The sequence below is a fragment of the Nyctereutes procyonoides genome, unplaced genomic scaffold, assembly GCF_905146905.1.
Source record: "Nyctereutes procyonoides isolate TBG_1078 unplaced genomic scaffold, NYPRO_anot_genome, whole genome shotgun sequence".
NCBI lineage: Eukaryota > Metazoa > Chordata > Mammalia > Carnivora > Canidae > Nyctereutes > Nyctereutes procyonoides.
In genome coordinates, this window is record NW_026575136.1 from 16,864,583 (window position 1) to 16,936,671 (window position 72,089).

At 40.4% G+C, this 72,089-nt stretch overlaps 1 pseudogene; it reads right to left on the reverse strand.

The window, feature by feature from the left end:
* Positions 1-71,399: 71,399 nt before the first annotated feature.
* The window catches only part of LOC129495455 (AP-3 complex subunit sigma-1-like), an 805-nt pseudogene continuing 115 nt past the window's right edge, over positions 71,400-72,089 (reverse strand).

Consider the following 72,089-nt stretch of genomic DNA (forward strand, 5'->3'; position numbering starts at 1 on the left):
GATGGACGCTAATAAATGGGTAGGCTACAGATGTTGATGGGGTCTTAGTCTCTTGCCCATAATCCATCACTTTCTAAATAACTCTCCTTTCCTTTTACTTCTTCTTTGCGGCCAACTCATGGAAACCTTACTTAGGAAGGCGGATCGCCTTTGCAACCTCTGGGCCCTTTAGGCCTAGTTCTGTCCCCTGCGTCCTGCCCTCCTAGGGCAACAGGGGAGCAGTCTGGGAGAGAAGTCACACGGCGCTGCCTCTAGCCTTCAGACCCGATCACCCTCAAAAGACCAAGCCAGGAAGCACTCCTGTTAAGCTTGTATTCGTACTATGCTGTTGCCGTGGGTGAGAACTCGAAGGAGAACGTGAAGGCTTGAAGGAGAGCGAGCTACGGTCTTCAACTCTGCTGGACATGAGCTTTGGGACAGTCCGGGGATCCGTCTGCTGTGGGCTGGGCTGCTACCGCTGCTGCCGAAAGAACTTGGGTGAAAATCCAGATCTTCAGAAAACAGATGTAAGTAACAGTGAACCCAAGTAAGGTATTGATCCCATCTCCCACTCACCTCTCTTCTGGCGATAAATCATCCTCATCTCATATCCCCATGTCCTCACAATGAGGAGAACTTTATTTCTTGACTATGATGTCTACGCTGGTCTCATCCCTTGTATGAGAGGGACGGGCCCTTTCTGTGGTTGGGATGGAGGCGCTGAGGGCAAGGAGTTGAGGCCTTGCAGAGGCTCCCACGGTGGTGGTGGCAGGAAGCCTCTGCAAACACAGTGGGGCCCCCTGAATAGTCAACATGCCAGCATTGCCACGACTGATACGGGCACATCCGGAGCCAAGTGGAGACACTGGGGCAGGCACTGAGCACCGAGGAGACAGATACTGTCTGTCGCCGACCCGACAGCACCTAAGCGCCGTAGGACCTTTTCCCGGTCAACAAAGCCTTGTTTCGAACAAGTTAATGGAGCACTCGGGGAACCCCCTCTCTGGGCTCCAGAGAGGGCACCGTGATGAGCTCAGCTAATCATGTTTGTTTTCCTTTTCTTGTGATTGACTCAGCTGGAGGCATGGGATGTAATTTGGACCATGGAAATGGAAGAAAAGTCAGTGGAGGCTTCTGGGAAAGGTTTTATTTTCTAGTTTGATTTGTTTGGAGAAGAGGGTTATCGAGGCACAAGAAGAGGTTTTTCTCTTTTCTGGAATGTTGTATGAGAAGGCAATTGATACTTGGATCTGAGGCAGCCATTTATCACTGTATTAGGGCCCCGCGTCTGCTTTGACAAATAGTCCCAAATTGGGAAGCTTAAACTTAATGAACTGTCTCATTCCAGTCTTGAAGGTCAGGTCTTGGTCTTTCTCTGCTCCACCTTCACATTGTCTCTGTGTTGTCAAATCTCCCCTTGTCGTCCTCTTGTAAGGACACACGGACTCCATCCAGGACCCATCTGGGCAGTTCAGGTGCTTAGTCATATCCACTGTTGCCAAATAAGGCAATAGTCACAGGTTCCAAGATGAGGGTGTGGATACTTGGTTGGCGGAAGGCCCTATCACCTGCCAGGAGCTGAAGGCCCCCCTGGCTCCCCACCCCTAACCCCAATTTGAACCTTACCTGGAAGTCTAATGCTACTGAGCTTCTGAACTAAGCTACCTTGGATTTGTCCCGCTGTAGAGCTCAGGGGCCACCTGCAAAGGTCTGGGCACCACCCATGGGTGGGTAGGTGACCTCACGGAGTTCACCCTCCCTGGCCAGGCAGTTCCTCCCGGCCTCTGACACCCCTGCACAGAACTGGTATGACCGGCTGCAGCCAGGCTGGTGCTAGGCCGGCCTGAGGCGACTCAGCAGGTGCAGGCCTCCTGAGACCCGCCCCACCCCACCCCCTGGGCGCAGGGGGCCTGGTGTTCGTCTTGGGTGGCCAGGGTCCTACAGTGTGGCGGTCCCGTGGCCTCTGTGGCCTGGCCAGGCCCGCTGGGAAGGGGTGAGCCAGCAGTGGCCCGGCTCCGGAGGCATCGCGTGGTCTGCACCCCCCTCAAGGCTTGGAGGCGTCTCCAGGGGGGGCCACCTGGCTGTGACTTTAAAGCCCTATTTCATCAGGAATCTTGATATTCAAAAATACTAGGCTGGAAAAAAATTAAAAAAAAAAAAAACCTTCTGACCTCTTTAGGGTAGGGCAAGCGAGGGAGGCTGTGGTTTTGAAGCAGGTGTTTTTTTGGTTTTGGGGTTGGTTTCTTTTAAAGAATTTATTTATTCATGAGACACACAGAGAGAGAGAGAGACACAGGCAGAGGGAGAGGCAGGCTCCATGCAGAGAGCCCATGTGGGATTGATCCCGGGACCCCGGGGTCACGACCTGGGCCCAAGGGAGCCATCCAACCACTGAGCCCCTAGGTGCCCCAGTGGCAGGTGGTTTTCTCAAGCATATAAACTGATAAGGGTTAAGTAGGACTTCTCAACCTTGGTGCTATTGGTATTTGGGGCCAGAAAATTCTGTGTCACGAGGAGCTGCTTTGTGCACAGGGAGGGAAGTTTAGCAGCACCTCTGATCCCAAGTGAGGGGGAAGAGTTTTTCCTGGTGGAGAATCACGAGGCTGATGCTGTAATATTGGGGATACGTAACAGAAATACGTATTTTATAATAAGAGATGAGTAGCTTTGGAACACTGACTGTGTTTGGGGAACACATTTTGAATCTCTCACTTCCCTGCTACGGGACTGAGGTTGGTTTATGTGGAGAATGTGCCTCGAGTACGAAGGTCACATTCAGCCACTTGTGAGTATAAATTAGTTGATTATATTTAGAAGGGGACTGTACTTGTCTGTATAGGACATACATATTCATTATTTTTTTAAAAATATTTTATTTATTTATTCATGAGAGACACACTGAGAGGCAGAGACACAGGCAGAGGGAGAAACAGGCTCCATGCAGGGAACCCAACGTGGGACTTGATCCCGGGTCTCCAGGATCATGCCCTGGGTTGAAGGCAGTGCCAAATCACTGAGCCACGCGGGCTTCCCCATATCCATTATTTTGTTAAAGAATTTTATTTATTTGAAAAGAGTGCACAAGAGGGGGAGGGCCAAGGGAAGGGGAGAGGCGGATGCCTCCTGGCTGAGCAGGGAACCCCATGAGGGGCTGATCCCAGGACCCTGAGATCACGACCTGACCTGGAGGCTGATGGTCATCCCACTAAGCCCCCAGGTGCCCCAGAACATACACACTTTATAGGCATCTGGTATTTTCTTCCTTGACCCGTTGTTGTCTGTGTCTCATCCATACCTGGAAGATGGAGAAAGTATCTGAGGGCTATCGGCTCGTATGCCGCTCGGGTTGTAGGCTTTGCTCCATGGCCTTGCCGTCCACCTCCCTTAGCCAGGAAGGTAAAGGTTCTCATATGGCTGTGGCATTATCTCCTCGTCAGATTCAGACCTGTGTCCTTGGTGTCCTTACAGTAGCGCATGTGAGCCCGATGGTCTACGTCTACGTACCGAGCTCCATCTGTATGTGTCTGTTCATTGTTCCTCATCCTTGTGTTTCATTTGCAAATACCTTGAGCCGTCCTGTCTGTAGCTAAATTCCACATAGCTTGGGACCTGGCTGTGTCCATGTCCAAGGTAAGTGTTTCCTGATGACACCAGCCAGGACTACACTCACAGTAAATACGGTATCTATTGCTTGGCATTTGTACGACTTCTTGACATTTGGATGGAGATTTAAGATGGATCTGTGTCTTATAGTTTTTGTTTTTTACATGTTTAAGCTTGTGTCTTCAGCCGAAGCATCATCTCCTTGAGGAAAGGACTACTGTTTTTTAATGACCTGTAACCCTCGCTCCCAAGAGTACTGAGTGCACTATGTGTCTCCAAAAAGGGCTGTAGAAAACACGGTATTATCCTCTTTCTGTATCTCTTTCTGAAAGGAGGTATAGAAAGTCAGGTATTCTTGCCAGTTGTAGTGTTTCATATTTCTGTGGTATAGTGTTGTGGAACTCCGCCCACCCTCAACTTTTTAATTTTTTTTTTATTGGAGTTCAATTTGCCAACATATGGCATAACACCCAGTGCTCATCCCATTACCCTCAACTTTTATTAAGCATCAACTGCATGGCAGTTACTGGGCTAAGATGTTGACAATGACGTTAGATTCCCCCAAACACTCACCTGTGGTAGATAAGAATGAAAAAGAATGACAAACAAACAAACAAACAAACAAAAAAGGCAAAAAAAAAAAAAAAAAAAGAAAGAAAAAGAAAAAGAACGACAGAGAGAACGAGTAGTTGTTCCAAGAACACGGGGCTTTGTAAGTATTGGGAAGAGATCTCCTAATTTACAGTTCTGAAAACTCTACTTTTTTAGCACCAGGTCAGAAGGTCTCTGAGGAATCCCTTTGTTCTAACCGTACTTCTCACAGAAAGTGTACAGAACCGCCTCAGGTAATTCCACAAGCGTCTCACAATCTTTCTGGTGCAAACTTTTTCTGAAAAGGCCAGATGTAAACATCTTAGCTTCTGGGCCATAATATCTCTGTCTTCTACTCAACTCCGCTCTTATTGTGTGAAAAGAAGACATGGGTGATGGCAATAAACCAAAGGATGGGGCTGTGTTTCAATAAAACTTTATTAAAAAAAAAAGAGTGCGGGCCATATGGAGGGTACTTCACAGGCAAGGTACTTGTTGAACTTATCTGGATGAAGAATGTCTCCACAAGGCAGCGGCCTGGATTTTCATTTTACATGGAAAAGGCTGCTTCCCAGGGTGAGGTCCAGTGTGGCTCTAGGCAGGAGCCCTGTTGGAAGGAAGCTGGGATGCAGAGGTTTTATGCCAACCTGGGATATGCTCAGTTTATATTGTGGAAAAAGAGTTTGAAACATAACTATTATACAGCATATAAAATATAAGTCCAATTTCTTTTAAAAGACTTGGTTTGCTGATCCCTTTATGCTTCCAAAACAGATGATTAGAATCATCTGTGGCACTGACTATCCCAGAGGCAGGAGTTGATAAGAGTAGATGATCAGGATTTTGATGCATTTTTTTTTTCAGCTCAGAAACTCTAAAGGACAATTTCTTTCAAAATGCTCAAACAAGGTTTTTAATCTCATAAGGGGATTCAGTTACATTGAGAAAGGGCATCGTTCCATAAATAAAAGTGTGGTGGTTCTTTTTTTTTTTTTTTAAGTGTGGTTCTTAAACGCAGGGGCATTCCTTCCGAGAGCTTTCTGCAATATTAAATGGAATTTTAATACTTCGTCAACTGTAAGACAGATTCAAGAAACATTTTTTTCCATTGATGAAACTAGGGCCCATCATGCAATCATCAATAGACCAGTGGTGCACCGGGCTTAGAGTGGTTGTTTTGGAGCATGGACATCAAAACTTGCAGAATGAATTAGTATTAGGGTGCTGTAAGAGATTCCTGGAGATAATAGTTCATCAATTTTTTAGACAAGTTGCATCATGAGTGATGAACTAAGGCATGGCACGGAGTGGAAAAGGACACGTATTATGGAGGAGTCATGAAGTGATTGATAAGTGTCAGATACGGAATATGAAGTAGTTGAGGGATCAGCTTATATTTCTTTTTGATGGATGCATATAGTGATATATGGAAACTAGATAAGTCTAAATGAGTTTCAAAGAGTTTCTGTAAACTTAAAATTCTGTAAGTATTGTTTTTTTAAGATTTTATCTATTTATTCATGAGAGACACAGAGAGAGTGGCAGAGACACAGGCAGAGGGAGAAGCAGGCCCCATGCAGGGAGCCCAAGGTGGGACTTGATCCCGGGATCGAGACACCCAACCACTGAGCCACCCAGATGTCCCTGTAAGTATTGGTTCTATTTTTTATTGGCATAATTATTTCTTGGGGGTACAAACTGTCCCCCTGGTACATCAACATGGAATGTTTCCTTAGACTAGGTGAAATCAACACCACAGAGATTTTGAAAACATAACAAATGAATCAAATAAAACTATTCTTACATAATAAAAAAGACCATGCCCTAAGATTCAGACATAGAATTTAAGAACAGGGAAGGAATACCAAATTCTAGTATCTTTAGTTACTATTTAGCACAGATGTTCACCCTGTGACTGACTTTTGTTTTTGCTTAAAATTTTGTATTTTAATTACTTTTGATAATTGGGAATATGTTGCTATAATTAATCAGAAGGGAACCAGTAATATTGGTGGGCTTTTTTTTTAAAGATTTTATTTATTTATTCATGAGACACACACACACAGAGAGAGAGAGAGAGAGAGAGAGAGAGAGAGAGGCAGAGACACAGGCAGAGGGAGAAGCAGGCTCCATGCACCGGGAGCCTGATGTGGGATTCGATCCTGGGTCTCCAGGATCGCGCCCTGGGCCAAAGGCAGGCGCCAAACCGCTGTGCCACCCAGGGATCCCTGAAGTCGTCTTTGCAGCCAGTTGGAAAGGGGAACTTTGGTGCAAAAGTAGAGTTAAAGCAGTGAAACCAGCATCAGTTCTACAGAGGGGGCCCTAGAAGTGTCTCCGGACAAGCATAATCAGTTCCCCTGGAAAATGATCAGAAAGACAAGCTCTTGGGCCCCAGTCCTGATCTCAGAATCAGATACTCTAGGAGGGGCCCAATGCTTCTATCCTCCAAGAAGCCCTGCAGATGATTCTGATGATTTGAGAACCACTGGGGACACCTGGGTGGCTCAGCGGTTGAGCATCTGCCTTTGGCTCAGGGCATGACCCCGGGGTCCTGGGATCGAGTCCTGCATCGGGCTTCCTGTGTGACATAAACTCTTAAAAAAAAAAAAAGATTTGAGAACCACTGATCAATATAGGGTTGCCAGAACACAAAAGACAACAGAAAAAAAAAAAATAGAGCTCTGGGTCTCTCGGCAAAATGGTTAGAATATGGGTCCTACCATAAGGATCATAGTTTTCTTTTTGTACGACTTCAGGAAAATGAAGCTTTACTGGGCTTCAGTTTCTCTGAGTGTTAAGTGAAGGTAAGGGTTTGATCTTCTCTTCCTTTGTCCCATATTTTTTTTCCCCCATTGGCTTCTGTGTTTTTAAGTGGCCTCAGATGCTGTGTGGTGACTTTTACACAGCTGGGGGGGGGGGAGGGGTGCATGGGGTTGTCGTGTGTCCAGGATCTGTAATGACACCGAGGAAGGGAGGAGCCGTCCCCTTCCTGCGCAGGGCAGCGTGCGGGTGGGAGATGACAGTGAGGAGGAGGAGGGTCCCAGCCTCCATTCTAGCTTCCCAGTTCTACCCCTCGCCCTGCTCTTAAGCCTTCCTGTCCTGCTGGGTATCGGGCAAGTCTTGAATGACTCTCCAGGCCTTCTGGCTGTGCTGTGAGAGGGGAGGAAGGACGCAGAGCTTTGTGTATCAGCTACAATGGTTGCAGAGAGCACGTACCCAATAAACCCATTTTCTTTCTTTTTCAACTCAAATCATGTCTTCCTTGGAATTCTCCAGGGTTGGCCTGCTTTGCGGACCTTGACTCTTGCTTCCCACATCATCATACAACTTCCTAAGGTGGTCCCTGGAAGGAAGCATTGGTGGACGGCGGGCTAGTATCTTTGCCAGCTCGTGTGGTTGTCCTTGCCCAATGGCCCGACGCCCTTGGCCACCCGCCTGCAGTCTCCCGTGGCACTTCCAGATGTGGAAGTGTGGAAGGAATACTCTCTTGACACTTCAGAGCTATGCACGTTTTGTTGAAAATGCTGGAGGATGACCCTTTGGAGGCAGCTGAAGGTAGAATGAAATGAAGACAAGCCTGATGATTTCAGTGGAAAAGAGAAGTAGGTCATGGCACTTTTAATCAACATTAGGCAGAAGCGTCAATTATTGACACTGTGACAGCTTGACGCTTATGGCTGTCAGCAGGCTCGGCTCTCTCGTAACTCGAGGTTTCCTTCCTAGAGCTGCCGGCCGGATTACGCAGCTCCCGTAGTTTAAGTGGGGCAAATATGATCACGTGGATATCAGTGAAATGTCTTCCTACTAATGAGAGATGAGAAGCCATTCCTCTTAGTATTTACGTCTTTCCTGTATGCCTTAATTTTAGTACATTATTTTTTTTATAGGATCTTAAAATTCTTAACATAGGTGAGATAACAGACACTTCCCAGTAAGCCCTTCTACTTAATTCTTACAAGGGTTTTGTGAGATAGGTGGCACTGCCTGCGTTTAAGATGAGGAAACTAAGGCTCTGCTTGAGGAACCTGTGGAAGGTCCCTCGGCATGGGGCAGAGCCACAGCGCGAACCCCGGTGGTTCTCATTCCGGGGTCGATGCAGGGTGGACAGGAGCAAAGATCTCCCAAGAACTTATGCTCACTGGGTAAATGACTTCAGTGTTTTGCATAAGGGTTTCTCGGACTCGGGAAGGTGCTGAGATGGTGTTAAGATTCAAGTTTAATCAATGAACCAATTAGTATTATTGAATGCCTGCTGGGTGCAAGGGCTGCACTTGGTGCTATGGGAAATCAGCAATAACAAAAAAAAAAAAAAAGATCAAACTGATCACAGAGCAGAGAAGGAGCAGAGGCATGCACAGAGAAGGCAGTGTCTTGTCCGTTGAGGCATCCAGGTGGCAGGTGACCGGGTGCCGGGTGGGTCCCCTGCCATTGGGCTGGTCAGGACATGTGCTTTCTGACTTGTCACATCTATCAAGTTGTACGATATTCCTGGCATTACGTTAGATTTCCCCACTGCCCTGTCCCCTATGGTCATTAAACCAAGTCCCAGAGAGATGGAAGGAGCCTCCCCAGCATGCACACTTGGTGAAGGAGCGCGGATGGGAATCCAACTCGGGTCTTCTTACTAAATTTAAGCCTTACGTTCTTTCTAAGGACATAATTTATTAGAACTAATTCTAAAAGAGGCTCGCTAACATTTATACTTTCCCCCAAAGCAGACCTGGAATCATTTAAATGCCAAGAAACAGGTTTAATAGACCACTAGAACTTAAATTTGTGGAGGGTTTCAAGGAGTTGCGTAGGGAAAGAGCAGCGCCCCTTTGAAGGAAAGGCTCATTTATTTACTTTTGGGGCATCCTTGCTGGTGTTGTTTCAGGTTTGTACTAAGGATCTGAACATTGAGGGGAACCACTTAGAATTTTGCACAGTGTTTTAGAGGGCCTTGCATCCCTCGGTCCCCAGAGACTTACTCAAGCACCGAATGGCCCTCTGGTGGGAAGGTGGCACAGCCATGGTGTGGAAGGGGCTGCTGGAAGCTTCTGGAGCCCTGGTGAGGCTGTGGTGGATGCCTCCCAAGGATTTAGGGTCACCACAAAGCATAAAGTGCTGCCTTCCACCTGGGAGGTCACTAGTGAGGTTGGGCAAAGGAGCAGCTTTCAGGCAGTTCGGAAAGTTCAGGAAGCTAAGTGCCTGTCCCTGGGTGGCCCCAGGAGCCCAAGAGGTGGCCTCTGTCTGATTACTCTTCTGTGGTTGGGACTGTCCTGGGCATCAGCCTGCCGGGCTTCGGTGGGAGGCAGCAGAACCAAACGGTGAGCGACTTTCCCACTGCACGGAAAGCAAATGTCAACACACCCTAAGGAATGCAGCCAACCCAGAAGGAAGCGAACGTACACACTGTTAGCTTAAGGACAAGGTATCCAAGGGGGGGACGTGAAGTGATGGCTTTTGTCTCATTGAGAAAGAAAATTTTTTAAATGAAGGCTTCTTCTGAAGCAGATATTTACTATTTGGGATAAACGTCTAGGACGTTACCAAAGGATGACCTGAACGTACGGGGATGCTCGCTTCTCCCAGGACTTCCTGATGCCGGAGCAAAATTGAACTTCCACAGTAGACACGTGAATGGTCTCAATTAAAAAGTCAAAATGCATTAAGATGTTTTTGTGAGTTCAAACGAAAAATCGGAATCCTGTAACCATAGAGATTTGTGTGTAACAAACACTCAAATATCAATGAAAAGCCTTTGAGGGGGATCCCTGGGTAGCTCAGCAGTTTGGCGCCTGCCTTTGGCTCAGGGCGCGATCCTGGGGACCCAGGATCGAGTCCTGCATCAGGCTCCCTGCATGGACCCTGCTTCTCTCTCTGCCTGTGTCTCTGCCTCTCTCTCTCGTGTGTTTATCATGAATAAATAGATAAATAAATCTTAAAAAAAAAGCGCCTTTCAGATAGGAGAAATTGAATCTGAATCCTAATTTACTTCTGAATTCACGTAAGATCCTTGTTTGGTGTTAACTTCTCTTCTAATTCATAGAGAACTGTTAATGGGTATGGTTACTCGATCAACGGCAATTTTTTGCCCCATAACTGAAGCAGGACGGTTAGTGGATATGATATGCATAATTAACAAATAAGATTACTCCAAACTGGGCTAGCTGCGGACCATTTTCCCCGATGAATCACTGACAATGTCGAGTTCTGCTGGCTCTTCTAATTATAAAATTTGTATGGATCACTACTTCTGACCGTTTAATTCCACCTTGGCTTATTTGCTTAGATACCATTAAAGTCTCCCCACCCACAGCCCTAAGCTTTTTGGCATAATATATGAATATTCAATGGGAACTTAGATTTTCTTTTTCAGTTGCCTTAAGGATAGAAATATGAAGGCCAAAGACGGTAGACCAAGAAATGAAGAAATAATTCAAGTAGTTAAATTTTAGATCCAGAAAGAACTCTAGTAATTATCAAAAGCAGCCAAGACTTTTTTTTTTTTTTTTAATGGATGTGGTGGTTAAGGCCAGAGCTCAATGGCTTGTTCAAGCTCACCCAGCTGGTGGCAGATTTTTTGTGACCACTCAGGACTCCTTTAGGTCCTCAGGTCAGTGCTTTACCCACCCGGTGACACTTGGCAGCTGGTTTTTCAGACTACCTATTGTGTTGCACATGCCTTTGTAGCAATGTTGTCTTTTCTAGGCGGTGAAGGGGATGAACTAGATGGTTGATGAAGACCCTGACCAGTATAATGTATGGACACCAGCTGGAAAATTGGAGAAGCCTGTCCTTTTCCTTACCAGCACGTGGGCAGTGTCTCCACTTGCGCACTGGTGGTGCATGCTTCCAAGAGAAATAGAACCAGCAACGAATTTGCATCAACATAGAAATATTTAGATTACTTCCAGGCTCTAGTTGCTTTGGGGAGGCCATGACCTCGGCCACCAGGCAAGGGCATGACTACCTGGTTAGCATCGTTCTCTCCAACCTGTGCTGTGGCTCTCCTTGGAGGACCTTTGTTGTCTTTTCTTATTGGAGTGTCCTTCTGCCTTTTCCTAGTTGGAATACTTTCTGTCTACCTGAGCAGCATTTTCTGATTCTATGCTCTCATTTTTCCTTAGTGCTTCTGTGTTTTCTTAAAAAAAAAAAAAAAATCAAGGCATAAAACTGCCACCCTTCAAAACTCACCTAAAATAAGCAGTTTGCCTATTAATAAATATTAGGAGAATACTAACATATGATTTATATTATTGGCCTTCCTAAATTTCTCCAGGGCTTCCCACGAGGGCGTGTCCTGGGAACCAGATCGCAGGACATTTCCTATTTGCTGCCTGCTTTTCTCGCTATTTTTTGAAGTCAGGTTTGTCGGGGTATGATTTATATTTAGTAGAATTCACCCTGTAGGCCTACAGCCTCCTGAGTTTTGAAAACCGTGTCCATTTGTGTAACTGCCCACTGTAATCAAGATGAACATTTCCATTACTCAGCTAAGTTCCCTTACGTCTGTTTGTGGCCAATCCCTCTCCCCATGCCCTGAGCCCTTGGCAATGCCCGATCTATTCGTCCTTGTAATAATGCTATTTCTTGAGAATAATATAAATGAGATAATTCAGCATATGACCTCGTGACTTCGGCTGTTTTCCTTTAGCATGATACATTTGAGAATTATGTGTGCTTCGCCAATGTTCATCCTTTTTTATTGCTGAGTAGCATTGGGTACATTTTGCGCTTCCCTGGGGTATGTATGCATATACTGAAGTGCGCTTATCTGGGTCCTAGTTGACGGGCATGTGGTGTGGTGGACAGACTCCAAGATGGCTCCTCTGACACCTGTCTTTTGTGTTTCTATCTTTGATTCATCTCCTGCTCCCCCCCGCCCCTGTAAGTGTGAGTTGTTTCTAATCAATAGAATATGACAAACATAATGCAGTGTCATTCTCAAGATGGTTACCTTATAAAAGACTGTTGGAATAGAAAAATCATTTCTGAGAGTGACTTTGCTGGCTTGAGAGAGTGTAAGCAGTTTTACTTACTAAGCCCATAGGAAGAAGAGCTGAGCCTGGCCTCGAGGACCACCTCTCAGGAACAGGCAGCAGCAAAAAGCCAGAGCTTTCAGTTGCACTGAAGCAAGGAAATGAATTCCTCCAACAATCAAAGTAACTTGGTAAGCAAATTCTCCCCAAAGCTACTTCCTCTTCCAAGTAAGATCATAATCCAGCCAACACTTGCGTATGTATGGCCTTGTGAGAACCTAAGCAGGTAAACCCTGCCTAGGCTCCTGACTCACAGGAACTGAGAAAATAAATGCCTTTTTTTTTTTAAAAGATTTTATTTATTCAACAGAGAGAGAAAGAAGGGAAGAGAGCCCAGTAGGCAGAGAGAGGGAGAAACAGACTCTGCTGAGCCGGGAGCCCAATGTGGGGCTCGATCCCAGGACCCTGGGCTCATGACGGAGCTGAAGGCAGATGCTTAATTGACCGAGCCATCCAGGTGCCCCAATAAATGCATTTTTATTTATTTTATTTTTTTAAAAGATTTATTTATTTATTTATTCATTCATTCATGAGAGACGCAGAGAGAGAGAGGCAGAGACACAGGCAGAGGGAGAAGCAGGCTCCATGCAGGGAGCCCGATGTGGGACTCGATCCCAGGGTCTCCAGGATCAGGCCCTGAGCTGCAGGCGTGCTAAACTGCTGAGCCACCCAGGGATCCCCATAAATGAATTTTTAAATAAAACGCCTCAATTGGCCCTAACTTATACTTGTGGCACAGCAACAGAAAACTAATGTATGCTTGCTATTGCCAGTTACAAATAAAGCTGATGTGAGCAATCACATACCAGTCTGAGTATTATATTTTTATTTCTTTTGGGTAAATAAGTGGGTTTGCTGAGTCGTATGATGTAGACCTGATGGTAGAGTAGAATGGTCTTTGAAGCGGCGATACCATTTGACACCCCTCCCAGCTAGAAGCGCTGGTGATTGATTCCACATCAGCAATTCGAATTCTCTGACAGGGAAGTCTTCAGCCATTTGAATATAGGTGTGTAAGCATAGCTCACTGTGGTTTCAACTTACACTTCTCCAATGACTATGGAATGTGATTTCCCCCGCCCCGTGCTTATTTTTTCCATCCATCCTCTGTTCACCCATTTAAATTGTTCACTATTTAAGCATTGTTCTGACATTATTGAGTTGGGACAATAACAAGCCCGACATGGGACTTGATCCCAGGACTCCAAGATCATGCCCTGGGCCAAAGGCAGGTGCTAAACTGCTGAGCAACCCGGGGATCCCCTGGATATGATTTTTAACAGATGTGTTTTACAAATAGTCTTTCAGTTTTTAGCTTTGATATTGAGCTGATTAATATTCTCTTACGGATTATGCTTTTAATATCCTATCTAGGAATTCTTTGCCTAATCCAAAGACACAAATATTTTGTTTTCTAGAAGGCTTACAGTTTTAGGTTTTACTTTTAGTCCTATGATCCATTTTGAGTTAACATTTGTACAAAGTGCACTGCATGTGTTCAGTTTTATTTTTTTATATGCACACTTCAATTACTCCAGCAACATTTGTTGCAGAGACCACTCTTTTCCATTGAATTGTCTTGGACCTTTGTCAAAAGTCTTTCTCTCTCATTCTCTCTCACACACACTCAAACACACAGTTCTGTTCCTAGACTCGCCCATTCCACTTGTCGAAGCATTTACCCTTTCACCAATACCCCACTATCTTGATTATGGTAAATATGAAACCAATGGATGTTTTTTTCAACTTGTTTTTCAAAATAATTTTGAGTATCCTAGTTCCATTGCTTTTCCATACACATTTTGGGATCATTTTTTTACTTTCTACAACAGTGCCTGCTAGAATTTTGATTGGGATTGCTTTGAGGTTGTAGATCAATTTGAAAATAATTTATATTATTAGGAATACTAAGAATTCTAGTCAATGAACGTGGTATATCTATCCATTTATTTAATTGTTTTTTTTCTTTATCAATGTTTTGGAGTTTTTAGAATCAAACTTGTACATATTTTGTTGGATTTATCCTTTAACATTTCATGTTTGATAATTTTGTAATTGGTATTTTTAAAATTTCAATTTCTAATTATTGCCTATAGAAATACAATTACATGTTGTGTATTGATCTCCTGCAACTTTGCTTAATTTGCTTTTAATTCTAGTAGTTTATTTTGGAGATTCCTTGTGACTTTCTGTATAAATAATTTTGTCATCTATTAAGAGATAGCTTCCCCCCTCCATCTTTTCTATTCTACATACCTCTCTTTTTCTTACCTTTTAGTGCATTGACTCGGCCATCCAGTATGATCTTGAATAGGAGTGGTAAGTTAGACATAATTGCTTTGTTTCCCATTTGAGGAGAAAAGCATTCAGGCTTTTATCATTGTTTATGTTAGCTGTAGATCTTTTTATAGATTACTTTTATAAGGTTGATTAAATTTTATTTAATCCCTAGTTTGCTGAGATTTTTAAAAACATAAATGGACATTGAATTTTTTCAAAATATTTCTCCATCTACTAGAATGATCCCATGATTTTCTTTAGCCTGCTATGAAAAATTATATTTATTGATTAAAAAGAATTAAAACTAGTCTTACATCTCCAGGTTGAACCCCTCATGGTCATGATGTATTTATTCTTTCATTCCTGACTTTGATTTAGTAATATTTCATTGAGGTCAATTTCTCTCTAATCTCATTTTCTATGATGCAGTCTTTGTTAATGTCTTTTTGCCATCTTTTAGGACTCTAACTGGGGCTTATTGTCTCACTTATTAAGAGTTGTATCCTCCCGTCTCTCGGCAGGGAAAAGGCCCTGAGAGCCATGTTTGTATTCTGACCCTGGCTGTAGTTGATTGGATCAAGAGTGGGCACCTGACCTAAGGGGACAAATTGTATTGTCTTTCCCTGGAATTTGGATTCAAGATTCAAAGACACCAGTTACTTTATGTTGATTGCTAGAAGTGAGGACATGACAACTCAGGAGAAGTTGGGATTACCAAGTTCAGTCATGGTAAGAATTAGAGAAAACACTGGTGCAGGGAGAAAGAGAGGAGAGTATTAAAGTTAATAGTTACTCTGGGAATCGTGATTTATTCCTACTTTTCTCTCTTCCCCTGTATATTTCTTTTCTTGCTTGAGATAGTTCGGAGTCAGTTTTTGTACTTGGAAGCAAAACTTCTTTGGGCAAGATATGGCCTTTGCACATTTTGTTCCTATGGCTTGGAATCCCACACTAACTGGTTTGCTACCACTGATTCTTCTAGACACCTAGGCATCTTCTGTTTGAGTTAAACTTATCCTGATTTCCTTTTCTTGCAGAGGCAGTATTTCACTGCAATACTTGTTACTCCTTCCATCACACTTAATATATATTCTAGTACTTCAGCTGGGTTCTGAACTCTAGGATTTTTTTTTTTTTTTTGTATCCATAAGAACTAGTGTTTGACGCATGCTTATATGCTGGTAAATGTTTGGAATGAATAAACTAATCTGAAGATTCTGTTTTTATAACCACCTCAAGGGCCTTTTATCCCTCATCTTCAGAAACAAGTTTTGAAGAGGTAATATTTCCAACTGCTAGGCCTATCCTCTGTAGGGATGGTTCTCAAGTGTGGTGTGCAGTAGAATCAGCTGGGAGAACTTTTAGAAAATCCTGATACTTAGGCTGCCCCCTACACCAATTAAATCAGATTTTTTGGGGGAAAATACTCCAAATTAGATTGTAAAAAATCACCTGGTATAGGGAGGCTTAAGCAGATAAACAGTACTGATGTCTGGGTCATGCCCTCATCAGTGCTGAAATAATTGGTCTGGGGTGTGGCTGGGTGGCAGGGGTTTCAAAAGCTCCCCAGGTGATTCTCATATGCAGCCCTCGCAGTGGTCTCATTTTCTGGTTCACAGAACAATTCTTTAGGAACTGAAAATCCATGGCAATAATGGAAAGTTACACCTTCAAGGCTGCATGGGAAGCAGGTGGGAAAATCTGCAATTCAGATAATATGACCTCATTTTGTAGGCCTTGGAACTTGGTACTAATTACATTTGTCTAAAGCAAAAATATCAGTTATACACCTGCCCTGACTTTTCCCTCTCAGAAACCGTATGATAACCCTGATTATGGTTCTCACAGATCCATAGGTTGGTAAATACGACGTGGGCCACAGATGCTAAAGAATGGCAGCTAGAAAGTTGCTGACAGAAGCTGCTCACACCGTCTTCGTTGCCTTGTCCTTGGTGCTGACTTTGGTAAGGAAAGGAATGCCTCTCCGTCTGGTTCCTCCTCTGTTTGGACTTTGTTTACCTTGCAGCAATTAACGATGTTTACACTGGTGGGGAAAATGAATGCAGTTGTGTTGTTATGAAACACCAGGCAAGAATAGGAAATATTTCGGTTAGTAATCAAGAATGTATCGTCTGATGAGGTGGACTTGCCTCCTTTGAGCTAGTTTTATGCATGGCTGCTTCCCAAGACAGCTCAGTGGGTTACAGCTGACAGAAAGGAACCAAAAATTATAACCGTTTTAGTGAGGCCTGGCAAAGCTGCAAACCAGGCGTGTGGAACAGCGAGACAAACCCAGGGTGGGACTTCTTTGTTCTCTGCATTCAGTCCTGGCTTCCCTTTGTAATTTGCCTCTTGAACACATTGGAATCAATTCTTTTGTACTTAAACCTACTCTTGTGACTCACATGCTGTAGTTTTACTGCTTAGTCTCTCCCTAATCGTTGTCCTTTCTGAACTCCATACTGATCTGTCTCAGGTTCTTGATTTTGCCATATCCTGAGACTTCCTCCTTGCTGCTTGTATGTAAAAACTTGCAAAGCAATGACATAGCAATTACATAGCACAGTATTTCTGATCCAAATAACTAGAATATGTACTTCTTGCTTATTGCTTACTCCGCTACCTCTGACAGCCCGCTCGAGTGATGGTCTTCGTGAAGTGGAGCTTTATCAGTCAAATCTCGGTGGCTTAGCCAAGCAAATCCATGCTCATGGCCCGTGTTAGTTATTGGTTGGGTTGGGGCTCTGCTTTGTCTGCTCCTGGACCCAGGGTGATGGAGCAGCCACCGGCTACCATATTGTGGGTAGGAAAGGGGAAATAATGTAGAAAATTATGAGCCAGCTCTGTTGTCACTTGTCTTATTTCTCTGGCTAAAGCATATTGTAAGATCATGCCAAATTCAAGGGGGTGGAGACATGTAATCATATCTCTGCCCAGAGGGAGAAATGGGGATATTTGTGGATTATACTAGATACTCTTTTTGGGGTATTATAACATTTGATTCAGAACATGGAGTTGTACATAAAAGATAGCTAGAAGGAGAAAGCAGCACTTTAAAATAAGAGGCCGTGAAGCATCCTCAAAGATGACTTTAGGGGTTAACGAGGAGAGTGTGCATGTGACCTTGGGGATGGAGACCTAAATACTTAAAGCTCACATTAGAAGTTTATCTACATAATTAACACTTACATTTAGAACCAAAGAACAATACTATTGTTCGCAATAAGCAGGACAGCTTTGAAGCCTTTGTGTGATAAATAAAGTGATTGGGCTTCGGGAAGAAGTTTTTCCCTCCAGTATCACACAGCAGGAGGCAGAACCAGAAATAGAAACCAGTTCCGATTCTGATGCCCTGGTCTTTGTTGTGTAGTATTATTTTTATTAATTTATTGATCTAAGGACAGTTCGAAAAAGTAGGTTCTCTTATTTTCCGGCTCTAACAGCTGTGGATTCAGAATATGTGAACTTTGAACAGATTTGCTCCCAACTGTTCTTTCAGATTCTGCTCTTTGGCTAAGGATACTATCCAATTTCTAATAGGGTTTAGAATTCATTGCTTATGGCTTCTGAGTGTTAATTTGTGCTGTAGATTATTTTCCCCCTCCATTTTGTTTAATGGATGAGTTAGGCTTGATCAACATCCTAGTAATGTCTTATAAAAATATAGGTTTAGAGTACATAATCCGGCAGCCTGTGGGAAAATTATTTTCAGGGGAAGTGAATTCACCCCAATCAGAAGATAGGATTAGTCAGGCTTGACCTGCTAAATTGAATCAGACAGTTATATAGCATCAGATGTTCCCAGCATTGACCTTTTTAATGAGAAATGGGTCTATAAGATCTGTTTTACTCCTCTGTAAAATATTTTATGAATCTGAACAGAGCTTTCCATCATTTAGATACATATCAGGATCTAGAGATAGGTTAGGCCGAGACTGAGTAAAATTAGCTTTTGATGGCCTGGCCAGGTGGAACATGACTAATTTGTTAACTTGCTGACCCTCTTTCTTCCCTAAGCCAAAATGCTCAAAAGACCAGACAGTAGTGAAAACCTTTTATAAAGAGAAGAATAAGACCAAAGCAATCCTGCAGAAGCTCTTTGGAAAAATCTCATAAAGTATGCAGTCTCTCCTGCTGGGGGCAGAAACAAAGCATCTGGGCCTCTTTGCTTTCATGTCACATCCACAACTCCTGTCCTTAAATGCAGCTTCAGGGCCTGACAACTGGAGTTGACTAGTTAAGTGGGTCTTAAGTTCCATCTTTAAAATCACCCAGCTGTTCTCTTTTCACAAAAATAAAGCCATCCCAGCTGGTAGGTGGGAGTTTCCCACTGTGACCAGGAAGCTGAGGCCTGGAGACAGGTGTGGATGGGAAAAGTGTAGGGGAAGGGGGAGGAGGATGGGAAGGCAGGGGCTGCATTTCCCAGAACCAACCTTCTCCTTGTCTACTAAATCATTATGGATGGGGCTGCCCATGGAGAGGGGGCCTCTTTCTCGTTGTGCTCTGCATGTGGGTTGGAGTAGAAAGACAAAATACCATGGGATCATTGAATCTTAGGCTGCAAGAGGTCCTATAAACAGAGTCTCATCATTTTAGAGATGAAGAAAATAAGGTCTACAGGTAGATGTGCTTGGCCCATGGACACATAGCTAAGTGGAGCCTAATTATTCCTCCCCAGCTGAGAGCTCCTCTTCTTCTAACTCCCAAGGCCACATGGGACAGATGCATATGATCTAGACCTTGGCATAAAACCCCCCACAACATCATTGTAGTGTCATAATACATTATGTAGGATACTAATATAAATATCGTGGTAGGGACTTTTACGTTTGAATATTATTCATCTGGAATACTGAATATACTGAATGCACCTGGGCAAATGAACTTTCCTGTTTCTTTGCCACTTTTGAAAGACATTAGGTACATACACAAATATAACGTAGCAAACAATAGAATTGGGGTTCCTGGTGGTGGCCCAGTTGCTTAAGCATCCGACTTGATTTTAGCTCAAGTCATGATCTCAGGGTCCTGACTTCTGGCTCTGTGCTCAGGAGGGCGTCTGCTTGAGATTCCTCCTTTTCCTCTCCCTTTGTCCCTGACCCCTCTAAAACAAAAAACAAATTGCAATAGAATTATGTGTAAACACTTACTATGTGGAGAACCCATGCTCATGGCCCTGGGGACAGGGGTCAGGGGAGAGGGAAGGACTCCCGTGTGCTCTGATCCTTTCCCCAGCATGGCTGCTTGCAAATCTAAGGCAGAGCACTGATGTTTGCTGGGGCATTTATGTTCTCTATCCCCTTCCTCAAAACAGGGCCCTGCACTAACTGCCCATCTTTGGGGTCCTTTATCTTAGGGGTAATCCCCTGTATTTCTTTGGCACGGACCTCATAGTGCCTTTATCCAAGACCTTCATAAAGACCTATATTTCTCTTACACTTCTGGAACCATCTCAGGTAACAATATAAGTATTCCAATAGAGCAATCAGTGTTAAAAGATGAGGGCTAGGGAAGAGGTAGCTGCTGTACCCTTCCCACCTCTGCCCATGGCGGCAAGTGACACAGCAGCTAGCTTTGTGGTTTGAGCCAAAAATTGAGACAAATGACAGTGGCTGAGGACTGTGTCTTGAGGACTCCTGCATAGATTCTGTGAGTTCCCTTCTCTTTCTATAAAAACATCCAGGCTGGAGCCAGGAAACCTGGATTTTATCCCTCACTCGGCCACAGCTATGAGCTCTTGGGTGAGAACTTCTATCTGTGGCTGTTGGTTTCCTCTTCTTGAAAAGAGAGACCATCCCCCACCCCCAGCGCCAGGCCCTGTGGGACCTACAGAGTTGTTAAGGGAGTGGAATAAGCTAATGTGTGGAAGCACTAGGTGGAAAGAATAACACAAGCAGGGGCACCTGGGTGGTTCTGTCAGTTAACCGTCTGGCTCTTGGTCTTCAGCTCAGTTGTGATCTTAAGAGTCATGGGATTGAGCCCCATATGGGGCCTCTGTGCTCAGCCTGGAGTCTGCTGGAGATGCTTTCTCTCCCTGGGCCCCTCCTCCTACTCATGCTTGCGTGCTTGCACCCTCTTTCTCTCTCCTCAACTTCTCTCTCTAAAATAAATGTTAAAATAATTGACATATTTGAAGTATCCATTCTGATGAATGTTGGCGAGAGGACAAGACCCCCCCCCCGGGTGGACGTGCAGTCACTAAGTGAGTTAACAGAGTGTGTGACTTGGTGGTAGTTCTCCCCAGGTCTGTTTTTAGGCAGAGCTCGCCCCTAGAGCCTGAAGCATGGGTTGGGAAGGAACTAGAGAGGGTTGGCCTGTGTTGAACTCCTTTTCTTCTCATCCTCTTACCACCTCCTTTTCTGCTCACTTCTCCCGACCTCTGTCTCATGTTTCCCTTCTCTGTCTCTGTCTGATCCTGTGTTTTCTTTCAACGCCAGGCATCAGAGCGCCATGGGGCAGGGGCCAGAATGTGATGTGATCAATGTGACTCCTGAGCACTGCGTGGTTTTTCTGTGTCTCCTCTCCAGTCCCTCCTGTAATCCCAGTAGATGAACTGGGGCCTTGAGCTAACTGTGCATTTGGAGGACGGTGGGTTCAAATGGACATTTGCCTAGATGCTGCAACCAGCGACTGTGTGAGGGCTTGGCCCATGCATGGTTTCTCTTACAAGAGCATCTTTTGACAAAAATGGCTAAAAAAGGCTATTTGGGGGACTTTGTCATTAGCCTTTGGCCTTAGGTCACACAAATGATGGTGGAGAACTGAAGCTGAAGTTGGAATATATTCTAGCACTTGAAGGGATGCAGAAACTATCCATAGGTGAAAGGTTCACGCCTAGTCGTGGTGTTGGGAGGAAGTCCGTCCAAGTAAGGACGTCTGGCGATCTGCAGGGCTAAAAATAGTGGAATAACTGTTTTTAAGTGTATTTTCAGGCAACGGGAAGTATGGGGGAGTGTCTTTGGCTTCCACTTCTGGCAGGCAAGCTCTGACTGCAGTCAGGTGGACCTCTGTTCTGCAGCCTTCTTTCCTACCAAACTTGAACTTCCATTACAATGCTGTTTTACCTATTCAAAGTAGAAGAAATGCAAAAGCAAAATATCAAACTAACGCTTGGTGACTTTAGTTCTATTTCAACCCAGAATTATTAGGCTGTTGCTTCCCCCCCCATTCATTTATTTATCCATCACATATTTGAGTGCAAGCATGTGCAAGGTGCAGCATAAATGAACTAATACCTCTTGTCCCTGGCCTCTTGAAGAGTGTGGCACCAGGGGAAGGTCATACCCAATCCAGTGGACACCCAAATGTGCATCTCTACCTAAGCATCTCAGGCAAGATCCCTGTGATTTGGGGGCAGTGAAAAGTGGTAGGAGGCACGTTTCAAATATCGTATATTACACTCAACTCTTACTGCTGAAAGTTTTTGTCCCTGAGAGGAGGATCTCTGAATCCACCCTAATAAATAGATGCAGTAGGCCTAGATGAACTAGCTGTAAGTAGTTTGTTATGGGAATGAAAGTCCTGGGTTCTTGACAATCCCCCCTTACTTTGCTAAGTATATGGGTTTAGTACCTTTGAACTCCTGAAGGGGTAGGCTTGGTTGCAGTGGCTGGAGGCAGTTTGCACATCGAGCCGAAAGTGGGCGGCTCTGGGGAGTCCTGTCCAGTGATGCTCTGAGCTGATTGTCTGATTACAAAAAGTAAAGCACTCTGCTCACAAAGGTGGCTCCTGAGGCGTCACTTCCCCCAACCTCAGTATTGGCCTGGACAGAAGTGACAGTGCATCTCTTATCAACTCAGGGGAAGTTTGCTCAAGTCATCTGACTCATGGGTAGGTCTAGCCACACATATTTCCCCAAACTCTAAAGGCATCAGCAATCCGGAGGCAAAGGAAGCTGTTACAAGCTTTTCAAAAGAAAAAGTCACTGAACCTTTGTGCTAGAGGTCACCAGCTCGTCCCTACCATGTAAGAGAGACTTTCTGCTGCTTCATGTTCTGGTGCAAGGAGCGGCATCCCTGGGCTCTGCATTGCCCATGGGGCACACATATGGATAATCAACCTCCCAGGCCCTGCTCCATACAGACTAAAGGTGTGTGAGGCCTCTTATCGTGGCCAACTTCTTACAGATTCTCGAATAAAGCACTGCTGCAAGTGCCTTGAATGGCAGCACATTGCATAGGGCAAAAGGCCTCTTACCATGTATCCCTTAGCCTATCATTTTACACAGTGAAATCAGACTCAAGGGGTAATCAGGGTAGCTTTACGGATGAGAAACAATTGCAGGATATGGAAGAGAGGAGAGAGGCTTCTCTTTCTGCTTTGGGAAGTCGGGAGAGGCTAGCTGATTCTCAGTCTATGTATTGGCTCTAAGTGGTTGAGCTCCTGGAGTAAAGACTTATCCGTGTGGCCGGACTCCGAGCTGTCCCCCATTGACTGAGTCCTGGGGATAGAGGTTTTGCTGGCTGCAGACATCCCATCTGGCTTCTGGAGCAGTTACAACAGCATCCCTTACAAATTATGCTTAATAGGATTCGGCAAGAAAGGGTTTCCACCAGTCAGAGCCCTGGCTGCTGTCGGGCACCACACCCTAAGGCCATGCCTCTGACTCCACACGTTTCTGCAGAGCTACTGCTCTGAGAAGTCACAGCAGGAACCCAACAGCTGCTCAGTGTGATCTCAAGTGTGGCGCTAGAAACAGATCATGTAAAGAGTAGTGAATGAGCAATGTGACCATATGCCATCTAGCTACAGAACTCCAGTCGTAGCGAGCCTACCCTCACCCCAGGGCAAGGGGGAACGAGATGTTTTTTTTTTTTTTTTTTTTTTTTTGGCAAAGCAATAAGGCATTGGTTAGAATCAGCATATTTTGGTGCCATGTTCCATGCCTGACTTAGCTGTCTACTCTCACAGGTACTCACTTCGATTCGAGAAACATTTAATTAGGACCAGCTCTGTGTTGATATGACAAATAGGGCATAATCTCTGAAAATAGGAATCTGTGCTCCATCATTTCCATGCTTCAGTTTTCAAAAGGCCATATAGTGAGAGCAGTCTCTGTATTAGAAAGATGTTCATGAAAATTTTCTCACAGGGAAAATCTAAGGTGCTCTTGGCATTGATACAGGCTGTCTTCCCTTGCCTGCTTTTCTTCTGCAAGTTTCTGTTTCTGTTTGGTTTTGGTGTCTTTTATTCTTTTCTGCCCAACTGAAACTTTGACCACAAAGTTCGCCCTGACTCTTAGTATTTATAACCTGATTCATGTTGACTCAGTTCATTTCATTACTTCTCTTAAATTTTTACTTACATCGTTTTTTCAAATAATAAGGGTAAAAATGTTCCTGACAAGAACAGAGAATGGACACATTTATTATCAAATATTGTTCACCGTATATTTTTATTTATCCATTCATGAGAGAGGAGAGAGGGAGAGAGAGAGAGAGGGAGAGAGGCAGAAGCACAGGCAGAGAGAGAAGCAGGCTCCATGCAGGGAGCCCGACGTGGGACTCGATCCCGGATCTCCAGGATCCCGCCCTGGGCTGAAGGCAGCGCTAAACTGCTGAGCCCCCCGGGCTGCCCAGTTTACCATATTTGCTTCAGTTATTTTAAAAAAGAGATTAAACTGATGTTTACATTTATAACTTCTGCTTGCCTTGAACACTATCCTGTGATTTACAGAGGGAATGCAGAGTGGCCCTTTGCCTCCTGGCTGGAAGGCAAGAGGCCTTTTTAAGCTAATTTGGAGGTTCTTGATTCTTCTCTTAGGAAATTTCTCCTTTGTTGACCTTCAGTGGCCATTCTTTGAGAAGAACAAAGAGGACAATTCTATTTTTTTAGGAAAAAACTAATACAGTACTGTTTCACTTCAAATAGAGTGACTCCTGAAGGCAGAGTGGTTGAAAGGTCCATTCCCAGCCTCTTTTAGTAAAAATTATCTATTTATTGAGCACTTACTATGTGCTAGTCACTGTTCTAAGAGTTTAACATGCCATCTCTCATTTAATCTACACAATGGCTTTTTGAGAGAGGTAAAGTATTAACCTCATTGTACAGATGGAGAAACTTGGGGAGTACAGATGTTATTTGCCCCCAGCCCCATGATTAGGAAGTGGTGGGGCTGAGGTTCATTTCAAGTAGTCTGACAACAGAAGCTATATTATTAAGTAGAGATTTCCATGAATTACTGAATGTAGGCTTATAGGTAGTTTTCTACACAATGCTGTGATTTTATGGGGTCATTGACGGTCACCTGCCCATAATGTTCTTTCTGCAGGTGTCAAATGATAGCTCAAATCCCACTGTATTGGCTTCCCAGAGCTCCCATAATGAATTAGCACAATCTCAGTGGCTTAAAACAACACACATTTATTCTCTTATAGTTCTGGAGGATAGAAGTCTGAAATCAAGATAGCAATGGGGCCATATTTTCTCTGAAGGCTCTAGGGACACCCCCCTCTTGCACCTTCTCCTGGCCCTTGGTGTTCCTTGACTTAGAGCAGCATAACTCAATCTCGGCCTCCGTCTTCACATGACCTGCTCTGTGTCCTCTTCTCTTTCTCTAAGGACACACTAGTCATTGGATTTAGGACCCACCCTAAATCTGTAATTATTTTGTCTTCAGATCCTTAACTAATTACATCTGGAAAGACTCTATTTCCAAAGAAGATTACAGGACATACACTCAAGATTTATTCCTTTGGATTAAGACTTGCTCCATCCAGACTCTTCTTTTAACAATCAAGTTCTCCTAGGAAAGACTTGTGAATGTGTTTTGGGGTATTCTGGGTGGTGGATCCCAGAAGTCTTGGAAGAAGGCAGGAAATGAAGATGAGACACAGAAAGGCCAGATGGGAGGGAAGGAATTGAACACAATTTTTAATTAATTTGTAGTTTGGATAAAGGTTTTGCTGAGAATATATTCTCTTGAGAAGCTTTCACAGAAGGTGATAGAAGAGGCAGTTAACCACCCCAGCAAAGAACTCCACCTACCAGTTTGCTAACGCGAGCTCTAAATTGCACTGGGGCCTGCATAATTTTTTGAAACCGTATTCAGAAGTACAGATTGTAAATCTCACTTGCAACAATAAAAACAATTTCTAATTGCATAGAAAGCAAACTGCCACCAGCAAAGCATTTCACAGTCTTCAAGTCCAACGCCCCCTCATTTTATGGAATGTGTAAATTGTCTCTCAGTTACTTTTAAACCCAAAAATGTCAGTTTTGTAGAATCCATCTGGCCCTCCTCATGAATATTTTTTGGAGCATTTTAGGAAAAGCACTGCTGGATGACTAAGAGAGCATAGTACTGAACAGGAGACTAAAACTATATCCTACCAGGATCTCAAGTGACTGTAGGCCAGTCTTTCATGTCTCATTGCCCCAGTCTCTCCCTGAGTCAGTTGACCACCCCCCGGGGATCCTGTATTATAGACACACATTTAGACAAGAGCAGGCAACCTCAATGCCAAGAACGTGTAGAGAACTCTGTAATGGTGTGCCTCCAGGTGCATATGTGTTTAGTGGTGGGAGGGGTTATCTTTCTAAGCAGGCAGAGATTAGTAAATCTTCAGGAAGCAGGTCTGATGTATCAATGCCACCATCCCCATATTTTATAAGAAGAGCCCTCCAGAGCTAACACTTCAGTGTTAAGCTGAAAAAATTATGACACTAAAGTTTGCAAGTGTTACGAGTGTCTGGATTTTAAATCAATGAAGATGATGCAGAGTTAAATGACCTGTCCAAGGTCAATGGTTTGCATTATGCAAGTTAGGTTAGGAAGGAAAGACTGGTATTACGATGTTCGTTCATCCAGCATTCATTCTAGTGTTTTCCTTCAAAATAAATCGCAGACCCTATCACTTCCCACCTTCTCCACCTCCACTGGCCCGTTCCAACACCACCTCCTTGCCTGCATTTTGCAAGTACCTTCTAGCAGTTCTCACTTTTTTTTATTTTTGTTTGTCCTCTGGTCTCTAAGCTACATAGCATTTTGAGTGATCTCTTTAAACTGTTAGGTCATAGGTTTCTATGCTCAGAGCCATCAGGGGCTTTTCACCTCACCCAGAGCAAAAGCCAAAGTCTGTGAGATGGTTTGCAATGCCTTTACACAATCTAATCTACTCTCCTACCTTTCTCCTCCTTGTTCAGTCCAACACCCTGATCTTCTTTCCATTCTTTGAAAGCACCAGAAATGCCCTCATCTTGAGGTCTTGTGTTTCCATTCCCTTTACCCATGATGCTTTTTTGGGGGGGAGGTAGCCTCAAGTCTTGTTCTATCATTTCCTAAAGATTTCATATTTTCCCTCAACCCCCTTTATAAAATGGCACCCCTCACACTGTTAGTGCTCATCTCCCTTACCTGCAACATTGTTTTCTATGGCATTTATCCCCTAAAGATATAACAGGTATTTACTTATTTTTAATTGCCTGTCTCTCTCCACAAGAATGTAACTTCACCAGGAGAGTTTTTCCACGTCTGTATCCCCAGTGCCTAGGAAAGTACCCACTTTGCAATGGGAATTTCATAACCCATTATCTAATTGAATGATCCCTGTTTTCCTGTATCTAATAGGAAATGCCTCTGCCTTGCTCTTCTTAGGGTTCTGGGGGTGGGAGGTCACATGAGAGCTTAAAAGTGAAAGTCCTGCATCAACTATCAAGTACTATAGACATATGTGGGATGTGTTACTACCTCTAGCTTGTGGTCTAAATTTAGTGAAGATCAGAACTTTGCCTTAAATTCAGGAGGGTTACAGACATTCTTCTGGGCAGCTTTGGAATGCACTTTATAGTATGAGCTCATTTAAAGTATTAGAATCTGGGTTTTTTTTTTTAAGTAATATAATATAGCAACTATTTGACATTTAAATTTGTTTCTGTATATTTTGACATTCAGTCTCTGCTTGAGTGTTCCAAGTTGCAAGGAAAGTCATTCAGATCCCCTGGAAGGCAATCACCCTCCTGGTGATAATATTTTAGTTGCTGGAACATTCTTATGTGTGATAAGCTGATATCTGCTTACCTGTGACATCCATATAGTGGTTACCCCACCATCTCTGGAATCCATGTGGAAATATTCTCTTCTGATTCTCTAAGGTTTCTCACTCAGCCATCTTTATTGGTTCACCTTTGTTTAGGACATACCCATTTTCCTACCCAGGGCACTAGAAATCTGGGGACTGTGGTTGTCTGAATATACCAAACCATTCTGACAAGAATGGCAATGATAATTTAAGCTACAGTTCAGGAAAAACATGTGCCAGCTGCTTCCCACCAGGGTTCCCATTAGCTTGTCATTTTCTTGTGCTACTTTACTGCTTCCATGACAGGGACATGCCAGCTATCAAACATTTCCTCCAGGTCCCCATTTTGTCTCTCCTCAAGTGCTCCCAGTTGTAATCACTTGTTTTCTTCTTCATTATTATGCATTCATAACTCCTCTCTCCTTATCTGCAAGAGGGGAAACTGTTGTTCACCTCCTGCTAAAGTGGCTGGATCCCCCATTGATTTTTCTAGCTCTACCACCAACTGGCTGTGTGATCTTGAACAAGTCATGTCTTTTTTCAGTGACTAGCTATTCTCTCAGTTTTTTTTCCAGATCTGAAATGTCAAATTCAAAAAATTGAATCCCTTGTTCTAAAAATTGGAAATAAAAAAAACCCTTGTTCTAAAAATTGGAAATAAAAAAAACCCTTATACTCAAAACTGGTTAAAAATTTAACTGAGTAAATACTCATTGAGCACTCATCAGGGACCATATATGATTCTAGATACTAGTATGGGTACAGAATAGTCCTAGACCTGTTTTCAAACCAATTAGTCTTTCAAGATAATACATATATAAAATATGAATCTCATTAATTTTGGAATTTAGTAGAAACTTATCTATATTGGAAATTTGAATTTTGAATAGATTTTTTATGTCTAGGCTGATGAAGTACACATAATTTAGAATCAGATTCACTAGTTCTCAAATTTTAGCCCTCTTTTCCCTAGATAGGTGAAAAAAAGATACATTATTTAATCTCTCTGTACCTGCTTATTTTGAGATAGGTATAAGATGTAGATTTGGTGTGATGATAAATGAGATAATGTGGAAAGGGGCAAGGAGCTTGGCATGTACATATGTTTATTAAATCATTGTTCTTACTACTCTTGTGGTCCTTAATTCCTTTGTCTTAGAGTCTATGTTGTATTTTCTTTGGTGTTTGTTCTCCTTCTCTACTCATATCTTTGATATTCTATACAATCTTTACCATCTCAATGCCTTGAAGGTCTAAGACATTTTCATAATATGAAAAAGGTCAGTACTTGATTTGTGATTTTAGACTTGAGGTATAGGTGGTAGCGTAATGAGCTTGGGATGAAGGTGTAAATACCTGGATATGATGGTGGTTTAAGTGGTATAAATAGAAAAAAAAATCACATTCCCATAAATTTTATGATACCATTCTTTGTTTGAATTAAACACCAGTAGAAACTTTCTCAGGTTGAGAAGTTGAGTTGCCTAAATAAAGTCATGACCCTTTTGTGATGAGTTAAGGATTTTTCTCCTTTTATGAGGAAAAACTACCAAAGAGTGTAAGAGAAATTTCTTACTGCTGGTTGCAAGTCACTCAAGGACCCAGAGTATATTGCTTTCCCCAAATAAAGGAAAAGGTAACCACAAAATTAAGATTTAGACATACATAATATTTTTTCTAGTCAATAGTGTGTACACTGGAAATTATCATTTTATTGCCATTGATCCTTCATGCTTGAATTTATACTGCCTTCACCCAGTTTACCACCTCTCCGTGCTAGAATGAGGGTAAAAGTCACATTGTTAAGTCTCTCTCTCTCTTACATATGCACAGTTGCATTAGGTGAGTGTATTGACAGCAGTACAAAACCTCCTTGCCACGAGAACTCCACAACTGCACTCGTGAGGAGTCTGTGGGAGAACCCATCTCTCCCATGTACTCCTAAGCTAGTGATGATGCCAGTACTGCAGGCAAGGCATAGGTTTCAGCACCAAGGAGAGCTCACGGGGGGGGGGCGGTACAGTGAAACAAAGCGGTATTCACATCCCGAAAGTGTAAGAGTATTATGTTGGAATCTACTTCTTGGGTGTGTGTGTGATCACTCTTATACTCACCAAATATTTCCCAGTTGCCCACGAGCTGCCAGACATAATGTTAGACCCTATGGTCACAATGGTGAACATGGCATGTATCATTTTGTCCCATGAATCTCTAGACCTCAAAGGACTAGCACTGTGAAATGTTCCATAATCTTTTAGGACCAGGTGTCAAGCAGTCCCTTAAAAATGGAGTCATTTGAGTACTTAACACCTCTTCATTTGAAATCTTGTAGAAAGGATTTCTCTATCTTTGGGCCACTTATCAATATAACCATTAAGCCTTTTATATGTTCAAACACCTATGATGATGAATGTGAGGAAAAGTGAAGTAATCAAAACCCAATCAGAGGCTACTGTACAGTGTCATTTCTACCATATTGTATTGATCCAAGAAGATCACAATCCTGCTAGAGTCAAGAGGAGAGGTCAAAGACCTTATATATTTATGTGTGATCTTGAATAGAAAGATCACATTGTAGGTGAGAATATAGCATGATATATCTATATCTATATCTATCTATCTATATATCTATATCTATCTATATCTATATCTATCATCTATCTATTTATCTATGTATTGTGGCTATATTTTGAAAATATATACTCTTCCAGTCCATTTTATCCTTATGTGATAGGTCATAATACATTTCATTTTATATAAGGTAAAATTGAGACTCTTTAAATATTTAACTTTACTAAATGGAACCTGACAGGGAAAAGGAAAACCCTTTAGCTAGGGAAGATTTTCCATGATTCACAGGGATTCTGTATTGATTATTAATGCTAATCATATTGGGACCCAAAGACTCATTGAATACTTGCTGAGTAAGAGCATGAATGAATGCTTGAATGACTATAAATTGAGGTGCCTGGGCATTCCCAGGTATTTAGAACTATTTAAAATACAGTTTTGATGTTTAATGACAATAGCTTTTAAATTCTATGGTTTGGTTTTTGCACTGGTAAATTCATTTGAGAGGTAGAGTCAAGGCCAATTGAGCACTGGAGCTATCTTATGTCACCTTAGGAAAGGCATTTTTGTGATCTGGTGGTTAAACTGTTGATAACTTTAAGTGGGAAGTATATACACAACAAAAAAATTGTTAAATACTACAAATATAAGTGTATTTCTTTTGTTTCGTTTGGTTCTAGTTTACCTGAACACTACTGGACCAAAACAGGTAAGATTTTTTTTTTTTTTTGCCTCACCAGAATGACATGACTCCCACAACTTTATAGAAGTTTAAATGATGAAGTACAAATATAAATGGGAAAGTACAACTGCAAATATAGAAAAACTATGAATGGGGCAGTCATAGACTGGCTTTTAATGTTTGAAGACCTTATTATATTCTTTAGATAAATGATATGCTTATGTTTGCATATATGTTACTTACATTTAGGGGTAGGTAAGTTGGGGAAAATATACAATAAAGCAATAGTTATGCTTTAAATATATATTGGATACAGATTTAAACCTGAAAAATTTTAGGAAGTATTGAATATCCCTAGAGCAGAATAGAAGCATGTCAACTCAAGATAGTGTTGAGATTTTTGAAAGCATCTAGACACCCTGAAGGAAGATGAAGTGTCTCAGTGCTCTATCTGGGTTAAATCAAATGTACATTTCTCAACCTTGGCATATAGTCAACATTCTTGGGGAGCAGGCCAATACTAAATGAACATGAGCAGTATTTCATTCAGGGTCTTGGGATACATTAAAATATCTTCTAGATACACAACTATGTAATCTAAAAGGTCAAAGAATGCATCATTCATGAAATACCTATATTGTATTATTGAAACAGAACACACTGTAGTATATTCAAAGGAACAATAATGTATCTGAGTTTTGGTCTTCTTCTAAGTTGTCTTTCTATTCTCAAGCAGAATTTACATTCTTAAAAAAGTTGGGTGTTAGGCTGTTCAATAGACTGAAAGTCCAGAAGTTGTTAGGATGGAGCCTTACACCATTTTAACAAATATATTTAGATCTCTATGAAGAGAAATTTAGTCCACATTTAATATTAGTCTACATTCAATATTTTTGCATATGAGATATCAACATCCTGGGTCTTGAATCTTAGTGGTGAATGCATACCTTTCTTAGGGATACACGTTTGGAGGTGCAAGATCAATAGTGTCCACTGTACAGGATGTGAGTGTAGCTTTCTAACCTAAGTGGGACTGAACAAAATCTTGAAGTCATGATGCTTCTTAGGGAGGATCAATTCAGTTTTTCATAATTGTTACTTTGTGTACCCCACTAGAGTAGTTTCAACAGCATCAGCAGTTAACATTTTGTCATTCTCTCCCTCTTCTCATATTTCCCTCTTCCCCACTCACCTATCTTTTATTCTTTTTCTGAACCATGTAAAAATATATTGCAGACATTATGATACTTTATCCTTAAATATACCTGATACATGTCCTGAAATGTCCAAAAATATACCTGATACATGTCCTGAAATATATTACCCTAAGTATATTACTCTTATCATACCTGAAGAAAATTTACAATATCTCAACATCCTCTAATATTCAGTCCATGTTCAAATTTCCCCAATTGTTCCACCTAAAGAATGTCTAATAGATTAAAAAAAAAAACTAATCTAATCAGGATTTACAGATTGTGTGCCCATGTAGAATATTATAAAATATGAGAAAATAGTCCAAAAATGAAAGTCACACAGTCAATCATGTGTTGTGGCTTGCATTTAAATCTAGGGCTGACCGATGCCAAGGCCCTTGTTCACTTAATAGTATTGTGTAAGATTTCCAGTGATTACAATAGAGACTGAGTACCTATACCTAGAGGTCACATCTTAGTGGGTAATAGTTTTAGGGAAGCCTTGGGCAGGAGAATTAGGTGGCCACTGTCTCTGTTGCCTCAGAACATCTAGGCTAGAGATTTAGTCATGGTGAAGCAAGACAGGAAGAGAGTTAAAACAAAATTAAAAACAAAACAAAACAACACATACAAACCGTAAGTGAGAATTCCCAGTTGGCTGGTTTTTTTTTTCTTTTTTCTTTTTTTTCTTTTTTTTTTTTTTTGAGACCTGAAGAAAATACAAACATTTCCTTTTGGGTCCTTTAGGGCTTTTTCAGCTCTCTGCCCCAAGATGACTCCTTGGCCTTAAATGGCCAGTGTGTGATAGTCCATAGAATTATGGAGAAGCAGACTTCAGTACTTTTTACCTGTAATACCTCTGTTTGTGTCTGACTCATCAGTGGCATCCCACTGGATAATTTGGGGCTTTCGTCATTTTGTAGTGATGAATTTTTCTAATACCACAGGGTCCTAGTTGTTGATGTCTACTTCTCCATAATTTGAGAGCTCTATGGAGCACTTTCTACATTTTGAATAATTAAGCTATTTGTCTGAATCCTCCTATCTCTTTGGATGTTCTTGTTGAGCTTCTTTTTGTTTAAATGAGAGAGATGTGATCTTCTTAATGATGTAAACTTTGTCCATCCATGCTGAGGCAGTCCTTGGCTATAGACTGTAAGTGAGAAGTGCCCTGGGGTCTGACATCCATCTTAGAGAAACTTAAGCTTCTCTGGTAAAGCTATGCTCCTATCTTTTCAAAGTATGGAAGTTAATTTTTTTTTCTGAAATTAAGCCTGATACCAAGTCCCAAAGTCATGGCTAAATATTCCTCTATCAGTGCTCAAACTCTCTCTCTACAAGGTAATCTTGGTTCCTGAAACTGTCCATGAGAAATAATAGTATTTTCGTTTTTGCACTTAAGGGCTGTGAACTTAGTAGAGCTACTTAAGGGACAATGTCTTCCTCAAAGGTATGTTATATTTAACAGCTTGATTTTTAAGCTCTACGGTCCTCCCTATGATTGTATTAAGATTCAGAAATCTCTATACTTCTGAATATTAGATTCAAGTGAGAATTTTTTATTAGTAGTTTTCTTGCAAAAAATAAATAGCATTTCATTTAGGCCTTCTTAAACCAACATATCAACCTCTCAAAATAATGTAGAAGTAAAATCATGCCCTAATTGCTAAGTAATGGATATCTAAATTATTATCTTCACGTATTAGAAACAAATATTAGTTGATATAATAGAGCTTGGTGGTAGTTTTGACTGCTCTAAGGGGATATATGTCCATACTACTTGGTAATCCCATTGGTTAAAAAGAGCTCACAGTATTCAGATAATTGCAGTAATGTAGGAGTTAACTGGACCGGAAGCTGAGGAAGTGAGATGCTGGCAGCAGATGGTGTTGTCAAATAGAGGTATAATTGCACTTAAGAAAATCTCTTCAAAATAGTTTCTCAAGCTTTAGGTATCTTAGATGACATTTAACAGGCTCTGGAAATCACTTAAATGGGTACAGAAATAAAAGAATTACAGAGGAAAATGTCACCATCTGAATTTGTCTTGAGTCTTATTGAGTGGAGGCCTCCGAGGCTCTTGTTAATACTTAGCAACTATTTACAACCCACAGAATAGAATGTGTCATTGTGGTATTGTTTAGCTCATTTTGTGGGGAAGGTCTTTTGTGGCAGTTTAGAGAATGTAATAGATTTAGTGCTGTAAAATATGAAGTCTATGGGAAAATAAAAAGTATAAATTTATTTTAAATTCAAGTATAGAAAAACTCACTGGAGCTTTTAGAGAAAGGTAATTAATGTAATTGAAAACTACAGGAAAACTAGCCTTTTTTTTCATTTTATACTTTGTCACTATTACTGAATATGGCGCAGCAAGAATTGAATATAAATTGCTTCCATAACATTTAGAAGCATTGCATGTATTGATGGGGAACCTAAGATTTGGCGGGGGGGGGGGGGAGTATATAGGATACATATAAGACATATACTTATAAAAATTTAGAGCTAGGGAAAAGCTACAATTACTGAATTTAACTTGTGGTTTTCCAGGTAAAGAAAGCACAGCCAGGACATGAATGACCTAACACCTTTATCTGGACTGCAATTATTCAAAATGTGAAAGATTTTTAGAGTGAACTATATCTATATAAACCAGTATACGCCAAGCCCCAGTATCGCATGGTTTCAGAATTAAGTCCTGGCTCTATTCCTTATTAACTTAAATGAAGTTACCTGACTTTGGTCAAGTGTACAGTTATTACCAGGATTCAAGAGCTTCCTTACAATAGCAGAATTATTAAATGCTGAAGAGGGCATGGTTTTATCTCCAAGCTCTTGGAACCATCTTGTTGGTTCTCTCATTGTGGCTTGCCACAGGTTCTATACAGCACTTTAACTTGCCACAAATAATTTTTTTAAACATCACTGATCTGTTCGATCATAAGTAGCAAAGATTCACATATTAGAGTCTGAAGAGGTTTCTCTGCTTTTACAACAGTGGTTCTCAAACTATGATCCCTGGACCAGCAGCATCAATGTCACGTGAAAACCAATCAGTGATGCAAATTATTAAGCCACACTCCAGGCCTACTGAATCAGAAATTCTAGGATAGGAAGCATCAGAAATGCTTAAACCAGAAATCTGTTTAAACAGACACTCCAGGTGATTCGAATGTTGGCTAATGTTTGAAAATCACTTGTCTAGATACTGAAGTTGTTGGATTCTTTTTGTATCCTCTGATAAATAGGCCAGAGACACATGTTCAGATGTGGTATTTTGGTACCATAATCTAAAAATGCTGTGTTTAAATTATAGAGTGTGGCATAGGAGATACCTCTCTTTCTCTTCTGAGTATATCTCTTGGCATTGGCCAGAACATTCCCCCAGAGACTGCTGAAATGTCAAGCCCCTGTATTTTCATGGGATCATCTCCTGCTTTCTGGTAGGTATGTGTTGTATCAAGGCACTGAGGGGACTTCTAGTTCCAGTTTATTTAGCATCTCTCAGCATGAACCTGTAGTCCTGTGGCAAGATGATGAAGTCCCTATAAGCTAAATTATAGCACAGAACCAGATAGAAGACCTAACTCTGCAAGATGGTGAGGGGTGGTGTACCTTCTGTCTTTTCTATGGGAAGTCACCTATGATTACTTTTCAGGTCCTGCCACTGGTTACATTACTTAGCCTATATTACCTCTGGAAGGTACATGGATGGTACTTGGCCTTGGTCACAGAGAGTTCTTAGTTTAGCATTTCTTCTGAAATAAGCAAGCATTAAGGACTTTCTCAGCATCCACGGCATGTAGGAAATAATTTCATTTAATTTTCAATATCTTGATGGCCTTTATAATAGTGGTTTTTTAAAAAAATATTTTAATTTTATTTTAAAAGATATTTTTGTTTATTCATGAGAGACACAGATAGAGAGGCAGAGACACAGGCAGAGGGAGAAGCAGGATCCTTGCTGGGAGCCCGATGCAGGCAGGACTCAGTCCTAGGATCCTGGGATCACGACCTGTGCCAAAGGCAGATACTCAATCACTGAGCCACCCAGACACACATGAGTAGGAGAGAGAGAGTAAAAGAGGGAGAGAATCTCAAGCAGACTCCATGCCTTGTGTGGAGCCCAACTTGAGACTCAGTTCCACCACCACGAGATCTTTACCTGAGCCAAAATGAAGAGTCAGACCCTCATCTGACTGAGCCACCCAGGCACCCTATAAAGTGTTTTCCAATGCATTGTTGGAAAAAACTGTCTTCTGGGTCCTTTTAGGGAATGTAAGAGAAGAATGAGTGGCTTACACGAGATACAATCGCTCCAACATTCCTGTCTCTGAAATCTGCATTCTTTTTGTATATTAAGGAGTTTATGGCATCTCAACCTCATTTGCCTTAGATCACTTTGGAATCTAGGCTTTGGTTACCATTGAGTAAATGAGTAGAACTGCTCCCAGTTGCATATGCCAACATATGCATCTGAGAACTGCACCAGTAGTGATGCATTCATCCCAATTTCAAACCAACTTTCTACTCTTTTGTCCAGTGTCCTCAGAATACATTCTCATAAATTTTCTTGAAGTTTTTAGATTGTCAATATGTGCAAGTTTCTTTCTGTGACTAAACCATTTTCCTCCAGTGTGTGATTTTTGTCTTAAACTTGTGTCCTCCTAATTAAGTGCTTAGAGCTATGGGGCATTTGGGTGGAAATTGTATCCCTTTTGTAAGATAGATGCCACAAATTGGATCATTACCAGGTCTTCAGTCAAGAAAGACATCACTGAAATGGCAAGGGGAAAGAGTCTCCTGCGGGGGAGTCATGGTAGATATGGAGTGCTAGGGTTTTTGTGGGTCATGTACCTCCTCTCATATTCCCCCATTACAATTCCTTAAGATTCCATTTTTTTCCTATTAAGATTTTAACTTCCCTAAAAAGACCTGACAAGATCATCTGGCACATTTCAGCAACCTACAGGATCAAACAGAGTTTGATTTTTCAACTCTCTTAACCCTCAGGCTGTAAGAGGTAAGAGATTATTTTAGTATGACCACAGAGAGTTCTCAATTTTTTTATGCCCTGTTCCTTGAGCTAAGAACTTAGTATTTTGAACTTGTTATGTTATTCTTCAAGTTACCCAATATTGTTAGAAGTATACCCCCCAATTTTTAAGTGCTTGATTTTTTTCAAGCTTCTCTTTTATTTTTAGATTTTGAGAGAGAAAGAGATCCAGAGGGAGAGAGAGAATGCTAGCAGGGGCAGAGGAAGAAGGAGACTTCCCTGCTGAGCAGGAATCTCAATGGGCTGCAGGGCTCCATCCCAGGAAGGATGACCTGACCATCCTAGGATCATGACCTGAGCTGCAGGCAGATGCTTAACCGACTGAGCCACCCAGGCATCCCTTCAAACTCTTAATTAAAAAAATATTAGAATCCACGTGGTTCTCTCAAGTCTTGCCTTCAATGGGCATATCACTCCAAGTGACCATAGGAGATAGTTTCTATTTTTATACTGCATGTCAGAGACTGCCACACTTACGAATCATCATTTCCCTGAGATCCTATTTTCCCTTATCCTCGAGACCTTGTTGCTTGTGTCAGTCAGATTTTTTCAAAATGCAAACACCGTAAATCAAAATAAGCTAACTTAAGACCAAAAAGAATTAACTAAAATATACTGGGCAACCCATAGAATCTCTAGAAGGCTCAGGGAACCAGGCTAAGCTGCCACAGTTAGATTTGATGTCAGAATTGTATTATTGCTCTTGATATACCAGTTGACCAACTGACATAGAACAATGTTGCTAGAACCACTGTCACTGCAGTTTTGAGAAAGTAATACTTGTCACCATATCCTTGCAAGTGTCTGGGTTTTTTTTGTTTTTTTGTTTTGTTTTTTGTTTTTTGTTTTTTGGTCGCTGGTTTCCTAGTTTGATATGAGTACATAGGATTTATATAGCCTGGCTTACCTGCCTGTGCTCTAAGTGTGGGAGCAAAGGAAACTAATATTTAGCATTTTCACTTTTCAAAGTTAGAAATGGTTTCAGAGATTTGTTCAGAAATACCACATGAGGTAAAATTTGATAAAACATTTACACAGTGCGTGAACATATAACAAACTCTCGAAAGTGTAAAATGTATGAGTGACAGTTGTTCTGTGAAAATTAGGTAACAGATCAGGTGGGTAATTGTTTAAAGGCTTTCAGCATGGCACCCTGTATTTTGGGAGCTTAAGATCATCACCTTTGCTTCTTGAAGGCTAAGTTTGCTGCACTTCATGGCACTGTACTATTTATTCATTTGACAAATATGTGTTTGCTGTTTCCTATATATTTCTCCTCTAGACTGTCATGAGGGATTATGAGAGAAAGGCATAGGAGAGTACTCACTATTTGCCTTAAGACTGCACATAATCTGAAAAGCAGAGTTTTAGGGGATCCCTGGGTGGCTCAGCGGTTTAGCGCCTGCCTTCGGCCCAGGGCCTGATCCTGGGGTCCCAGGATCGAGTCCCACGTCAGGCTCCCTGATAGAGCCTGCTTCTCCCTACTCCTGTGTCTCTGCCTCTGTCTCTCTCTCTGTCTATCATATACAAATAAATAAATAAATCTTTAAAAAAAAGTTTTAAGCAACATTTATTAAGTATGCATTATATACTTTTGAAGAGTTACACGCGTTAACTTCTCTCAGTAGCTCTAACTAGAGAGTTGTTATCTTTGCTTGATAGTTAATGTAGCCTCAGACGGTTTGAGTAACTTGTCCAAGGTCATGCACTAGGCGAGGAAAAAGTCCAGTTCATTCCAGGCCTAGATCATGATTTGAGGAAGAGACAGATCTCAAGAGCTAGAAGGGCCAGAGCAGAGGAAATATTGTGGGTGAGAATTTGGCCTCCTATCAAAAGATTCCTGACTTTAACATGTTGTGGGTCTTTCAAAAGGATATTGGCAGAAAAGTGGGTAGATTTTTTAAAAAATTGCCAAGATTTTAGCAATTAGAGTGAGTCCATGCCAAGTATTTTAGATGTCCCTTTACCACTGAACTTTCTATAGGATGAAGAGAACCCTTATCATGGCTCAGGAATAATTGCCAGATAGGCAGTCTAAACATGTTCTCTTGTTAAATGAGCTGGCTGCAGAATCATGTCTTTACCAGCACATGGATCTTCCTGGAACACAACAGCTCACAATAATGAACCATCTCATTGTCTATTTCTAGGTCTAGTTTATCTAGTGGATTATTTGGTTGGTCTGGTTTATGTTGGTTGCCTCAGGGCCCAAGGATTGAGCCTGTATGTGACTACTGAAAGCCCAGTGGCCTCCTGGAATTTGACCTAAAAAAGCCAGGATCTGGTAGAGGCAACCACCATTTCTCATTAAAGAAATACAGGTGCTCTGGTGAGAGGTAGATAGTTATACGAGATGGATTGATTTGTCGGGTCAGCATTGTGGGATCGTTGTGTTGATGGTGGTAATGGTTAGTTAGGCTGGTAGTCATGAATGGGGCAGCAGTGGCATCTGGAAAGTATGTGTGAGGTCTTACCCAGAAGAATAACGTTGCTCTTACAAAATCCCTAGAGAAAATGTAATTAAGTAATGGCACCAGAGGGATTCAGCATTTACTAGGTAGAAATATCTCTTTTCGATGGAGTTCAGAGCTGACAGTAATGAGGCCTCACTTCTTTCCAGGATAGCTATGAATGAAAAAAAAAAAAAACCTGCTATCCGTAATAAATCAACAACTTGAGAAATTCTTGCATTTTGTCAGTCAATCTGTGTTTTGCAAGCAGACTTTTGTATCCTACAGGAGACAATAAAATGCTTTATTGCATTATACTCCCTAATGTCAGCTACACAACTATCACACACATGCATATATACTTATATTCATTGATATTGTCTCATTTAGTCATAAAACTTAAACCTAAATTTTGAATCCTTGGTCTTGGGTGCTGTTGAATTTGCATTCTAATTTACCTGTGAAACATTGTATTTAGTGCAGTGTAAGGGACTTTATTGGTGTTTTGTGCCTCTATGATAAGCATATGGAATTCTAAAGAGAAATAGCCTCCAGTTTCCCCCATTCTGGAAATCTAACAGCATAGTGCCATTGTCTGTTTTGAGATTGAAAGGGAATTAGGGAACGCCGTGGTTTATAGTTGAAAGATCCTGGTTTAAATCTTGGATCTCTTGTTTACTAGCCATGTATCCTTGATTATATTTTATTTTTATTTTTTTTTAATTTTTTTAAAATTTATTTATGATAGAGAGAGAGAGAGAGAGAGAGAGAGAGAGGCAGAGACACAGGCAGAGGGAAAAGCAGGCTCCATGCATTGGGAGCCCGATGTGGGACTCCATCCTGGTCTCCAGGATCACTCCCCGGGCCAAAGGCAGGCGCCAAACTGCTGCACCACCCAGGGATCCCTGTATCCTTGATTATAAAATGCAACAACTTGGCCCAGCCTTTACATCAATAAGATGAGGTTAATATTTTTCCTCCTTAATTGTTGAGAAGGCTAAATGAGTGTAGATATTGCCTAGCATGGTATATCTGGCATGTAACAAATGTTATAAAATGTCTGAACCAGAAGGAATCTTAGAGTTAATAATATACACTAGTTTTCTCATTCTGCAGATTAAGTCTGAGGTCCAGAGGGATGAAACAATGATAGTTGGAACTGGACTCCAAATAATGAGATTTCCATGAAATAACAAGGAAAAGAACTCAATGTCCTATTGCTATGTAGCAGGTAAATCATGTAATAGTTCAAAGTGGAAGATATTTTCTTTTATATTTCCAAAGTTGGAGAAAATACAATAGTATTACATTTTGGATTTTGGAGTACATATTTACTAGTTGATATTTGAGCCATTTCTAGAATTTCCAGCTAGTAATCAGTTTAGGATTTTTAGAAAGCCAAAGTTGGCTTAAAAAATAATTTATTCCCTTAAAAATAATAATAATTTATTGAGGTATAATTTATATACCATAAAATTTGGCTCTTTTAAGTGTATGATTCAATTATTTTTTTAAAAAAATTTTAATTATTTATTTATGATAGTCATACAGAGAGAGAGAGAGAGGCAGAGACAAGGCAGAGACACAGGCAGAGGGAGAAGCAGGCTCCATGCACCGGGAGCCCGACGTGGGATTCGATCCCGGGTCTCCAGGATCGCGCCCTGGGCCAAAGGCAGGCGCCAAACCGCTGCGCCACCCAGGGATCCCTGATTCAATTATTTTTAAAAATATTTTGTGTGTGTGTGTGTGTGAAAGAGAGAGACAGACAGACAGCTTGTGAGAGTGCACTTGCATACATGTATGAGCCAGGGGAAGGACAGAGAGAGAGGGGATAACCAAACTCCCCACTTAGGAGGGAGCCTGACTTAGGGCTCAATCCCTTGACTCCAGAAATCATGACCTAACAAACTGAGCCACCCAGGTGCCCCACAATTCAGTTATTTTTAGTAAATATATTAAGTTGTTCTACTATCACCACAACCCACTTTTAGAATATTTTGATGAACTCATGCACATCCCTTGTACCGTATGGTTGATACTTCTCTCCCTGAGCCCCAGGCAACCATTAATCTACTTTCTCTCTCTCTGTAGATTTGCTTTTCTGGATATTTCATATAAATGAGTTTATATGATATGTGGCCTTCTGTGTCTGGCTTCTTTGATTTAGCATAATATTCTCAAAGTCATCCTTGTTGTAGCATGTGCTTTCTTTATTGGTGAATCTATGTGGACTTTCAATGTAGGTTTTATTGATGCAACAGGAAAGTGAGAGGGAGGCAAGAAATGGTTTCAGTCTCTCTAAATTTGCCATCTGATGAGCCTCCTTCCATAGAGTTGCCCAAAGAGCAGCTTCCCACAGGGAACTCACCAAGGTTGAGTCCTCTGGCCCTCTTCCCAGGCTGCAGGGAGGAAATGTTTACATCCTTATTTCTGATGATTATGCCACTAAATGGTTGGAAAATTGCCCAAGTAGGAGGCAGCAACTCAGATTCCAGCAGGTTAATAACAGCTTTGAAGTATATATTAGTGAAGGGACAGTGATGCACCTGCCACTGAACTTGTGGGTTTGAGGAGAGGCATGAATCTTCACGAGGAGGCCAAGGAATGGGTTGTGGAAGTGCCACAGCTGGGGCTGGCCTGGCAGGGTGCATGTGTGTTTTCCAGCTTTTCTGGTTGTGAGAACAAAGTAGTTAGTGGGTAGTGGTTCAGCACACAAGTTTAAAAGTCAGAATTGGGTTGACCATGTGACTTTGGGCAGATGGCAAAGCCTCTCGGAGCCTTTGTTTGCTCATGTATAACAGGTACTGTCCAGATCTCAAGCCGTGCAAAGCAAGATGATGCAGAAAAAATACTTGGTCAGGTTCTAGCACCTAAAAGATATGCAGCAGACAGTAGCTCTTAATTTTTAACTGCCTGGCACTAGAGGGTCAGATCTAATCTAGTGTTTTGTTGGCTCCCTTTCTAAGTGTCTTTAAACTAAAATTATCTAAGATTAGTAAAATATTGCATTTCTAAATAGAAAAATTAAAGGGATTAACAGAAACGGCTTTACCCTTTAGGACTAATGAATGAGCTTGCTTGCTTGCTTGCTTCCTTCCCTTGCCCTCACTCATCTTCCCTTTCTCTCCTTCTTTCCTCATGTTAAACTTGAAATCCTAAGTGCAATTCCAACAGCTAATATTTATGATGTCTATTTTTGGAAAGGTTTTATTTATATATTCATGTGAGACACACAGAGAGAGACAGAGACACAGGCAGTAGCAGAAGCAGGCTCCCTGTGGGGAGCTCAATGCGGGGACTCGATCCAAGGACCCCAGGATCACATCCTGAGCTGAAGGCAGATGTTCCACCACTGAGCCACCCAGGTGTCCCTTATGGCATCTATTTTAAAGTGTTTTTTTTTTTTAATAACTTTACCCACATTTGTTCTCACAGCATTTCTGGGGAAAGCTCTCATTATTTTCTCCATTTTAATGTTGGAAGTAATGTGATCTGCCCCAAGTCAAACTTTTCATAAATAATAAGTCCCATTTCTAGATATGGGGAATGAGATACTATATTAGTTTTCTAGGGATACTATAATAAATAACTATGGACTAGGTGGCTTAGCACAACAGGAATTTTTTCTTTCACATTTCTTGGGGGCTAGAGTTCTAAAATCAGGGTGTTGGCAGGGATGACTCCTCCTAGAGGTTCTGAGGGACAATCTGTTCCATAGCTTTCATTGTTGCTGGCAGTCCTTGGTGTTCTTCGGCTTTTGGCTGCATCCTTATAGTCTGTCTTTATATTGTGTGTGTCTTCTATGTTTCTGCTGAATTGCCCACTCTTTCATCTTGTAAAGACATCAGTCATTAGATTCGGGGTCCACCATAATCAAGCATGACCTTATTTTAACTAATATCTGTAAAACCTTTGTTTCCAAATAAAGACACATTTTGAAGTTCCAGGTGGACATGATTTGTTGGGGGCATTAATGAGTCTCCTACAGATCTGGGAATTCAATCCTAAGTGAAACATGAAACACAGGAATTTAAATAATTATTGTTAATGCAGAGTTTAACCTGTATGTTAGAGGATGAGAATGACATGGAAGGGGATTCTGGGCAGAGGCCACTGCCAGAGCAAAGGGTTGCTGTGTCCTGAACAGTTTTTGTTGAGTAGATACTTCCTTCCAGCCCAGTAAAGGGAATACCAGATGCATTTTGAGAAATGGAGGTCCTTACATATTTACCAAAGGAATAGAAAATAGAGCCACTGAGCATTTCGGAAGTTGTTGGCAACTTGGCTTATAAACCAGTGAGCGATCATCTCCATGGATTTTGTTCACTTACTCATAAGCTAAGTGGAGTCAGGAAGAAAGGAGATTAAGTGGGTTCAGCTGGTATATCCAGAGCGGGGTGGGGGGTGAAGGAAGAATAGATAGGGAGAGCTGGAGGACAGGTTGCCACAGGGAGATGCTGGAGTTTGTACTTGGCCTCCTTGAATGAGAACAAAATTTGACCTTCTAAAATTGAACTATTAACACAAAATAGTGGCATCTGTCTGATGGAGCATAAGGCATACAGTACAGGCCCCCATAAGACTCTTATATAAAGGTAAAACTTCAACAAAATACCATCTAAAGAGTGTTTGAAACTAATAGGCCAGGAATAACTGTCGCATTTTATGGGGCTGTGTAGCAGTGAAAGCTTAAAGGGTAAAGAGGCTGAGTTCATGGATGTGGAAGTAGGGGAGTCAGATTCCTACTCCATTGTTGGATGAGAAACTCTGGGAACAAGGTAGATACAGGCAGCTCGATGGAGGAATGTGGTGCCAGGCAGATGCTTGAAGCCTGAGAGAAGAGCACAAAAGATTCCGTGGATCCAGGGGACCTGTGCAAGCAGGGACTGTGTCTGCCAGAGTCATTGCCGTGTCCCCAGTATCAGATGGTATCAGGATTTAGTGAGTACTTCGAGAACGTTTTAAGTGTAGGGGATAAAGGACAATTCAGAGGTTCCAGCAGAGGCTGGAGGCACAAAAGGGCAGAGTTGGTTAGTGTATAGATGGGCCCCCACTACAGGTGGGTTTAAAGATGCTGTTCCTCCCGGACCCAAATTCCTAAACAGCATGCTCAGATATACCTGCTCTAAATAGGGGCTGGTCTGGATTCCATGGCAAGATTCTAGAACTGGCTCCATTTGACTTGTTCCTGGCCTGTCTCCCTGTCTGCACTTGATATTCTCAGGTGTCAACTCTATTCCTCTTTTTCTATGACTACATGTTACCTTTGGATTAGTCACGGTTTCCTTCTCACTGGAGCCTTGTCTCCTTCTACCATGTTCCAGCTACACATACTTAGACTCTTGAACCCACTCACAGGGCGTACCACACCTGGGCAGTCTTTACCTGGCTACCTCTGAACTCAGGAGTGTGATTTAGGTAAGGATTGGGGCATAGTGGAAGCCTGCTTTTAAAGGAGAAGAAGAGGAAGCCATTGAGTTTTGGAGAAATTTGAGTACAGTATTGATTATTGGTGGTTTCCATTCACTGTCTCTTTTGTATTAAAATAATGAGATCAATCCCTAAAATGGAACCCTTGAAAGCACCAAAGGATGTGAGTTTTATGAGAAATGACTGTTCCATTGCAGCTCATTTGTTCATTCATTTATTCAGGTATCTTTTCAATATCTACCACGTGCAGTGTGCGAGGCTTCACACAGGAAAATAGAAGACGCAGAATTGATCTTCCTTCTCCCTCAAAGAACTAATACATTATGGGGCCTCATGAGCTCTGTACACTTAGGTGAAATACAAGACAAAAAAAAGGAAAGAGTGACAGATCATACTAAGTGGGGGATTCCAAAGCTGAGTTTGAATCCACCTGCATTATGCCTTTGCCTGGCCAGGTGACCTGTAGGGTGGACGGGTCCGGGAAGCAGGTTCTGTTGCCTCGAGATGGAAGCCTGCCTTATCCCTGACTCAGTCATGCAGCTGACAGTGGAATTGCCTGTCTGCACCTCCGGACAACTGCTCTTCAAACTTGCCCAAGTGATTGGCGGAATCATGTCTTTGGCTGTTTTAGAATAAACCCTGCTGACAGCTCCCCAAGTCGCCCTCCCAGCAAGTCGCTCATGGGCAGCTCAACTGGATATCCGCACCCCCCCCCATGCCCCTTTAGTGCCGGAGGTCCTATTTGCAGCCAGATATATCCCTGAAGGAGATTTCTTCCATCTGAAAGGAGAGAGGGATAAGGGCCTTGTGCAGATTGTTAATCACTGAACCCACAAAGGGAGAAGGGAAGAGACTCGTTAATCTGCATAATGTGTCCCCTGGGGCCCAGCCAGGGGGGGGGGTGTTTTCTGGTGCAGGTTTGTCCATTCTCTGCTTGCTGAGCCCCAAGAGGTCAAACCCCAGAACTTTCTGTCCCCAGCATTTCCTCCTTCGTCCTTTGGCTTTCTAGGCATTTAATTCCTTTCTACAGCACTTGGTGAATATCTATTTGCTCAGCACTAAGAAGGTGAACTAAGAAGTAGTGCTTGGTCTCAGATTGTTCACGTGACTCAGCATGAAGCAGACGCTTCTTCCTCTCTCCTTCTGGTACTATGGGAAGATATTTGGAAGATCAGGAAAATTCCCGTCGCCAACCAGCCTGCAGTGCCCACACATAGATTTTTAGTACATTATTTGTATATGCCTTATCTTTAATAAACTGTAAATATGGTGTAAAAAACAAGTTTTGGAGTCAGGAATTCCATGTCAAGCCATAGACTAGGTATGTCAGCTGTGTGATCTTGACCTCTTTGGTCCTCATTTCCCTTAAGCATAAAATGCTATCTCAGGATAGGGTTGTCCTGAGACTTAAGCTGAGATAGCACAATGCAGTGGCGAGACAGGTGCTCAGGAGCTGGCGGTTCCCCGATTTTTCCTCTCTGCCCTAGAGAGAGGGATGATAGATACTCTGTCCATTTTGTTTCCCTTCCAGTGCCTTCCTCTTACACATGAAAGACACAGAGTAAAAACATCCTTGTTGATGAAAGCAAATGAGCAAATTGAATGAATGAATGGAAGTCTATCTCTTTTTCAGAGGTAGGGCGAAAGGCGGAGTAAGGTCAGACTTGGGGAGATGAGCAGAAGGCAGAGCTAACAGAGGGCTTTTCACCGTGGAGTCCAGAAGGGTATCAGTACCCGGAAGCTTCAAAAACAGAACCGGAGAAAGATGGAGACGTGCGATGGTGAGTTAGTGCTGCCACCTGGCTAGAAGAGAAGCATTTTTAGAGCCTTCCGGGACAAGATCTACTAAACAGTGAGGTAGGCAGTTGGTGTGACCTTGGGCCCTCGTCTACAGGTCCAGCTCTTTTGAATATTCAGTAGACGCCTAGCCCTTTCTACTGGGAAGCTTTCTGCTCCTTGCTCACACCAGTCCCCTCTTGCCGTCCAGTCCAAGGAGGCCCCTGCCCAGGCTCCTGCACCTGAGAGCTCCCCAAATAACCACACTTTTTTTTTTTTAATTAGATACCTTATTACCTCTGTCCTCCAAGATCCTGCATGACCTGTAATTGTAAGTATCTGTTCTATATCACTGATAAGGCGCCATGGGATAAGTTTCTCCACATCCTTGCACCATATCTTTAAAACAAAGTGACTACAAAAGAGTATTAGAAGGGTTTGGTTGTTGTTGTTGTTGTTGTTGTTGTGGTTTTTGTCATGATGTGGTTGGTGTTACAGATTCTGTTTCAGAATGCAGAAAGGACTTGAGCAGTGGTGCTTAAGTAAGAGAAAAGACAAATTAATTTGTCAAATCTCTCCTCTCGGACAGCATGGATGCAATAAATTCTTGCATAATGAACCACCATTTCCCAGGAGTGCCATGTGCCCATTTCCTTCTCTTCATGCTCTGAGCTGTAGCTCTAGAAGTACTCGAGGATTACACAATGTCCTTTGGAGATTGTATTCATGAATAGATGAAAACGGAACACTTGGTGATATTGGACTACTTACATTTTAAAGTTATTTTAAAGTATACTTAGACATACTGCGCATGGAGGGTGATCCTGATTCTTTACTCCACAGGCTTAGAGACAGCTTTACGTGATAGTGAAAATCATGGCAAGCCACAGAGGTTTTTAAAAATGTAATATTTTTGCATGATTTTGTCCCCGTGAACCATACCATATTTAAACATGGTAGCAAGGATTCAGCATTTCTGAACCGAACTATTGCTTTAAAATTGGCAGTTTCAGTTAGCCGGTCCAAGAGCAGAGTTAGTACGTGCGTAACCCTGAGAGTAAAATGCCTGCTTCTGTTTTATGTCCCTGTTGTTTCATTTACCTTACCTTAGTGCTAGCCTGGCCTTCAAGGACTAGTTACTCAGTACTGCCTGTTTTGGGGGCCATACAGTCCAGTCCCAACTGTTCAACTCTGCCCACGTGGCGTGAAAGCACCCATAGACCGTGTATAGGGAATAGCTCTGGCTGTGTTGCAATGACATTCTATTTACAGAAGCAGGCCACGGACTTGGCCCACGGGTCACGGTCTTCCCTTACTTCTTTTTCATGTCGCCAGTTGTGAGTCCTTGTTTGCTTGCTCAGATAATTTCCTGAAATCCAGATAGATGGAGCTGTGATCATCTTGAACATTGGTTGTTGCTGTGCCAGACAAAAGGAGAGGGCTCTTTTACTGGGCTTAGCGATTAAGTGCTCGGAGCCCTCAGAGGTGCACATTATTTCCGCTCACAATTTATTGGCTGGAATTAGCCATAGATCCCCACCCTACCTACCACAGAGGCGGGCAGAGCTATGGTAAGGGCTCAAAGTGGGTATCATGAGAGTACAGAGGACGAAGAGATAAAGTCTAATTAGTGAGTTAGATCCGTGTAAGGTATATCAGTTCAGGGCTTCCTGGCGTAGGTATGTCTCACAAAACTACTTTGAAGTTGGTATAAACAACAGAAGTTATTGGGTATGTGTGTTTCAGTTGGCGCCACTGCGGTCTACACTCCATCCCAGCCCTAATATATATGTGTCATATATGTATGTATATATTCCCATGGTTTTATTTACAAATTATATGTCTGTATCTGAAGTTGTTGGGTTTTTTTTTTTTTTTTGAAGATGGCATATAGTTGGGTGCTGCATTTTAATTCATTCTGAAAATCTGCCTTAGGTATGTTTCAACATTTAAACTTATTGACGTGGATGATAAATCCTCTTGCCAGTTGTTTTCTGTTTGTTCAGTCTGCCTTTTTGCTTCCCTTTTCTGTTTTTCTGCAGGGTTTTGGGTTTCTTTCTTATAAGTCTTTTATCTTCAATATTAGCCCATTTATACACTTTTGAAAATTCTTTTAGTGGTTTCCCTGCAGAGAATAGCATGCCTTTAATTATTAACAGCCTACCTTCAAATACTATTCCACTTTACATGTAGTAGGATAACTTTATTTTGCTTCTAATTGTCCATCTTCTTCCCTTTTTCTGTTCCCGTAATACATTTCATTTTCATGTGTTCTATGTACCCAAATTCATTGCGACTATTTTTTTTGCCACAGTTAATTCTCTTTTACAATGATTAAAAGTTAGAAAAATGGGTCTTTTACATTTAATTGCTTTTGAAACATCTACAGTAATTATTTTTAATAGATTCCTGTTTCTGTAGGTCTCCTACTACTGAATTCCCTAAATTTTTTTTAAAAGAGTTCATTCATTTTTGAAAGATATTTTCCCTGAATTTGAAATACTTTCAGCACCATAAAGAAGTTATACTATTATTTTATAGCTTGCATAACTTTTGACAAGAAGTATGCTATATTTCTTACTTATTTTTCCTGCTTCAAGCACTTCTGTCTTCAAAAATTTATTTTTATTTTGGTTTTTTAGTTGTTTGGCTATGAAGCATAGAAAGTTTTTTAAATTTTTTAAGAATTTTAAAAGTATTTTATTTATTCATGAGAGACACACACAGAGAGAGACAGAGACCTAGGCAGAGGGAGAAGCAGGCTCCCCACAGAACAGGGAATCTGATGTGGGACTTCATCCCAGGGAACTAAGATCATTACCTGAGCCAAAGACAGATAGATGCTCAACCACTAAGCCCCCCAGGTGTCCCACATTGAAAGTTTTTGGTTTTACTGTTATCTGGATTTTGGCTCTATGATTTAAAAAAAAATGTTTAAGTATGATTCCTTCAACTCTTATTATTATTATTTTTTAGTTTTCTTGCATAGCTCTTGGAATCCTGATTCCACATGCATCTGACATTGCTCCTCAGTAGTATGTAGAAACTACATTCGTTTTACTCTCACAGTTTTTTCCTTTTTCTCTTTTTTTTTTTTTTTTCAGTTTGTAGTATCTGTTACCTTTTTCAAGTTTACTGATTTTTTTTTTCTTGGCTGTTTTGAGTCCACTGATGAGCCTGTGGAAGACATGCTTAATATTTGTCACCATGGCTTTTTATGCCTAGCATTTGTGTTTTATTCTTTATCATAGTACCTGTTAAAATTTTTTTCCACTTATGCATGTTATCTACTTTTTCCACTAACATATTCATGATATTTAATTATATTAATAATTGTTCTTTTAAATTTTATGTCTGAAAGTTCCAACATTGGATCATATGTGATTCTGATTTTTAAAAATTTTCTTGAAATAATGGCCTGGTGGAACTTAGTTTTTGTCTTTTTTTTTTTTTAAGCGAATGTATGATATTTTGTGTAGAACAGTGGGGACTAAGGTAGGAATATGTATGCCTTCAATGGGGCACACCTATTACTTTGCAAGGCTGCCATTGTGGGATGTTGGCTAAATTTAGTTAGTAGTTGAGCTAGATTTGGATTTTCCTGTTGACGTGCTCACTTTTAGTGCACCATTGACTTCAAATTCCTCAGTCCTTTGTACGGGAATGGAGTCTGGTTTGCTGGAGGCTTTTCGTCAATGTTCCTGATTGATCCTCAAAATTAAGCGTCTCTTCTATTTCCCTCATAGAGAGTCATTTGCTCTATGCTTCTGGTCTTCCCCTGGCAGTAGATACTACTCTGTACTTGCTATCCCAGTGGTTAGGGCAAGGGGCCTTCCTGGTTATCCAGGTCCAGCTTCAGCCTCGGTCATGCCTGTTATCTGGGTCTCAGGAGTAGGCCATTTTCATAATCCTGTCTTTCCCCCAAGAAGTAGGAGACCAATGGTCTGAACCCAGGATGGTTTATTACTTGTTTTCTGTTCTTCTGTTCTTTACTTGCAGCTGCAAGTCTGCTTCAGCTGTGCTTTGGGGCAACCGTATTTGATGCCCTTCCTGCAGCAGTTAAAAGATTTTGTTTCTGAGGGGAAAAGAGTGCAAGCAGAGCTTTTCTGACTTTCTCATACCTGTGCTTGTTTCCCTCCCTGGGGCTTACACTGCTAAGGTTTTCTCTAATTTCCTATCTTGTTTCCAGTTTTGTATGCACCCCCAGTAGAGTCCTATAGAGAAAAGCCTGTGAGTGACAGCCCACTTTGCATTTGTAGCTCCCCCGAACCAGGGTTTCTCTACCCTCATGCTACTCTGTGTTCATGTCACAATTAACTAAAAATATTAACCAAATTCTTCGATTCCACTTGTGTGCTGGCCTCACCGTCTTATGCTCGGCCACAAATAAACTAGTGCCTGATTTTACTAGTTGGTTGCTCTCCAACACGAGCCCTCTGGGCTTAAGAAAAAATTATAATTATATAGATTAAGTGGCTTTTTATCATGGTGGGAATAATGTTCTTCCTGACTTCCTGTATCCTAGTCATTATTCTGTTTTGAAAAGACATCTGTTCTCAGAGGATTGTGTTCTGCTTTATATGCTTTGGATGATACTGATAGAGAGTAAGATACTTTTCTGTGGCTTAACTATAATATCTAGTTTATAACAGGAAACTGAGCCATGATTATGCTGTGAACTTGTGGGAAATTACTTTGTCAGGTTATTTCTAAGTATATATAAATACTCTTAAGTGGCTAAAACCAAACTCTTTTTCTTAGATGTTTGAAGACTTACGCCATGATCCCATATGCCATTTTCTAGCTGTAGTGATCTTTGAGCAAGTCACTGGATCTTTTTGGTTCTGCACTTCCTGTCTATAAAATAAGGATGCTGAGCTAGTGATTTCTGTGGTCCACAGTCTGTTCTAAGATTATTGATGCTGTATTAATCTTTTATCTGCTTAATTATAATACAGGTATTATTTGCATTTAACAAACAATTCAAGAAGAAGGGAGTATTATGTTCTTCAGTGATGATTCTAAGTATAAGCAGAGGATTGAGTCGTAGAGTTTTTTTTTAATAATAAATTTATTTTTTATTGGTGTTCAATTTAGAGTTGTAGAGTTTGAACTTGTTCTTGAAAGCGTTCTTGTGGTTAGACCAAAGCAGGGAGCAGGTGACATATTTTCAGCACGTGGAGTCATAAAGTTGCATCGTCTCAGTCTCCTGTGCAAGCAAAGCCTAATTCAACCACTCTTAGACACGTTGGATGTCACATGCAGCTTAGTGTATGATTGAAATCATTTTAATGTTGTACATGTGTGTGTGTTGATGGGGGAGGGGTGGAGAGGGAGAGAGGGGGACCAAATCACAGGGCTTTCAAGTAGTTCTGATTCAGGTACATCTGAACCTCTAAAAAGTTGGGATTAGATGTGAGGTCACTCAGCCGTTAACACCAGTGTCCTTTTACTGGATCACACTCCCTATGTGACAGTTGCCATACCCACCCCTGAGTTGTTTTAAAGAATCCAAGCCCTCTGACTCAAGTGCTTTTTAAAGGTAAGGGTACATGTTCTCTAAAGCCATCTTTATTGTAGGCAGGAGATCTTGCACAAAAACCAGCTTCCTTGTTTGAGATCATATTTCATAGAATATAGACTAGAAATAGAGTTCTCGCTTTCATGAAATGGCTCCGAATAAGAGAACTGATCTCCCTAGCTACATAAAAATGTGTGTGAGTATGGGTAGGCAAGAACTTGATGTTGATTCTGACATTTGTACCTCTCCATCTATCTGAATTCATCCATCCTTCGAGACAAAATTCAAAATTTATTACAATAAAGCTTTATTGACCAATTTCAGTTCCATTTCTGAGCTCCTATAATGCTTATATATTACTCAAGTGGTTTAATTTGATAAATTAGTATAAAGTGACATGAAATTTTTCATATTTATACCTTTTACATCCACAGAAGATGAATGTTAGGAACATAAGGGGCACTCAATAAATACATTTTTAAAGCTTGCGTTTATTGATTTTTTGAACATTCTTAAAGAATAAGATCTTTATTTCATTTTAAAATATCTATTGACCAATGACTGTATTCTTGCCTTTTTCTAGACATTGGGCAACTAAATGAAATATGCAAATTTCAGGTCCCACATGAGCTGAAGACATATAATAAAAACATTCAAATGATGGTATATTCTATGAAGAAAAATAAAATAGGGTAAGAGGGATAGACAGTGACTGGAGAGAGGTGTGTCTTAGTTTATACAAGGAAGGCTTCTTTGAATAAGTGACATTTGAACAGATAGCTGATGAAAATGAGCAAACCATGAAGATCTCTAGAAGATAGTTCCCATGGTAATATTATACAATTGTGCATATATGATAAAACATTACATTATATTGAATTCATTAATATTAATGAATTAGAAAAGGTAGAAGTTATTGTGCTATCTCTGTTTGCTCTTCATTAGGGCTATGAGATAATTTGTGGTGAAGAAACTCACTTTTCCTGGTTTCAGAAAGCAGACACAACAGACATGGAGAATTTGTGTGTGTGTGTTTTTAAAAATATTTTATTTATTTATTCATGGAAGACACAGAGAGGCAGAGATGTAGGCAGAGGGAGAATCAGGCTCCCTGCATGAAGCCTGATGCAGAACTCAGTCCCAGAACCCCGAGATCAGGCCTTGAGCTGAAGGCAGCTGCTCAACCGCTGAGCCACCCAGGTGTCCCAAGATTTTGTTTCTTACTGATTTATTAATATAACTCCCAGTGAAGCAAGTCATCTTTCAGAAGGATGGAGTTGAGAAGTAAAAAGATAGCTTCTGCTGCAGTGGATTCAGTAGCAGAAATAGAAAGAAGGGCACCGTCCCAGAGAGTGAATGAGATGTGGGTGGTGTCACAGTGGAAAGTCAAGTATGCAGAAGACTCGCTTTAAAGCCCCCCAAACCAGAAAACAGAAAGATTGAAACACAAGACAGAGGTCTCAAAGGTGTGACAGCTAATTTACCCAGAGAACAAGGATTCAAAGTTGTGAGAGTTAGTGGCTAAAGCCATTGAAAAGCACTGATCAGTGGGACAAGGACAATAAAATCAAAAGCAAAGCCAGAGCTTGCTCTCCATGGCTGGTGGACCGACATTTGTTGTGCCAGTTCCCTGAATGAGGAGGGATTTTTTTTCCTTGTTTAATCACACATACAGCAGTACAACCCCTTTTAGCTATGAATGTTTTATGTTCTCATTGCCATTTTATTAAGGAAATAGTGGCTTAACAGTTAAGAGCACTGTCTCTGGAGTCAGCCTGCTTGGGTTAGAAGCCTGGCTTTGATAGTTGCGTGCCCCTGGCAAGTTACTTCATCCCTCCGGGCCTCCATTTCCCCATCTATAAAATAGGAGAGGTGTGCTATTATGATCCTAGGGTTATAGTGCAATTTAATTAGCTAAAGCATTTAGATAATACATACATTACTTACATTAATCCCTTCTGGTTATGTTCCAGTTTAGGAAGCTTAGCATCTTACGGATTAGCACGATACCAGAGTGTGTATGAACCTTACAATCTTTGTTCACACACCTTGATGTCTAGACTGAGAATGACAGCTTGCTTAAATCTACCTGTACGTAATCACTGGCTACAATGGGACTGAGGTATATCTTTTGATTTAGAGAGGGATGATTACAACTGCACAACTATAATTTCACCATTAATCAGCAAAATATACCAGCAGTCTAAAGATATCTGAAACTTAGAATGATAAAAATGTCACTAAAAATAATAGCTTGATCAAGAGAGGTACTGTGTCTATTTTTATTGCTTTCATAGGTCAGCATCAGGTTTAGTGTAGAAGCTCAATAAAAAATTTGGTGAATGAATACATGTGCAGTTTCACCAGTATACCAAAACTTAGAGACTTGAGTCATCTTTAACAGAAGCTATATGTAGCCTCACTGATGTCAGAATGACCTTCAGATCCAGGTTTCAAATCCTAAGACTCAGCCAGTCCTCTTAGATCAATAAAAGTTATAATGCCCAAGTGTGATCACCTGGCTTTGATCATGAACCTCATTTGCCACACTTGGATTGTTTTTAATTAAATGAACATTTTCATAAAAGTACATTGCCCCTTGGATATAAGAATTGGTCCATTGATGGGTTGTTTGAATAAATGTATTTTGGATAGTGAAAGGCTTCTTCTAAACTCGATCTTGGACAGCTGAAGTTTAAACACTGGGAATGTAGGAATGTGGGTACACACTTCCCAAAGAAGTTTAAAAGGGTGAAGGTGGATGTACAGTGTCTCAAATGTTTAAGAATTTGAAAGTGGATGTACAGTGTCTCAAATGTTAAGAATTCAGTCGTGTTATTATTATGCCTTATGTTGCATCTCTAAGAAGAATAAATGAAAAGTTGTGAAATTAGAGTGAATGAGTGAATCATTACAAAGCTCAAATTCTGGGACTCTTAAGAGTATTTATAAATATTGGTGAATTGAACTTTTTTTTCTGTTGGGTTCATTATCCAGTTGGAATTATTTCTTAAAATCCATCCTGTGCATTAGGACAAAGAATTTTACTTCCAGTTTGGTTTCCTATTACATGATATAAATAACTTACGAAAAAAGGTTCTATGTTCAGTCCTATTGACCCCTGGCAGATTGGTGGTCTGACCCATTCTCAGAAACTAGATGATCAGTTCAATTTAGTGGATTCTGATGACCAAATTGATTAGACCATAAAGGATAAGGCCAAATAAAAATTACCACTTGGCATCAACCAGTAAGACAATTTAAAAATAGAATTGACCTCAAAATGTTTAGTGTCCAGTGTAGAAGAGGATATAATAGTCACTCTCCAGAGCAGTGGTTCTCCAACTCTGAGTGCATCAAACTCACCTGGAGGGCTTGTTTGACGCACACTGCTGGGCCCCCTCTCAGAGCATCTGACTCAGTAGGTCTGGATGGGGCTGGAGAATTTGCATTTCTAACAAGTTCCCAGTGCTGCTTTTGATTCTGAGATCACACTTAGCAACACTAAAAAGTAATGCATTACCGGGGCCACATCAGATGGTTCTGAGAGTCTATTTTACTGAATACAGGGGAAAGCAGGTACTGGAGACTGAAGGCTAGACTTCATGGAGGAACTGATGCTGGATATCACTATCATTCACCAGTAAGGCCAAATAAAACCAAGAATTGAGGAGACTCTGTCTTGAGCAATTTCTGCTGCTTTGCATTTCGTGGGATGAATATTCAGAGAAATGAAGCAGATTAATTAAGATGCTAACTGCTGCCACAATTTCTGAGCAAATTAACACCATACAAGGTTTCTGTGTAACTAACTGGTGTTTATTCCTGCGTGCAAAACTGTGTGTGTACAAATGGGCAGAGTCCGAAAGGACTAAAAGAATTTAATTAGTTTGGTTTGCCACGGCCTTGTCATGTGATTCCAGGCCTAGGGAATAGGACAAACCCAATGCATATGAATCTGTACAGATATGCAAAGGATTATGATTACGATTGATGTAACTATCCATTTTCACACGATTATGCCTTTAACCAAATTCTTAGCTGCAAATGGAACATCAGTCAGGAATTTTATTATGGAAGGTGAGAGATAGGAAATGTCTACCCAGATATCGATAGTTCTCTAGCCATAGCCCAGTGCCCCGACAAGCACCTGTGATATTTAGAAACAGTACAGATTTCAGGCTTTTATCCCTACAGTCTGATTCAGAGCATAGGGAATGTGTCCTGGAAATTTGTATCTTCTTAACCAGTTCACCCAATGATTTGGTTTCATGATCATATTTGGAAAATCATGGTAAAATATGTGCACACAACAGTATGCTATGAATTGAAAGGTAGAAAGGACTTGTAAACTAGTCTTTGTTGTCTGGCAGTCACAAAGTGTAGACAGAACATGTGCCAGACGTATGGAGTGAACAGCAGCACTCTGAAACAATGCTTTCTTGGGGGGCATATTGGGAACCACTGAGGGTCTGTTGTGGGTGGTGGGCCAGGAAGGTACAATATCTTAGAAGCATATCTTTGAGCTGTGGGTGACCAATTCATTTCCTGGATATCACAGTCAAAACATGGTTCATTTGGGGGGATCTTTAGCCTATTCTGCAGTGTAGCATAGTGAGAGAATTACTGGGTTTAGAAACTTTGGGGTAGGTATTCTTTTATATTCAGAGTGCCTAGGAGAGTGTCTGACACTCTCAGAGTGGGGGCTCAAAATAACCATAAGCAGTAATGAACAAGGGTACCCTAGTCATCAGTCATTGCCAGGCAATGTAGATGCCACTAGGTCATGGAAGTGCTTTCACAGCTTGAATATTTTATCAAAACATGGAAAGTATTGTCACTGATATTATCATTTATTATTAAATTTATTTAAAAAATAAAATAAATTGATTTTTAGCCAATTAATTTTTTCTGGCCACTACAAATGGCACACTCGACTTCATTTTGCTATAAACTGATACACATGGAACTTAATAGGCTGTTATCAGTTTGTTTATTTATTTATTTATTTATTTATTTATTTAAAGATTTTATTTATCTATTCATGAGAGACACACAGAGAGAGAGAGAGGCAGAGACACAGGCAGAGGGAGAAGCAGGCTCCACACAAGGAGCCCGATGCAACTCTCGATCCTGGGACTCCAGGATCGCGCCCTGGGCCAAAGGCAGGTGCTAAACTGCTGAGCCACCCAGTGATCCCCGACTGTTATCAATTTAATATAAAATTGTAGATCCCCATAGATAATATAATGAATCAAGTGTCTCACCAGCATCTCAGCTGCTTCTGTGGATCCAGAGCCAGGAGATGAGAACACATCATTGTGAAACCACGCTGTCCTTTCTGGTCACACTTCTTTATTGCCTCTCTACCACCAGATATTTTTAATGAAGTAACAGCTGTAATCTGTACCTTCATTCATGTAATCTGTGGCTCGGTGTTGGAGGCACACTCTGAAGTCTGTGGGTGGGAGGCACCCCGAGGGCAGAGAAGGTGCAACAGGGAAACAAATGATAATGGCAAAATGCTAATGCCTCAAATGAGCTGAAGATGATGATGTTAGCGCTTGGAGTTTTCCAGTTCTTCTTGTGATGTGGCAAGGCCTATCGTTAGTTTGATATATAAATGTGCCTTAGAGAAGTCTTGCGGGGATGTTTGTCTCTCAGTGATAAAGAGAATTCATTAGCATATGGAGCCTTCTCCAGTGACAATTACCTGAGGATGCATGTGGACTGCTTTTGCACAGATATTGCAATGTAATTGGGCTTAAGGGGGCATTTTGACAAAGAAGGCAAACCCATTATTTTTATCCATGTACAATAGCAAATTAATTGAACAATTAGTAGTAATAGCTTGGATGTGCATAACAAGGCATCTTGCATCCCAAAGTACTATATTGGCAAAATATGAGCTCTAACGCTCCAATAGTGAGAGGTGGAGCAACCCTCTTCACCATTTCCAGGCAGTAGAGAGAGAATGACAGAACTAGCTGGAAGGGAAGAACTCATCAAGGAGGAGCCGGAAGATACAGCAGGCCCCAAGTGTGATCTTTGGCTTACAGAGAGCAAGCCACACATAGCATTTGTTGGTCACAGAAAGAGGTTGACATCACTAGATAGACTCCAAGAACTTTAAATACAGTGAAATAATAGAATTGAAGCTACTACTAGAGTCAGTTCTTAGGCCAATATCTTTGAGAAAGGACTTTTTATGGATTTGAGGGTCTTGATAGCAAGAAGAGGAAAGTGAGGGTTAGGGAAAGGATTTGCCTCCATTCTGATATTAAAACACCTCTCTTCTCAAAAAGATCCCTAAGCAGACATTTTGATTGCAGGTCACCCTATGATTGTCAGCAGCGCCATGCTATGACTAGAGTAGCTCTTCAATCTCCGTATCCTGTAGCATACCCTATGTCCTGCCTATGTTCAGCCTACCGATAGCACATATACATGGGACTGTTAAAAAATGTAGTTAGCAGGCACCCCCATTCTGGACAGATACCCCTAAGTGCTAGTGTTGAAATACATAGCTCCTAGCACTCTAGACTTTGTAAGTTTAGAAGAGCTAATTTTCAAATGAGCACATAATATTGTAACCTTTTACTATGGGTTGATTCATATGAAATACCTGAGTTTTATAAACAGTTGGCTACCCCCGCCCCCAATAAAAGGGGGATAAGTAAATATCAACATTAGCATCCTCTTCCTAGCACATACATTCCTATATACTTGACAGTAGCAGAGTATGAGGGAAGCATAGCTAGACCTTTGAAGGTCTTTATCTTATACCCTAAGACTCTCTGATAGATACTGTTCTAGGGAAACTGTAGGAAATAATTACCGTTCTCAACTTAAGGTGTAAATTGTTTTGTTTGCAATTTGTGATTTCCTTATTCCGTCCAAATGTTATTTAAGTCTGGTTGCTGTAGCATTTCCCAAACTATCTATTTGACTTTTATTTGCCCATACAAAATATATTTTTTCTCCTGCCTTTAAAAACATAATGTGTTCAATGCATATCATGTTTTTCAGGTTCATCGAACTAATCTTTCCAAGATCCTGCTTCCGCAATCTCATCTACCTATTATAAAACTCTCATGGTTCTCCACCACATCCAAAGTAGAGTCCAAATGTGCCACTCTGGATTCCAAACCTGTACAGACTGGTGCCAATTCATCTTCCTAAAATTTTGTTGCCAGTATTCCTCAGGACATACTCTTTGTTCTAATTACGCTGCTTAATTACCATCCCCCAGATCCTCCATTTGCATTTTGGTCTCTGTATCTTTCTCTCCTATTGCTCCCTACCGGTTAGAAGATCTACCTCCTTCTCAAATATCTTTAGCTTTTAAGATTCCACTTAACTACATATTCATTGCTCTGTGGGAAATAGAATTCACTTATCTTAGCAGAGCATGAGACTAAATGGCCAGAGAGCAAAAAAAACCAAAGTGGTATGCTGTTTTTAGCATTCTCATGGCGCTTGGATGATAAAAATTAGAGTTCAGAACCCATCATAAATGAGGAACCCTAGGAAACTATTCATGTTACTATGTGGATATATATTTGGAGTAGGGACAATCCAGAAATAGACTGACCTTACAACACACAGATTGGCCTTAATTTAGCTCAATACCAGATCAGATTAAAAATAATCTGTACTCCTACTACAGCTAGAAGCTAGAGTAAGTCACTTATCCAGAACCTCTATAAACTTTCATATATAAACAAGATTCAATCAATAATTACCAGGCATAGCAAAAACAACCATGAGAAGACATAGACAGTCAAAACAGACCTACATGTGATTTAGCTATTAGAATTATCAGATATAGTCTTTAACTATAAAGAATTAAAATAGATGGAAAGATCTTGATTTTACCCAACATAGTTTATAAAAAATAAAATCTAAATGCTAGAAGAGAATTAATAACTGATACAGAGATTCTAATAGATTGGTTTAACAGCAGATTTGGCACAGTTAAGAGATTACGAAATAGGAAGGTTAAGTCAGTAAAATGTCTTTAGAGGGAACAAAGGGATAGAAATTATAGATAAAAAGTGAGATCTAGTGACATGGTGAAAATATACAGAAAATTAGATTCCCCAAAGTAAAGGAAAAACAATGGGAAAAACTAAGATTTGAAGAAATGCTATTTGACAAAATCAGGATAAAGAAAAATAGCCACATATTGTAGCCTTTCTGTGAACCCCAAGTAGGACAAACAAACAAAAAAAACCCATAGACATCTTATCTAATTGCTGATATCCAAAATGAAATATAAAATATTAAAAATAGCCAGAGAAAAATGTTAATTTTGATAACAAAATTGACAGCTAAATTCTCAACAGAAATAGATGATATGTTTGTTTAATTTTTAAAATGCTGAACGAAAATGACCAACAGTGTAAAATTCAATAGCCACTTAAAATATCCTTTAAAAATAAAAGTATAATAAAGATTTTTCCAGCTTTCGAAAGTGAAATCCTGGTCAGTAGATTCATATTAAAAGAAATATTAAAAGTTCTTCAGATCAAAAAGTAAAGAATTCCACATGGAAGATTTATTAACATAATAGAGTGAAGAGCACTGGGTAAGAGTAATTATGTAAAATTCTAATTTTCTAGATTATAGCGTAGAATTAAAATAAAGGAAAACAAAATAGAGTTAGTGTATTAGCATCTTGGATTCTTTGTTTAGTGATAACTTTGACTGTGGCCTGTGTACCATTATTACAAGTTCTTATTAGAAATTACTGTGTTAGCAGGCTCCAATAACTTAAGGAGATGTGTTATAGTCATTAGTATAACCACTAAAAAATGTTTAAGAAGAAAATAGAAAATTATAATGAAAATGCTTGTTAATGTAACAGCAAACAAGAGGGAGAGAGAACAGATGAGTCAAATTAAAAAAAAATAGATGTATAATAGATTTAAACCCAAATATGCCAGTAATTTCATGAAATGTTTATAGACTATTCCATCTAAGAGAAAAATATAATCAGGGTGGATAAAAGGAAACAAACAAAACAAACCTTTAAGTTGCTTAAAAGACAAACATTAAATTAAAAAAACCTCGAAGTCAATACTAAGGATGAAATAAAACATAGCTATGTTTGTATTAATAGAAAGTAAAGGTCAATTTTAAGAATTTACTATTTCATAACACAGTGCTGAATCCAACAGGAAAACATAATCCTAAATTTTTATGCACCTAATAAGTCAAAAATATTAAGCCCAAACCAAAACCAACTGCTAAGTGTGAAGATATAATAAAGACATTTTAAATCACAAGATTTTAGAATCTTTCTCTTATAAATTCTTACTACTTTGGGTAGTAGGTACTCAAACAAAATTAGAAAGCTGTCCAAGCCAGAAGATGGCATGGGATTCAGGAAAAGTATGTAATGAGGACAGTGGTGAGCAGACCTGGAATCGACCTCCCGGATTGGAGAAGGACAGCAACTCTAGGAGAAGACATCTCTAAGACAGAGTGGCGACTGATAGACTACCAGCCAGAGAACCAAGAACATTGTTGTACGGAAGACATTGGAAGAAGAGGAAGATAGAAAATAAGGAACTTGCAATTATGAAAGAAAATATCAAAAAAGAAAGGGAATATATTCTTGATATCTTATTTGATTCTCAGAGAATAAAATTTAGTTAGAATATCAAACGCTTTTATAGTGTTAACTGAAAATGGTCCAAGTGTATTAGGAGGATGGAGAGCAAAGAGAGATACATTGTATAAGATATCTAAACTGAAAACTATTACAGTAAGGCAAAGAGAATATTTAAAATTAACAGTATGAGCATTGCTTAGCAATATAGAGGAAAACCATGAGAAGATAAAAAAAAAACTAAAGAACGCATAGTGGTTGCATCTGGGCAGCAGGATTGGGGTAAGTGTGGGTTAATTCAAGGGACAGTCGTTTTTCATTTATTACGATGTTTGCTACTTTGAGATAAAAATTAAAGTAAATTAAGTGGCAAGAGTTACGTGCTAATTAAGGGAAATTGTAGAAAATGATAAAATAAAAATTGCCCTAATTCTACCTCCTGGACTGTTTGGTTTTGGTTATATCCCTTCAACTCATTTATAAAACACACAACTTTTTTTAAAAAACAAAATTTAAATTGTATTGCATTGAAACTTTAATGCCTAAAATTTTATTATAAACATTTCTGCTTTCTGGCTTATAAATCAAACACACATTTTAATGTCTTCACAGTTTTCTAGCATCTAACCGTTGAGATTTTATTTAACTGCTAACCAGTAGTTGAATATTTAAGGTGTTTCCAAACTCAGGAGTATTATAATGTTGCAATAAATATCCTTTTACATAAACATTATATATCTATTTACATAATCAGAGGTTATATAAGTAATGTAGCAGTAATTGTCCTTCCCTCATAAAAATACTGATTATCTCCTTATGATAAATACTTAAAAATAGAGCTACTTACTCAAGTATATAAATCATTTTAGACTTCTTGATATCATTGCAAAATTGCTTTCTCTCAAGGTTGAATGAATAATGAAAATCGTAGAGGCCAAGTTGAGAAGTACAGAGAATATTTGATACAAAGGAAGGGGCGGATCAGAGTGGGCAGGCAAGGCCCAATTCATGAGCTTTGGCCCTTTGGCCAGTGTGCATTTTGGAAATATATGTCCTATCACTTAACAGTGATATAGGATAGAATTAATAAATGAAGTCCATTTCCCTACAGTTCTTGCTTTTGCATGAAGAATGCTTCCTAAGAAGCAGGTTAATTAAACATTATATGGTCTCATTCATTCGGGGAGTATAAAAAAATAGTGAAAGGGAATAAAGGGGAAAGGAGAGAAAATGAGTGGGGAAATATCAGAGAGGGAGACAGACCATGAGAGACTCCTAACTCCAGGAAACGAAACTAGGGGTGGTGGAAGGGGAGGTGGGCGGGGGTGGGGGGTGACTGGGTGATGGGCACTGAGGGGGGCCCTTGACGGGATGAGCACTGGGTGTTATGCTGTATGTTGGCAAATTGAACTCCAATTAAAAAAATAATTTAAAAAGAAGCAGGTTAATTAAGATGCTAAGAAGGTTGGCACAGTCTGGCCAGATCAACATCACTCAGGATATCAGTGTAACAACATGAGGTTTATTCCTGGCTGCAAAGGCTGTGTTTATTAGGCCTTTTGGCACAGAGATCAGCAGGACTGAAAGGGAGAAAAATAAGGTACTGGTTCAGTTTGTTGCAGCCTTGTCACTTGGTGCAACCCAGAGGTTATAGGAGTATGATTGTTAATACAGCTCTTCATTATCACTATCAGAGCTTGGGTGTTTTAAAAATCTGATAACTGTAAATAGGATACAAATTGGAAAATTTATAAGGGATGGTTTCCAAACCAGTAGTCCATTCACTAGTGACCTCAGAATTACCAGAGGGAGCTTTCTACCAATCCTGGGGAAAAAAAAAAAAATCATGTGTATTTATGTACGCATATGTTGACATCTTGATGATCTCAAGAATCTTGATGTAATTGAAATTTGCATTTCTTTTCACCCTAGAGAGAATGAATATCTTTATATGCATTGTTTCTGAATATTTTTAATATTTATTTTTCTAAAAGATCTTTTTTATTAGAGAAAGAGAGCAAGTGCACAAGTAAGGGGAGGGGCAGAGGGAGAAGCGGACTCCCTGCTGAGTGGGGAGCCCAACAGGAGGCTTGATCCTAGGACCCTGGAATCTTGACCTGAGCCAAAGGTAGACTCATAACCAACTGAGCCACCCAGGTGCTCCTGTTTCTGAATGTTTTTATTTTTTTAGATGGCCTTTTATCATTTTTTAAACAGGATATCTTAATTTTTACTGTTTTTAAATTTTTTTAATTTTTTAAATTTTTTTATTTTTTATTTTTTAAATTTTTACTGTTTTTTTAAGAGCTTTTAAAAATTTGCCTTTTAGAAATAGCAATAATGAAATTATTCTGAGGATTCAGTTTAGGAATTAATAAATAATGGAATAGAAAGATGAAGACTTAGCTTTAAGAGAAAACGGTTGTCAACAGTTGATTGAATTATTGACTTTATCACCATATCTAAAAAAATATATGGCACTTTTAAGATAACCGTTTTGAAGTGAATTCAAGCGTCAAACTTAGGCAGACCAATCAATATTGGGGTCTTGAGAATAGACTTAGTCCTATCAACACATTATCTTAGGTCGATGTTATCAAACATTCAAATCCTGCCACTGTTAACAATCTGATTTCATTCTTCCTAAGAAACTCCTTCGCTTGCTCCCTCTACGCCTATAGGGAAAATATGTACGAGGCAGAGAACTTGGTGGTTTGAAGTCTCAGCAGTTTTGATTCTCATTATGAATTAATAAGCCAGGATCTTGATTATACTTTGCATCCTGGGCAAGAATGTGTTGGGTGGCATTTAAAAATTGATAGTTGTTTTTGCAGTTATATTTCTTATTAATGAGAGAAATACCCTCCTGATTTTATACATCAGTCTCAGAAGCTTGGTAAATGAGTCCAGACTTGGACAGATCTGCTCTGGTCACTTAAATTCCTCCGAAAACATGAAGGTCAGACTTAGGACTCAAGCATCATCACTCTGGGGTGGTTCTCTGGAGACAGCTCTCCACGATTCCTTATACTAAATGGGGCTCTTGGAGTAGTAACAAAGATTCATCTTATTAATCCAGAAATATTTTTTGTAGTTTTTCATTTTATGTAGTGTTTAAGGATACTCAAAGATGTCGAATGCAGAATTCAATTATATATTTATAAATATTTAAATTTTATATACATTTAAATATTTAATATTTGTGTTTGTAATCTTTTAAATTTATAATATATAACTGGATACATATAATTTGTAAATTCATATAATTGAATCCATATAATTCATAAATGAGTGGTTATTTTGCATGTTTACCTTGGTATCCCATGGGTGCTCCGTAAATACTTGAGAATGCCAAGACATCTGTGACTTCTGCATTTTTAGTCATTACAGTGAAACTGACTTCAAAGCAGGAACGGAAGTGAGTATGTCAACTGGAGCCTGGAGGTAGGCCCCTGCTTCTTCATGCCTTTCATCCATCTTCAGGATATTGTGATACTTAATTTTCTATGAGTTTAGTTGCTCTAGTAGGTAGTAGATTCAAGAGTGCAAGACTTGGCGTGGTGTGTACAGGAAACTACAAATAGTTTGCTGATGTTACAGGGTGAAGTATGAGGCCCCTAATGATGAGAGAAGAAGCCAAAAGGATCAGAAGCACCAGAGGACAATTTCCTCATGAAATATGTTTAGGATACTCAGGATTTAGGGGCATCTGGGTGGCTCCATCAGTTAAGCATCTGTCTTCAATTCAGGTCCTGATCTTGAGGTCCCGGGATTGAGTCCCATGTCAGGCGCCCTGCTCAGTGGGGAATCTCCTTTTGCCTCTCTCTCTCTGTGTGCACCCCTCCCCCACCCTTGGCTCATACTCTCTTGCTCTCAAAGTCTAAAATAAAATTTAAAAAAAAAGATAAGATTTTTTTCTGTACACAATTGGGAGCCTTGGGAGCCATCAAAGGACTTTGGGTCAGAGGAATGACAAAATGAGATACGCATTTTTCAGCTCAATCCAGCAGAACTTGAGAGAAGAAGACAGCCAGCCAGGAGGCAATCGCTATAGTCCAGGCACTTAAAGGTGAGGGTTGCCCCTAGGCCAGAGTGCAGAAGCAGGGATGGATTTGAAAGAAAATATTTGGAGTGGGAACAAGTAAAAATTATACCTTATGGAATGTCACTTTATTTTTTTTAAAAGATTGATTTATTTTAGAGAGGGTGGGGAGGGGCAGAGGGAGATAAAGACCATCTCAATCAGACTCCCTGCTGAGCACAGAGACCGAGGTGAGGCTGGATCTCAGGCCTGACCTGAACTGAAATCAAGAGTTGGACACTCAACCAACTGAATCCCCCAGGCACTCCTCACTTAGTTATTTTAATTTGAGGGTGTAATTTGAGTATCACGTAAGCCCGGATCAGTAGGAGTCAAGGTGTATCACAGCTTTTTAAACATCCTTTAAAATTTCCCACCAAACCCTCAGGTTTGATGCCTGCTTTCAGAATCACTTAGGAACATTGTGGAGCAGCTATTGATTTTTAGGGCTTATGCCTCTCTTTGTCCTCTTCCCCCCTTTCTTTTTTTTTATAAATTTATTTTTTATTCGTGTTCAATTTGCCAACATATAGAATAACACCCAGTGCTCATCCATCAAGTGCCCCCCCCAGTGCCCGCACCCAGTCACCCCCACCCCCTGCCCTCCTCCCCTTCCACCACCCCTAGTGCGTTTCCCAGAGTTAGGAGTCTCTCATGTTCTGTCTCCCTTTCTGATATTTCCCACTCATTTTTTCTCCTTTCCCCTTTATTCCCTTTCACTATTATTTATATTCCCCAAATGAATGAGACCATATAATGTTTGTCCTTCTCCGATTGACTTATTTCACTCAGCATTAATTATTACTTATGGGGGGAAGTTTCTGTTTTCCAGGTAAACTCTGACATATCATTACTTGTCTACATCTTTTAGTTTTCTTTCAACACTGCTTCCTTAAGACCCCAGTTCCTAGTGCCAGTTTCCTGATGTTGGAAGGAAAAGCTCTGATAATTTAGTAACATGCAAATTAACCCATATTTCAGTGATAGCCTTTGGGATAAGATCCCAGGAAAAGAACTCCAAAGGGGTTCCTCCTGAGGGTGGAAGTGCAGATACTGGCAGCTGAGTGGAGAAGGCGGGTTTGGGAACAGAGGGATATTCCCCTCAAATAGCACCACATCAAATGTCAAATATTGCCATTTCATCATTCACACCTCTCACAACGGGGTTTTTGATCCAGATTTTTCCACTCATTTCCTTTACACACTTGTGAAAACACAGAATATTTGAGCAACTGGTCAACTGAGCCTTTCGTTTAGTTTAAGTCTAATAGGGATGGAGTAGAGTAACTGGCAGTTTCAAAATTAATTGGGTAGACAAGAAAACCGGTTAATTCAGAATCCCAAGTGACTCTGTTGAAAAACAAGAGTTAAATTTTACAGAAAAGACAAAATGCAGCCCTTGCCGACTAAGGGTCTACTAGTGGTTTCTATATCCCCGTTCATCTGCACTGCACCATGCCTTTAGCCCCGAGGCTCCATTCTTCCCAATTCCTTTGGCAATCTTGATGAAGTCACGGGTGATATCTGAAAGGCCCTCGCCTAACTCTATAGGGTTAGTCTTCTGCTCATAAGCTTGGCTCCCCTGCGCTGAGCAGCTGCCTGTCCATCTAGTCTTAGCCTGCTGTGTGAAACTGTGTGGGACAGTCTCTCCTGATGGGTTTCATCTCTATTTCTGCTTCATAATTCAGTTCCCCTGCTGGATTTGGAGGCTTGCCTTGAACTCCAGCCCAACTGACTAGGATCTTGTCAACATGCCTAGTACTTGACATTCCCTGTAATTTGGCAGGTGGATACTGTTTCCCCGAGTTCCAGCCACTGAAAGAGGTCTTGTTCCAAATTAAATGGACCACCCAAACTCTGAGGCTGCCACCCACCTGACTTTGTGCATTGCCTTTGCCTGATGACTCCTGGTGTCCAGCAGATGGGATCCTTATTAACATTAGAGATGCTTGGAACTAACACCACCCTTTCGGAGTATGCTATAAATTATCTTCTATTCCTAGGGGGAAGGCCACTTTAAACCCAGCCAGCATTCTTTCCTACCACTGATTTTATTTCTAGCTCCTTGTCCTCACACCTACCCTGCATCTATCAAGGCTTAGCATGCCTTGCTGCCCACAATATGATACTAATATGTTAGGAATCTTGTTTGTCAAAATTAGTTTCATTGACGCCAAATTTAACCTCAACGTGATTTAATGTTTTTTGCCGAATTTATATTATGTTTAGCAAAGTGTGTAAACCTATGGAATAAGGATTTGGGGGTTTATAGTTCAGGGTAATAGATCTGGAAGGCAGTAGTTGACAAAACAATATTATACTGTACTTGTTAAAGCTCATATTAGAAATGTAGTCAAGATTGAAGAAGCTCTAAAAGGTAAGTTAAAGGAGAGAATACAAACCTGCTCTTGGTATGAGAGGAAGAATGCAGAAAATAGGTGCTCACTGTTAAGTTTTTTAAGTGTCTAAGGAGAAAAAAAATCTTAGGGGATTTTTTAAAGTGGAGTCATTTTGTAGGAAACAATGGTGCATTGAAACCTGCTGAGAAGAGTAGAGGGCGAAGAGAGGAAATAATTGGCATATTGTTGATCAGAGAAAGGACTCCTTGAAGGTTTAATATAGAGCAGCCCATTAAAGGGGACTAATAGTCATAGCACCTGCTCGAAGAATATTTAATCTCTCCTTAATCAGGGTTTGGCAGTGCCTTAAGGTGAGTCAACAATAAACTATAGAATATGCCAAGTTTATTTCCAAGTCATGTTCTTTCTATTTAGATTTGTAATTATGCCTATACTACTTCTCAGGTACTATGCCCTCTTGGGAAATGCCTTTCCTGGCTATGACACTGCGGCAAAGACTTACCCCAATCTCCAACCAAGTGCCACAAATTTAAGAGAGGGGTAAAGTTAAGCTGAAGGAATACAGCTCTAAAATGTTTGACTCAAAAAAAAAAATAATTAAAAAATTTAAAAAGAAAGAAAAAAAGGAAATGTTTGACTCGAAAGTAGCAAGGAGTAAATTGGACTTGTTTGGTAGTTAGGTGGAAGCTCTATTGACCCTATAAAATCACTTCATATAGCTGGTAGCTAATTCCTCCTGTTAAGATCTGCAGAGCTGAGAACTAGAACTCCAGCAAACGGGATCCCGCCCCATCAGCTCTTGTTCTTCCTTATGATCCTGTGGGAAAGTGTACTAGAGCTGAGCATGGGCCACCACACTGACGTACAGTCCGTCAAAAGTGTTGCACCAAGAGAAATAGGCAGTGCATGTTTACAAATCAGTTGGATAGTGTTTTTTTTTAATGGAGAAACAGAATAATTTAAAATTATTTTCATCATCCTGCAGAGTGGCCTACTTATTATTGACACACAACAAATAATTGCATTTATTGTCAGTTATACCATGACATACAGTGTTAGCTTCAGGTGTACAACGGAGTGATTTCACATTTACATATGATGCAAAAAGATCACCACAGTAGGTCTAGTTACCACCAGTCCCCAAACAGAGTTAATATAATATTATTAACTATGTTCCTCATATGGTACATTGCATCACCATGACTTATTTTGTAACTGGGGGTTTGTACTTCTTGATCTCTTTGACTCATTTTGCACTCCCAACTGCCCTCTTGTGGCAACAATCTGTTTGTTGTATATATTTATTAATCTGGGTTTTGCTTTGGGCTGTTTTGTATTTTAGATTCCACATACTTGTGAAATCATGTGGCATTTGTCTTTTCTGACTTGATTCCACTTAGCATGATACCCTCAAGGTCTAACCAAGTTGTCAAAAATGATAGGATTTCACTCTTTTTTTATGGCTTAGTAACATTCCGTTATATGTGACAAATGATAGGATTTCACATATATCTTTGGAAAAATACTCAGGTCCATTTTTTAATCAGTTTTTTTTGTTTTGTTGGGTTATAGGAGTTTTTATTTTGGATATTAATAGGTTTATGATTTGTAGATACTGTCTCCCATCCAGGAAGTTGCCTTTATTGTTGTTCCTGATGGTTTTAGCTTGTTAGAGTCCCATCAGTTTATTTTTTGCTATCTTCTTCTTGCCTTTAGAGATAGACCCAAGAAAAATCACTAAGATCAAAGAGCTTACAGCTTGTGTTTCCTTCTAGTTTAATGGTTTCATGTCATACATTCAAGCCTGTAATCATCTTGAGTTATAAACTAATCCAATTTCATTCTTTTAAATATAGCTGTGCAATTTTCCCAACACTTTATTGAAGAAGCCGTCCTTTCTCCCTGTATATATTCTTGGCTTCCTTGTCATAAATTAATTGCCATATATTCATGGGTTTATTGCCAGGCTCTCTATTCTCTTGTACCCATCTGTGTTCTGCTTTTGTGCCGATACCATACTGTTTTGATTACTGTAGCTTTGTAGTATAGTTTGAAATTAGAGTGATGATACCCTTTGCTCTTAAGATCATTCTGACTATTTACGGCCTTGTGGTTTCAAATAAATTTTAGAATTTTTCTCTGAAAAATGCTACTGGAATTTTGATAGGGATTGCATTGGGATTTTTTGTTGTTGTTCCTCTGAATAGTATATATATTCTAGACTCATGGATTAAATAATATCCTTTAAGTATCTATTTTTGTCTTCAGTTTCTTTTATTAATATCTTAAAGTTTTCAATGTACAGACTTTTCATCTCTTGGGTTAAATTTATTCCTAGATGTTTTATTCTTTAAATGCACTTGTAAATGGGATTGTTTTCTTAATTTCTCTTCCTGCACGGTTATTAACATATAGAAATGCAACAGATTTTTGTTTATTATTATTATTGTTGTTGTTGTTACTATTATTATTTTAAGTAAGTTCCATGCCCAGTATGGAGCTTACACTTAAGACCCTGAGATCAAGACCTGAGCTGAGATCAAGAGTCAGATGCTCAACTGACTGAGCCACCCAGGCACCCTTGTATATTAACTTTTTTAACAGTGATAAAATATACTTTTCTTTGTTAACTCAGAGGGCCATAAAAATTATTTCTAAAGTAGGTATCAGGCAAGTTAAAAGGTGCTTTAGAAGTCCAGTTACCTTGGAGTTTATTTAAACTGAGAGAAAAGGCCTTAAAGTTTTCATGCAATACATAGTTGGTTCTTTAAATAACAGTTGTGACAAACAGCAGAAAGAATTATGGAATGCTGCACTTGTGATCCATAGAAAACACTAACATTTTGGATTGTACAGAATTTAAGGAAATGTCTCAAAAACTTTTGAAATAATGTAGTAGCCAATATAGAGAGGCATGCCTTAGGTGGGCATAGGAATGCAGTTCAGAAAAGAGAAATATGGAAACTGGAACTACTCAATTTCTTCAAAATCACTGAACAAGAAAATCAGCATTGAACATACACATTGATTTTGCACACCTCTATATAGTACCCTGACTTAAACCCAACAGCAAAAGTTAAGACTCTCATCCTCTATCTTTGGTAAACAACTGCATAGTAAATCTAGATGACTTTTCCGTCAGATTTTACCAGGGAGTGGCCTTTTTAATTTTGTATTTTAAAAGAGGTCAGGTTTGGCACTTTTATACTCATGTCACCAATGTTAATATTTCTTGGGATTTCAGGAAAATTCATATTCTTTACAGATGATATAGCACAGACCAGAGCTCGGTCTTATTCAGCCACAGATTTCTCCAGTTTATTTTGTGCATCAGTTTGTGTAACAATCTCATTCATGTTGGTCTCCATTACCATCCCCCCATCACCATTTCTCCAAGAGTACTATGGACCTTGGGGCACAGGAGTGGCTCAGTTGACTAAGCATCTGACTCTTAGTTTCAGCTCAGGTCATGATCTTGGGGTCCTGGCATTGAGCTCTGTGTTGGGCTTACAACTCATCAGGGAGTCTGCTTGAGGATTCTCTCTCCCTCTGCCCTTCCCCCTGCTTGCTCTCTCTCTTTCACTCTCTCTCTCTCATCTTTTTTTTTTTTTTTTAAGGAATATTGTGAACCTTGTCTACATGGAAAATTAAACCCAGTTCAGAGACATTTTCAAAACACTTGTCTAATGTTTCCACAGGTACTTGAAGTAGATCCAAAATGTCAAGTTCACTTTCTGAAGAATACACACAAAAGACAAAACGTCATGTGTATGATGTTTGTAAACCAGTTTGTTGTCAGATTTTCCAGTTAACAATCCTCCTCCTTGGAAATTATAAACATTTTTACCCCTTAG